We start from the raw sequence: 72,089 nt of genomic DNA on the forward strand, positions 1-72,089 counted from the left end.
CATCATTATGCCCAAGTATTTAAGTTTTTTTGGTACCCACTGAAATTTCCATTTTTGTATGTGACTTTTATGACAAAATTTTGACAGGGGCATTACTTCGCATTTAGACCAGTTATTCTTGTATCCGGATAACTCAGAAAATTTGTTGATCAAATCTAGTAAAGGAGGTAGCGATTCCTCTGGGTTTGACAGTAGTAGCAGCACATCATCTGCAAACATTAGCGTTTTGTTGTCTAGTCCGCCCATTGTTATACCTTTTATTGTTTCATTTTGTCTGATGGCTTGAGCCAAGGGCTCTAGAGCTATAATAAAGAGCAGAGGTGACAATGGGTCACCCTGTTTGGTCCCGTGTTCGATCAGAAATTGGGATGATCTCGATCCATTGGTTGTTACCATCGCTTTTGGATCTGAGTATATCATTCTTATTATTTCTAGAAAAGATTCTCCAAACCCAAATTTTGCAAGCACATAATACAGGTAGTTCCAACTAACCCTGTCGAATGCCTTTTCCGCATCCAATGACAGGGCTGCTACCGGAACATTTGATTGTTGGGCTTTCCAGATCAGATGTAATAATCGTCTTAGACCATCCGATGAGGTTCTGCCCTTGACGAAGCCCGTTTGGTCTGGGTGTATTATTGATGTTATGACTTTGTTAATTCGCAGTGATAATATTTTTGTGAATAGTTTTGCATCACAGCATAGTAGGCTTATCGGCCTGTAGCTTGAACATTCTAGAGGATCTTTTCCTTTTTTCGGGATAACAGTGATTAATGATTCTGTCATTGATGTGGGAAATCGACGTGAGTCGATAGCTGAGTTAAAAGTTTTCAATAATTCTGGACTCAGTTCAGACACAAATGTTTTATAAAACTCATTAGGAATACCATCCAGGCCTGGAGTTTTTCCATTGAATGAGACTTTAATCGTTTTAACGAGCTCTTCCGCGGTTATTGGTCTTTCTAATTGTGCAGCACTCTCTTCGGACAGTTTCTGAAGATTCAGACTTCCAAAAAACTCTTGTGCTGAACTTGCATCAAATTTCCCTTCTTGAGCATACAGATGTTTATAGAAATCTTTGAAGGCATTATTAATTTCTTTCTGACTAGTCATTATGTTCCCAGCCTTGTTCTTTATCGCACTAATTGACGCGTTGCTTGTTTGGCCCGTAATTGGGTGGCTAACAATTTATCCGCTTTATCACCTGATTCATACCATTTCTGTTTAAGCCTATAAAGAGAATATTCTACTTTTTTTGAAAATATTGTATTTAGCTCGTATTTAGCTCTAACAAGTTTGTCAAAAGTTGATGGGTTAAGGTTTTCCGAATAGTCCCTTTCCAGTACCTTTATCTCACTTTCGTATAGGTTTATATTTTGGGAATCTCGTTTTTTGATCCGGGCTGAGTGTTGTATCAATATTCCCCGAATATACGCTTTGAAGCCATCCCAGATTGAGTTTTGGTCTGCGGTGTTATTGTTAATTTTAAAGTATTCAGTAATTAGTTCTTTGAGTTTTTTGCATAAAACATCATCGTCGTTTAGTAAGCTGGTATTCATCCTCCATCCCTTAGCTCTTTCATAATGAGATCCCAATTGTAGGACTAGGTCTATGGGGGCATGGTCGGTTAGTGCTATTGAACCAATGTTGCTATTTCCAACGCTTTCAATGAGAATGTGTGAGATCAAAAAATAGTCTATCCTACTATAAAACGAGTGCCTATTTGAGAAGAATGTATAGTCTCGAGTTGAGGGGTTTAAGAGTCTCCAAACATCTGATAAACCAGCATATCTGCATAGATCTTTGATCGCATCCTGGGTTTTACTACTTTTAGGAATTGATTTCCCAGATCTATCCAAAACAGTATCTAAGACTTGGTTAAAATCTCCTGCTAGAACAATTGGGAAGTCCCCAAAATCCATAAAAGTGTTCTTAAGTTGTAAGAAAAAGTCTGGGTCCTCCATATTGGGAGCGTAAATGTTAGCAATAATGGTTTTCTGTCCTCCGATGTTGACTAGCAAAACAATTATTCGACCTTCTTTGTCTTTATATTCTTTCTCTACTTGAATTGACAGATGTTTAGAAAATAAGATGGATACTCCTCGTTTTTTCTGTTTGTAAGTGTTGTGGTAAGCTTGTCCCACCCATCTGTCTTTAATTCTATTAACGTCTTTCTCTAACATATGTGTTTCTTGTAGCATCACCACATCTACTTTTTTCTGTTTTAGATACTTGAATACTTTACATCGTTTAGTGTATGAACCCAGGCCATTAACATTCCAGGAGAATATCTTAACTACAGTCCCCATATTTGATGTCCTTTTATCAATATTAGTAACAAGGCCATCAATATATCATGTGGTGTAACCATTGTGTTTATATCTATGGCAAAAGAAAAAACAAAAGAAGAGTGGCTGAGATGGAGGGTCCCATAACGAGAAATTAAAATTAGACACTCAAAACAAACGTGTCCTTTATAAACTAAACACGCCTTATTCCTTATGACGAGCATGGAGGTCTTCAGAGCAAGTTGCCCCAACCAATAATATACAGTAGTAATGAAAATCAAAACTTCCGCCAGAACTTGTTAGGTCAAATGGCTCAGATAAATGTGGAAAGGGAAAAACCACAAAAAGAACTGGGCTAATTAAACTGTTCACATTAATAAACTTTGTGGAGCATGACGGCACAGCAATCTGCTTCAGCCACCCCACGTTCATGAGTAGCTTTCTAAATCACCATATATGCTATTTAAATTGCTTAGATAACAAACCATTTTCAACTTCAGTAAAGTCTCATTGAGATAACAATAATCTGATCATTTTTAGAATATATATGTAAGATGTGATGTTACCACTGATCATCGGGGTCTGTTCGTTTATTCGCCTTCCTGCTGGGGTTGGTATCCGTCTATCATCTTCTTTGCTGCCGCTGCGTCTTCAAAACGAAGGCGTTCTTTACCGAGGGAGATCCAAAACACCGCGGGGTATTGCGTGGTGTATTTCAGTCCTTTGGCTCTGCACATACGTCTGACCTCAAAGAATTTGTTTCTTTTTTCTTGTACTTCCCTTGTGAAGTCTGGAAAAAACTCAATCTTATTTCCCCTCCATTGAAAGGTTCCGATCTCTCGAGCTCTGATTCGTATCTTCTCCCTGTGCGAAGCTAAGGAATCTCACCAGGATGTGGCGGGGACCGGCTAAGTTGTTACGACCATCTTCTTTTAGCGTAGCCGGGGTTCTGTGAGCCCTTTCAACAGTGATTTGACTGGTGTCCTGGTCTTGTGGGAGTAATGAGCGTCGTATATCCATAACACACTCCAGCACGTTATTCCCTTTCTCCGACTGCTCTGGAACCCCTTTATTCTCAGATTGTTTCTTCTGTTGTAATTTTCTTGGTATTGAATTCGACCTTCTAGCTGTGTAATTTTGGGTCAGCTCAGCCGTGTTCGCAGTTAGCACCGTATTCTCGTCTTCTAGCTGTGACACTCTGTTTTCGGCTTCCCCGATTCTGCTGTTGAGACCGGCCACATCTGATTTCAGTGAGTCCAGACAGTCTTTAATGACAATCACGTCTGCCCCGACCTGCTGTATTTTATCTTGGAGATCTCGGTTCATGATGCCAATCTCATTTATAATCGAAGAATCTGTCTCTGCACTAGCGGGCGTCTCCATGTTGGGTTCAGTGTTAGCTTCGTTAGCTCGTGAGTTCGACCTCATCATTTGGTCAATTTTCGGCCCTGGAGTGCTCTTTAGCCTTGAGTTTTTCCTTTATTCATCTGTGCCGCTTAATTTCTTCCGTACTCACACGTGTCGAGCCTTCTGACGGAAAACAGAAGCGTTAAATTGGTTGGTATCAGCCTGAGCTCTTCAGCATGTGTCTTCTCCTCGCAGCATCGTCACCGGAAGTCCCACACTTGTATTTTGATGCAAACGCAAATATATCTTGATTTACAAGCTGTTTCTGGCCTGTGAGTTGCGATGCATTTATGTGTGAATTTTGAGATTCTTAATCCACAAATGTCTTTTTTAATAAATGGTCAATCTGATTGGATGGTAAGCAACCAATCAGATTGCTTCCTTGTTTCATAAATTCGGTTTTGCACCCTTTACATTCCAGATATCTGAAATTGTTGTATGACTAGACGTTTTAGCGATTTAAGATATCTAATTTATTTTGATGAGACAAAATACCAATTTGAGAAATCTTTAATTACATTGTGACTATTTGAAAGGACGTCAGATTTACCATTTGAATTTATTTGCAAATTCAAGATATTGCAAATAAATTATGACCAGTCATAAAGTAAATTCCAGATATCTCGATTTTAGTTTGATTAGTCATAATTCTAACTAAAGATATCTCAAATGAACAACATAATTCAAGATATCTTAAATTTATTTTAGAAATGTAGTTTTGACTCGTGAAAACTAAATTATAACTATCTTAAAAGCAAATAATGACTAAATAAAACTAAATTAAAGATATCTTGAATTGTAATTTTGACTAGTCAAAATTCCTTTTAAGATATCCATGAATAAATTACAGATATCTTGAGTTACACAGCTTTTCTGTTTAAGATATCTCAAGTTAATATTCTGACTAGTCAGAATAACATTAGTGATATGTTGAATATCTCAAAATTCACACACAAATGCAGCACAACTCACAGGCCAGAAACAGCTTGTAGATTAAAATATATTTGTTTTTGCACCAAAGATACAAGTGTGGATCTTGTTCTGTGCATTTGTGAATTATGAGACAGTTTTAGCTCCATGAGGCGTCGACATGTTCATGTCTATGGTTTTAAAGAGATGCGCTGCAATCAACCCGAATCTCCACTGAGGACCAAAACCTGCTGAAGACACAGAGTGAGAGGGAAGATGAACTCGTCTCAGGCTGAATAATGTCATTGAGAATGAATAAAGGCAATGTGTCCTTTGTGGTGTAATTTGCTGCTGCAGCAGGGGAACCGCTGACCCATTAGAACCTAAAGAACCAGACAGCAGCGTCTCTTCATCCTCAATCATCTCCAGAGGCTGAAATGGTGCAGAATATTTTGCTATGATTAAGTTTCTTATTGTGCTTTTAATGGACTATGTTGGTTTGATTGTTTGCCTATTTAAAGTATAATAATATCAGCCAAAATAATAGAAAGGGTTATTTAAACAACAAATAATACATTAGACTAACAGTAAATACATAAATATTTCCTACTTTAAAATGTTTGTTAGGGTTTGCTGTATGTTTTATTTTGAAAGGTTGATATATTTTATGAATTCAGTGTCCATTTAATGTGTTACTAATGTCAGACACAGACATGAAACCAGGGGCGGATCTAGATGTGGGCCAACAGGGGAACCAACAAAGTTATATTAAAAAATGTCTTGTGTTAAAACTCAGTGGTGGATTTTTGAACCTTTTTACTTTAGCAGTTAATCTGCTGTACAGCATCACACTTTCCATCTGTCAGGATCCTGGAACTCTGGAGACACAAGCGGCTCTTTGACTCATTTATTATGTCAAATGATGAAATATTGCTCTATTTTTTGTTTGTTTTTGGTTTGTTTGTTTCATTCTTTTTCCAATGTTGCCTTGGAGAAATATTGCCTATTCTGGCCCCTGTGGTCTAGAGACAGCCTCAAAATCTAACTCCTTATTGGTAGAAAGTATTTTGATAATACTCTGTACAATACCAGAATGTTCACATAACTTTTATACTTTTATCTGTATGAGGACACATTTTGAATATTAAATCAGGTGTTATGATCAGGTGTTACACCTGATTATTAATCAGGTGTTATGATCAGTGACTCAGTACTTGAGTAGTTTACCAAATACTTTTACACCTGCTGAAATAAACTCTGACCGACCTCTATGCATGAACGATTGCGCTATGGTTCACTTTTTTAAAAACAAAAAGCACTGCCATAAAATCATGTCTATCACCCATTGAGAGTAGGGCGACGCCCCTTATTCTGATTTTGGAAAGGTGGGAAACTCGTTAAAGTGGTCAGAAATGATTTAGAATGTGATGATTTTGTGACACCCGATGAAGCGGTGAGATGTTTATTGGCTGAATACATTTATCGGGTCAGTCCTCTTGTTTGTCAGAGAACAGCAAAATCAGAAGATTCAGATTTTATTGAATGATGACAGGTGACCTCACCTGCTAAGTCACCGTCAGCTGAGGAGAACATGGAAGCACAAATCAACTTAAAACAGTTTGAAAAGCCTTGGATGGTTTTACTGGTGCTGCTGGACTTTCTAGAACCAGTCCGACCAGCATGATGAGGGGTTTTGATTTGTGATTAAGTGTCCGAGTGAGACATCGCTGTTGTTAAGCTCATCTCTGGTTGAGCGGCGGTGCTTCCTGTAGTCAGTGTCTCCCTCTGCTGGTGGTTGAAGGAAGCAGCAAACAGGAAGCTGCTGGTACACGTGATCTTGATGGGCCGTTTGACAACCAGCGGTACTGACCCAGTTCGCTAAACTGGGTCAGAACCAAACCACAGCTTCAATTAGAAAAGAGAATAATTGAATCTACGTGCATTTATATTTTAAATTAAATATGTAATTTAAAACAAGCAAATTAAACGATTTTTTTTTTTTATATTATGACCCGCCCAGTTTCTCGGTTTGTCCAATGAGCGCCCGGGGTGAGCTGGCATAAAAGTTCAGGAAGTACTCGGCATAGCAGGCTAAGCTAACGGCTAACTGAGCAGCCAGCGGTCCGTTCGTCTCCCTTCTGATTCCGGTTCTGGTCCCGAGTCTGTGCTGTAAGGTGAGTCGGGGGCTGCAGGCGATATTACCCAGAGTTCCACGGGCCGTGCCAGTATTGTCAAGGTTTCCGGATCCAGTAAATAGACGGAGTCAGTTGATAAAAATCACTCGACAGTTTAATTTTAGTTTTCAGGAAATAGACGAAGCCAGATCCAGTTTCAAGCTTTTTCAGGGAACCAGTCCGGTTCTGGAGCGGTTCTGGAGCCTCAGGCTGCCACACCTCCCGGGAAAGGATCCACTGGACCCGGAGAACCGAACCAGATTATGGGTTCTGTTCTCCGCAACCACAAAAAATTCACAGCAGGCGCCTCCTTGATTTGTTCTCTAAAAAGTATTTGCACCCTGAACGGACTCAGAGGATATCTAGTGTCACAGAGGATGACCTTTGACCCCCGCCCCCCTTTCCTTTGTCCTGCTGAGTTGATTGAATTCAGAATCAGATTTTGCAGGTCAGACTTTGACTAGGCCACTCTACCTGGCTGTGGCCTTTGACCTAGAGGATTTGGACTGACTGACCTGGACCAGACTAACCATTGGTTCTGATCGGGTTCTGGTCTGACTCCACATGGAAGCTCAGAGAGGATTGAGTCAGGAATGGTTCTGAACCAACCGGATCGATGCGGTTCTGTTGTGGTTCTGATGGGTGTCCCCTCCGGTCCAGGAGTCCAGATGAGTCTCCAGTGGACGGCCGTGGCCACCTTCCTCTACGCCGAGGTCTTCCTCGTGCTGCTCTGCATTCCCTTCGTCTCCCCCAAGAGGTCAGTCACCGAGACCTGCTGGAGCTGCTGCAGCTGCTGCAGCTGCAGCTGCTGCTCTCCTGCTGCTTCTCCTGCTGCAGCTTCTGCTTCTCTGCTGCAGCTGCAGCTGCTGCTTCTCCTGCTGCAGCTTCTGCTTCTCCTGCTGCAGCTCAGCTGCTGCTTCTCCTGCTGCAGCTGCTGCTTCATCCTGCAGCTGCTGCTTCTCCTGCTGCAGCTGCTGCTTCTCCTGCTGCAGCTGCTGCTTCTCCTGCTGCAGCTGCTGCTTCTCCTGCTGCAGCTGCAGCTGCTGCTTCTCCTGCTGCAGCTGCAGCTGCTGCTTTCCTGCTGCAGCTGCTGCTTCTCCTGCTGCAGCTGCAGCTGCAGCTGCTGCTTCTCCTGCTGCAGCTGCAGCACGAGTCCAGACTCTTTTGGGTTTGTTTTGTGCTTCCTGTGCTCTGGACTCAGTTCAGTTGTTCTGAACATGAAACTGATTCAGAGCCCAGAGGAACGAGTACATCGCCGGCTTCGCCCTGCTGCTCTGCCTGTGAGACACACACACACACACACACACACACACACACACACACACACACACACACACACACACACACACACACACACAGAGACCATCAGCCTGGGCCCGCCTGGTGCTTGTAGTTTGTGTGTCCTGCTGGAGCAGGGTTTGCCCTGCAGGACCCACTTTGGGCAGAAACCCTGCTCTAGAACCCTGCACAGAGAAAATGGATCTAATAAAATAAGTCTGGTTCTGGAGGACGACGAGTCCAGACTCTTTTGGTTTGTTTTGTGCTTCCTGTGCTCTGGACTCAGTTCAGTTGTTCTGAGTTCGTTTCTCCTGGTCTGAAACTGAAACCCTCACAATCTCAGAGCTGGGTATCTTTACTCAGAGTTAGTTGACCTTGCTTTCTGAACCGGGAACTGGACTCATCCTGGTTCTGACCCAGTTCTCCTCCTGGTGCGTTCAGGTGGAGTCGGATCTTCAAGTCGCGGCTTGTGCAGACCGTGGCGCTCTATGGGAACACCTGGTTCATGGTGGCCATCGCCATCCTCGTCTTCCTCCTCATCGGTACGTCGGCTCGAACCCGGCTGGCCTCTGGTCTGTTGCCATGGTAACGTGGTGTGTGTGTCCAGACGCGTTCCGCGAGGCGAGGAAGTACAGCCTGACGGACAAGGTGGACGTGACCAACAACCCGACGGCCATCGAACACATCCACATGAAACTGTTCAGAGCCCAGAGGAACGAGTACATCGCCGGCTTCGCCCTGCTGCTCTGCCTGTGAGACACACACACACACACACCACACACACACACACACACACACACACACACACACACACACACACACAGAGACCATCAGCCTGGGCCCGCCTGGTGCTTGTAGTTTGTGTGTCCTGCAAGCAGGGGGCGGCAGCGGCCCGCCTGCTGTTGCAGCAGCTGCAGCATGTGATCCTACAGCTGCTGCAACCGGAGTCTGGTGGAAGTTCTGCTGCACCAAGAGTCAGGAGGAGACGCGTGGCTGGAACAGGCGCAGCTGCTAGGAGTATTTCAGGGCTGTGACATCATCGGCGGCCATATTTGGAGCAGAGGAAGCCCTTTTTCTGCCGCTCCGCTTCAGGTCGGAGCGACCCGATCGGGTTCCCGGCTTGGAGGAAGGGAAAGATCTTCCAAGATGAGGTTGCAATCTTGCAGCCTCATAGCGATCCATCCGCCGCTGAAAGTAGTCCCAGTGCTCCCAGTGTCCTCAGTGCTGGTCCCAGACTGGAGGGAGTCACTGCAGCCAACTTTCAGTTTCAGTGTTTCATTGGAAGTTTTGATGCTGAAAGATCTTCAGATGAACATCATGAATCTTCACCAGACTGGGAGAACTGGAGCAGCGGGTCCTTCACAATCAGACCAGAACCATGTGGGGAGTCGGGTCAGAACCAGCGCTCTGTTTGGAGATCCAGCTGAGCTTCTGGAAATGGTTGCGGTGGGGGCGGGTCGGCGGTGGGGGCGGGGTCGGCGGTGGGGGCGGGGCTGGCGCTGCAGCATCTTGCGTTGCGCAGTGGGAAACCTGCCACAAATAGCTGCAGATGCCTGAAAGCTCCTGAATGCATCAGCAGTCAGATATTTACAAGCTGCATGTGTTCCTGGGTCACATGACAACATGGCCGCTTCCTGCTGACTCCATGCAGCTGTTGCACTGCACAGACCACAAATTTGCATACTGCCAATGCACCGCCTCCTCCAGTCGGAGCCAATCTCCCAGATGAGTCAAGTTATTAGAAACATTGGTGTCCTCACCTGTTACTCACTCTGACATCGCCTGCAGCACACTGTGTGTGTGTGTTTGTGTGTGTGTGTGTGTGTGTGTGTGTGTGTGTGTGTGTGTGTGAGAGAGACACTCAGAGCCTGGAAATGTCAGCGATGACTGGATGTGTTTCAACCCCCTGATCCCAGGAGAGTTCATGCTGTGACTGACTGATGGTGTGTTTGTGCTGCAGGCTGCTGCGGCGCTCGCCACGCTGCTGTCACAGCAGGCCACCCTCATGGCGTCCAACGAGGCGTTCAGGAAGCAGGCGGAGGGCGCCAGCGCCGCAGCGCAGAACTTCATGGAGGAGAACGAAGCGCTGCAGGAGGTGACGGCCGCCTCTTCCTCCTCTCTGGTTCTACGGGTCGTCCGAGCCGAATCGGCGCCGACGGGCGTCGTGTTGCTGCTAACGCGACGCCTGTCTGGTTCTGAATTGCTGCTGCTGCCGGGTCTCCATCAACGCTGATATCTGAATGTTGAAGGCGGTGTTGAAAATGGTCCATCTCCTCACAGAAATGTTTTGAGCTTCTCCAGCTGGAGGGCAAAGGTCACAGCTGGAAGTCCTAAAATGTATTCAGCTACTCAGTCCAGTTAGTGCAGTCCGGTTTATTTGGTACCAGACGACATCGTAACGAGGCAATCAAAGTGCGCAGGTCTGAGTGGGCGGAGTCGGGCCATTACAAGCTGAGATCAGCAGCTGATGCTAGTTTAGAGGAACTTCCTGGATAACTCAGAGCGAGTGAACATGTAACATTCGGGTCTGTCAGGACGCTGATGTTTGTGTTCCTGCGGTTTCCTCAGAAACTGCGTGAGGCTGGAATCGAGCTTCCAGAAGCCAGAAAGAAAGGAGCGGGAATCCAGGAGGAGAACAAGGCTCTGAAGGAGGAGCTGAAAACCCTAAAGGAGCAGCTGCAAGACACCAAGAAAGGTCAGGAGGTCGCATGAGAGCTTAAGAAACTTTAAAGTTTAATCTGACATCTGATGTTCTGATGCAGCTCTGCAGAAATCAGACAGCGACGTGACTGCGATGAAGAAACAGGCTGAGAACCTGACAGTGGAGTACGACCGGCTGCTACAGGAGCACAGCAAGCTGCAGGCGAGTTCCTCCAGTCAGGGCGTCACCAAGGGCCGGCAAGAACCGGTCGGACCGCCTTAAACCGGTCGGACCCGCCTTAAACCGGTCGGACCGCCTTAAACCGGTCGGCCCGCCTTAAACCGGTCGGACCGCCTTAAACCGGTCGGCCCGCCTTAAACCGGTCAGACCACCTTAAACCGGTCGGCCCGCCTTAAACCGGTCGGACCGCCTTAAACCGGTCGGCCCGCCTTAAACCGGTCAGACCACCTTAAACCGGTCGGCCCGCCTTAAACCGGTCGTCCCGCCTTAAACCGGTCGTCCCGCCTTAAACCGGTCGGCCCGCCTTAAACCGGTCGGCCCGCCTTAAACCGGTCGGCCCGCCTTAAACCGGTCGGACCGCCTTAAACCGGTCGGACCGCCTTAACCGGTCGGACCTCCTTAAACCGGTCGGCCCGCCTTAAACCGGTCGGCCCGCCTTAAACCGGTCGGACCGCCTTAAACCGGTCGGCCCGCCTTAAACCGGTCGGCCCGCCTTAAACCGGTCGTCCCGCCTTAAACCGGTCGGCCCGCCTTAAACCGGTCGGCCCGCCTTAAACCGGTCGGCCCGCCTTAAACCGGTCGGACCGCCTTAAACCGGTCGGCCCGCCTTAAACCGGTCGGACCGCCTTAAACCGGTCGGCCCGCCTTAAACCGGTCGGCCCGCCTTAAACCGGTCGGACCGCCTTAAACCGGTCGGACCGCCTTAAACCGGTCAGACCGCCTTAAGTCAAAGAGAATCTGGCCCCCCATGTGACGTGTCTTTGCCCTGCTCTCTGACTGCAGGCGAGCAGCGACAAGAAGTCCGACTGACGATCCGGTTCCCGCCTGTCGTCTTCATCGGCGCTTTGGACGTTTGCAGCTTCGACCTCATCATCCTGCTCTGATGTCGGTGGCCATGCTGCGCTGCCATTGGCTGATTCCTCTATCTGTTTACGTCTACCTGAGAGCTTTCTGTTTTTCATTTTTTGTTTATAACCAACGTGAAGCTGCTGACCTCTGACCTCTGAGGACAAACGTGACTCCAGATTATGTTTCCTGCAGGAAAAGATTAATTCCAAAATAAAAGCATCAGCCATTCTGCTTTAAAATGAGAAAACATCCTTCAGTCTAAAGCGGTTCCTTGGTTCTGTTGTGACGGTTTGGACCCATTTCTGTCTCCAAACAGAACCAGGCTTGGTTCTGAATCAGTTTGGGTCGAGAAACATGACAGTTTTTTTCTGATTTATTGATCAGATTTTTGTTTTAATGGTAGAATATAATAAACTTGTGTTCTTCTTCAGAGTCTTTCTGGTTCTGGTTCTGGTTCTGGTGTCTGAGATGCCACAGAATCTCTTTGGTTCTGATTCTTCTGAGTTCTGATCTCAGTTTTTCCAACAGTTTGTGAAGCTGAAGCGTTTTGAACAATGCTGCTCTCTGATTGGCCGGATGGCTTTAATAAACAGTTTATTGTTTATTAATAAACAATAAACTGTTTATTAATAAACAATAAACTGTTTATTAATAAACAATAAACTGTTTATTAATAAACAATAAACTGTTTATTAATAAACAATAAACTGTTTATTAATAAACAATAAACTGTTTATTAATAAACAATAAACTGTTTATTAATAAACAATAAACTGTTTATTAATAAACAATAAACTGTTTATTAATAAACAATAAACTGTTTATTAATAAACAATGAATAGTTTATTAATAAACAATGAACAGTTTATTAATAAATAAACAGTTTATTAATAAACAATGAACTGTTTATTAATAAATAAACAGTTTTGCTGCTGAGTTTAAATTTTGCCTAAACAGATGAATCATCATGGAAACGACTCTGCAGATGAGAAACTGGGTTCAGGTTTCTTCCTCGTCTTCGATTTGCGTTTCAGACGTGCGATCGGTCACTAGAGGGTCAAAGGTCAGAAATGAGTCGGCTAAATGTGATCGAGTTATTTCATTTTATCTCTACATTAAACATGAACACAAACAAAGGGATGAGAACATTTACATTAATCACATTTACATAAATATGTATTTTTACGTTTCACAGGAGTGAAATATATTCATAATTGTCAGCTAGAGCCGATGTTGGATCAGATTAAATGACTAAATATTATCCACGTTACTGAACAGACTGGCCATTAATGTTTTATTGTATTTTTTGTTTGAACTGCCAGGCAGCAGCTCTGATAATAATGTATATAAAAACTAAATAATTCTAGTATGTGTACGACACACAATATTTATCCATATTTTACAAGCAAAAGACAAATTTTAATTCAGAGGTGTTTTGATGAGGCCAACATTTAAATGCAAGAGCTCGATATTCTTGTACATCATATTTTATCAAGTCCAAGTTCTTCAGGTGTGGAAATGCCGAGTTCGCTTAATGTGGGCTTGAGCTCCTGGATCAGGTGGGGTAGATGTCTTTATGAGGCCCGACTTTGTCCTTCACCGCCTCCAGGATGCGGATGTAGGGTTCGGTTAGGGTTCGGTTAGGGTTGGGTTGGGTTGGGGTGAAGTCGTAGCCGACTTCATTCATCAACTGTTCAAGACGACTGGATGTTAGAAAGCGGTCGGCGTTGTTACTCCAGGCCTTTAACACCAAAGAATTTTTTTATTGTCACGTTCGTCGTCTCAGGTGTTAAAAATTGTCAGACAAGTTTAGAATCTGTGAACTGGGCAGGAAGTGGGAACATAAAGATGCGTTCCCACTTGATCCACATGCTTGACTAGAGGAGAGCAGCAGAGGCTGCAGGGTGTCTGATACCTGGGAGCTGAAATTGTATTTTTAGTGTTGAAGGATGCCCCGTAACCCACAACATCTGCAGAACATGGATTTACCAAAACAAGGTCTGAGATGAATCCTGTGGAGCTCTGGCTTCGAATTTAACAGCAATCTCACTTTTCTCTACAACTCCTGCAAAATAAGAAAGGAAAAAGCAGCAGGAATATTGTAATATTTCACTAAGCCGTAGAAAGGTTTTTCCGAGAAAATGTGATTAATATTTGGGAATCAAACGAAAAGAACTTCAATTTCAATTCTCCTGCAGAGCAGCTGATAGATCATGTTCACTGATTCCATTTCTCCTGTTGCAGTGAAAATCCAGTGGAAGGAAGAAATCTCAGTGGAGAAAGTCCATCCTTCTTCACAAATGGTCTGATCTGTGAAGATCTGTAAAAGTCAAAGGTCATCTTATTTCTATAGCACATTTTCAACAACAAGGCAATAAAACGAGCTCTGGACTTTATGCTCTAAATTTGGAAAAGTAATGAGTTCTCCACATTTAACAAGGAATAAAAACTGAATCCTCTGGAAGGATTTCTTTTTCTAGATTCTAAGTTTGTTCTAATTCTTTTTCTTGGGTGCAATAATAGGAGTTTCTCTGCATAATAATCTAAAAATTGATATAATAGTGGTCTAAATAGTGAATACTTTACAGTTTCAAAAACAAATGGCAACATTCAGATAAAACAGACGCGAGTGAAGGCGGTGACATCTGTTGTGGAAAAACTGGACTCCCAGCCGTGTGCAGGTGAAATCACTGTCAGGTTTCTCATTGACTCGTTCACAACTCAGAGCTCAGAGGACGATCAATAATGAAGCAGGTCTGATAAAAGCTGACAGGCAGAGACAACATGTGAGTTTGTACCAAGGATCTGAAGGCGAGAAGGCCTGGTTCTGATGCAGCTGCAGAAAATGACTCCAACCTTCTACATGGAACCCAAATGGTTCTTTTGGTGAGTTCACCGGCATTTCATATCACATGATCAGCAGATGTTAACTATTTCCCACCACAATTCCCTCCTTTTGATTAATAGTAAATATCAAATTGACTATTGATCACATGTCAAATCAGTGGGCCCACTGATTATACAAAAGGAAATTTCTATCATTTTTATGGTGAGAAGTGAAAAATGATCCAATACATTTTAAGACGTTCCATATTCATTCAGTCATTGAAGCATTATGCAGCAAAGCTAACATCCAGAAACTTAAGGTTGCTTTTAATGACTGTGATTCAGCAGAGCAATGAAACGTTTTGTAAAATGTCACAACATGTCAGACCTTCATCAATCTCATATGTCAGTTTATGTGTTGATCATGCAGCTGATAAACAGCCTGACTGATGGTTCCACATCCCGCTGAAACCAGCGGCTCTGCAGAAACATTGCTATGCAAGTCATTTACTTTATTTACGTTCTTCATCTCTTTGTTGAATATCGTCATCAATTATTCTATACGATGAAATAAAAACATATGCAAGATAGGAAAAACCTACCGGCATCATCCATTCATCCCTTCATCCCTTCATCCTTTCATCCATTCATTCCTTTATTGTTGTCACTTCTGTTAGGTAGGAAAAGTTATCCTGCAGCCTCTCCAGTCCAGAACTCAACTGGCTCCAGTCCAGAACTCAACTGGCTCCAGTCCAGAACTCAACTGGCTCCAGTCCAGAACTCAACTGGCTCCAGTCCAGAACTCAACTGGCTCCAGTCCAGAACTCAACTGGCTCCAGTCCAGAACTCAACTGGTTCCAGTCCAGAACTCAACTGGCTCCAGTCCAGAACTCAACTGGCTCCAGTCCGGCCTGAAGAACTGGTCGGTTGTTCCTCAGGGCTCCAACCGAGGACCCTCTGATTCCATGTCTCTGCTCCCACTGGATCAGGTTATAACAGGAAATAAGATCTATTACCATGATGACGCAGATAACGCACATCTCTGTTACGATGTCTCCAGGTGACCTTTGACCCCATCCATCACTGAATAGACACCAGAGGAATGGGTGGATGAGATGAAACTTTCTGAACAGAAACTGAAGTTACTAAAGAGGAACGATGTAGAGTTATAGCTCTAGAGCTGTAAATCTGGAGACATAGATCCATACTTATAGATCTGGAATCAGTTTCAGTTGTTTCAGCTGTAAACTAGAAATCAGGCTGACCTCCGACCTCTGATCTGACCCTCCAGAGCCACATAAAGCGGGTTCCACAGTGGTCCTTTGATCAGGTGCAGAACATTTCCAGAACCAGAGAAACAAAAGAGAAAATCATCCAACTATGATTCCTGCAGCAGGTCTGATGACAAACCAACGTCCAGCAGGTTCTACACCACCTAGATCTACACGGCCTAGATCTACACTACATCATCTAGATCTACACCACCTAGATCTACACTACATCATCTAGATCTACACCACCTAGATCTACACGGCCTAGATCTACACTACATCATCTAGATCTACACCACCTAGATCTACACGGCCTAGATCTACACTACATCATCTAGATCTACACTACATCATCTAGATCTACACCACCTAGATCTACACGTGTAGATCTACACTACGGCCTAGATCTACACTACATCATCTAGATCTACACTACATCATCTAGATCTACACCACCTAGATCTACACGGCCTAGATCTACACTACATCATCAAGATCTACACCACCTAGATCTACACGGCCTAGATCTACACTACATCATCTAGATCTACACCACCTAAATCTACACGGCCTAGATCTACACTACATCATCTAGATCTACACCACCTAGATCTACACGGCCTAGATCTACACTACATCATCTAGATCTACACCACGTAGATCTACACGGCCTAGATCTACACTACATCATCTAGATCTACACCACCTAGATCTACACGTGTAGATCTACACTACGGCCTAGATCTACACTACATCATCTAGATCTACACCACCTAGATCTACACGGCCTAGATCTACACTACATCATCTAGATCTACACTACATCATCTAGATCTACACCACCTAGATCTACACGTGTAGATCTACACTACGGCCTAGATCTACACTACATCATCTAGATCTACACCACACGGTTCTACAGTAGTTTAAACTTCATAGTTTTTCAGTCCTGCTGGCAGTTTGTAAATCCCTGAACGGATTAGAGATCTGCCGGATCCTCATGAAAGGAACTCAGTTTGTGGTCAAATGATCACACAGCATCATAAATGTTCAATATTCTGCTATATTTACTCACAAATCCTGATACGTGTCTCTTATTGAAGACCCAGATGAGGAGAACTGATGTTAAACATTTAATATTATGATTTCTACAGATTTTCTACCCGGTAAGCCCCGCCTCCTGGCTCTGATTGGCTCTGATTGGTTCCTTTTGGTGCCCTCCAGCAGGCGCAGCAGCAGCTTCATAGATTATTGGTCTGATGTCATCTCGTCTCAAGTGAACTAATTCAGATAAACTCCACAGCCTGAAGACGTTTTCCCCCAACAACCACAGAGACGCTGCAGCGTTTTGTCTTCACGTTGAATTTATTGCTTCAGTTTTGACACTTGGTACAACAGGGTTAGGGTTAGGGTTAATGTTTTCTACCTTAATGTTTGGCTGGTGACTCGTTAACAGAGAGCCCAGGTTTAACTACATTCACTGCTAAAAGTTGAACTACAGGTCAGCAGACGGATCGTCACGGGGAAGCTACATTTGGACTGGAAACACAGGCAGGAGTCAAACAATCAGCTCCTGATTGCCGATCTTTGCTTCTGATGAATATTGGTTTGGTGGAACATGAAGGCCGAACAATGACGACTGTTAGATGTTTCCTGAAGTTTCTTCTGTTCACAGCAGAAGCGTGTTGGACCGCAGACTTCTGGTTCTGTGTCCCATCAGAAAAATCAAAGAATTTCTTTAAGTCGGGTTTTCAAGTCCAATCCGTGATAGCAATTCCTGATTTTTTAAGTTAGAGCTTTTTGAAGTTTTAGAAGAATGTTTTCATGCTTTAAAGCAGCTAAAAAACATTTTCTGTCACAATGTGCTGCAGTGACAACTCTGGCCACTTGGTGGCAGCAAAGCAGCAATAAAACACCAACTAACACAAACAGGAACCAAAATAATTCATCGTCCAGCTTCTTCTTCTTTTCTTTGTCAGACTGTAAAATGAATCATTTTCATCGTCTAACTTTAATGCAGCAAAGTTCAAGTTTTATTACTTTGTGTTTCGAGCCCAAACATGATTGTTTAGCATCAGGAGGAGAGCGCCCCCTGCTGTGTGAGGCCAGCTCTGATTATTCTGCTGTACTGCGTTAAAGAAATCAAACATCCTCTTTTTCTATGATGTTTTAAACCTTCACTGATTTTTCTTCTGTCATATTTTTAAATATTTCTCACAGAATATTAGAATCAAAATTTTATCAGCTCAGAGATCAGCAGGGAAGGTTCTGGAAACCCGACGCTCTCCTCAACAACTTGGCAAACTGAAGTTTACTGACAGAATCTGAGATGAAACCCGGACCGGACCAGAGCGACCGGACCGGACCGGACCAGAGCGACCGGACCGGACCGGACCAGAGCGACCGGACCGGACCAGAGCGGACCGGACCGGACCAGAGCGACCGGAGCCATTAGGCTCTCTGCTATTTAAAACCAATTTGGACCAAATTCTTTTTTGTCTCATTCGGGTCAGATCTTTGACACCAGATAATAAATCTGTTTTGACAGAACCAAATATGACATTTAGAGGAGTCCGGTTTAAGATGTGGAGTGTAAATGTGAACGCACTAGCTCTGGGTCCAGGTCCGGCTCCAGATCCGGCTCCGGGTCCGGGTCCGGCTCCAGATCCGGCTCCGGGTCCGGCTCCGGGTCCGGGTCCGGCTCCAGGTCCGGCTCCGGCTCCAGGTCCGGCTCCGGGTCCGGCTCCGGGTCCGGCTCCAGGTCCGGCTCCGGCTCCGGGTCCGGCTCCAGGTCCGGCTCCGGGTCCGGCTCCGGCTCCGGGTCCGGCTCCAGGTCCGGCTCCGGGTCCGGCTCCGGCTCCGGGTCCGGCTCCAGGTCCGGCTCCGGCTCCGGGTCCGGCTCCGGGTCCGGCTCCGGGTCCGGCTCCAGGTCCGGCTCCAGGTCCGGCTCCGGCTCCGGGTCCGGCTCCGGGTCCGGCTCCGGGTCCGGCTCCAGGTCCGGCTCCAGGTCCGGCTCCGGGTCCGGCTCCAGGTCCGGCTCCAGGTCCGGCTCCGGGTCCGGCTCCGGGTCCGGCTCCAGGTCCGGCTCCAGGTCCGGCTCCGGGTCCGGCTCCAGGTCCTCCGGGTCCGGCTCCGGCTCCGGGTCCGGCTCCAGGTCCGGCTCCGGGTCCGGCTCCGGCTCCGGGTCCGGCTCCAGGTCCGGCTCCGGGTCCGGCTCCGGCTCCGGCTCCGGGTCCGGCTCCAGGTCCGGCTCCGGGTCCGGCTCCGGGTCCGGCTCCGGGTCCGGCTCCGGGTCCGGCTCCAGGTCCGGCTCCAGGTCCGGCTCCGGCTCCGGGTCCGGCTCCGGGTCCGGCTCCGGGTCCGGCTCCAGGTCCGGCTCCAGGTCCGGCTCCAGGTCCGGCTCCGGCTCCGGGTCCGGCTCCAGGTCCGGCTCCAGGTCCGGCTCCGGGTCCGGCTCCAGGTCCGGCTCCAGGTCCGGCTCCGGGTCCGGCTCCAGGTCCGGCTCCGGGTCCGGGTCCGGGTCCGGCTCCAGGTCCGGCTCCAGGTCCGGCTCCAGGTCCGGCTCCAGGTCCGGCTCCGGGTCCGGCTCCAGGTCCGGCTCCAGGTCCGGCTCCGGGTCCGGCTCCAGGTCCGGCTCCGGGTCCGGGTCCGGGTCCGGCTCCAGGTCCGGCTCCAGGTCCGGCTCCAGGTTCAGATTCGGTCAGCAGGTTTTTGGCAGATGAAAAACAACATGGCTGCAGATTTAAGATGCTTTTCCTCCAGGCTCCAATCCAGATGGAAGAAATTCAACATATTCAGCTTTAAACATTCAACGTTTTACATGAAGTGATCAGTTTAAGCTCAGCTGCAGATCAGTCCAAATAATGGAAAGAAGGATCTTCTCATCTGGTGCACATTGAGCCAAGATCTCAGATATTTAGATTTTTTTTATTTAATTAATAACTTGAGCATTGTTTATTTCTCTTCAGTGTTTACAAGTAGCTGATGCATCTTTGTGTACATTATTATTTTTTCTGTTAACTTCTCCAGGTTTAATCTGGATGATGTACATCTGTTTTCCCTGCAGGTTGACGCAACATTAAATTAAGTTCTAAGCTCAATTTTCTACGTTTCTATGCAGATGATTTGCTCTTTGATATGAGAGCAAACAAAGTTCAAACTCAGATTTTGATCCTAATTATTCATCAGGTTTTTGTTTGTCCATCTGGAAACCGTGGCTGGCCACAAAAAGCACCTTTTATTATTTTCTGCACAATTTAACTTGGAAGAACATTTTGACCTGAAAAAGACAAACAACGAAATTGATTTGGTCAAATTGATCTCAGATTTAAATAATCATGAATCCTGATGAAGGGAAAAAGTTTGTATGTTTGGGAGCCAAACGTCTCTTTGTTTAGTTGATCAGCTTTTATAATTGTTTGATAAATTAACATTTTAATTCACTAAAGTTTTGAACCTAAATCAGCCTGTCGCTGAAATCTGCTCGGTTTGATCCTGAATGTTTAGGACCCGTTTCCTGCTGCCATTCGGTTCAGGTCAACAGGTCAACAGGTCAACAGGTCAGCAGGTCAACAGGTCAACAGGTCAGCAGGTCAACAGGTCAACAGGTCAACAGGATGAAGATTCATTTCAGGGTCCAGCTGAGATCGGAGCCGACGCCACGCAGATGAAACAACGTGAGCCGTAGGAAAAACAGATCGCCTGAAGCCAAGACACTTTAGCACTTTGAACGTGAAAATAAAGTTTCCCTTTCACAAATCACTGCATCGCAGCAAACCCGCCACAATAAAAGCACCGGCCTTTGCCGATTGTTCACGTCAGCCGCCGCAGCACCAAATGGGTTTCCTGTTTCCTGTTTGGGATTGATGACCCACTCAAGAGTCAGAACCAGCAGCAGGTTCTGATTCTTCTGACTCCCACGGGCCAACATCAGCTAAAAACAACTCAGGTGTTTTATTTTGAAGGTCTGAAAGAGAAGTGAGGTAGGACTGAAGCAGTGGATTTGCCAACTGAACATGAACAATCATCATCATCATCATCATCATCATCATCATCATCATCATCATCATCATCCCAGTGAATACTGCATCAAATATAGCTCAAAGATTCAATATAGAAATTTCTTCACCAAAATAAAAGCCTCCAAAAATACATTTCTGTTTATTTACAGAAACAAAACCTGATTTTTTTTTCATGATTTCACAACGATGTGCAAACGGATCTGGTTTTCCCACATTTTGATGCTAACTGGTTGCTGGGAGACAGAGTCTTAGACACGCCCACCAACAGCGAACAGGAGGTCACAGGTCAACATAAGGCAATGCTCAGCAACGCTGTCAGTCCGTCGGCTCTCTTCAGGTTTCTGGACAACATTTGGATCAAAACCACTCTCCTCTCGACCCGGTTACCAGTTCTGATGGGTTTGTGGACAGAACCAGTCAAGCATTTTAATCCTTTGCTAAGGAAAGAGGAAGCGGGACGAAACCCAACAAAGATGGGCAGAACCAACTGGACCGCAGCGTTGACGAGGCAGAGCAACCGGGTCACTGGCAGTAGCCCGGTTCGGACATCAGAACCTTTTGGCACTCAGATGAGAACAGACAAAATCTGATCCCGGAACCTGAAGGGAACGCGAAGGGAACCAGTCGGTGCTTCTGTCTAGAACTCTGTCTGTCCTGACAAACAGCAATGATACAAACTCTGTCGGCTGAAGGTTCTGGAGGTTCTGGAGGTTCTGCCTGACAGCGAGTCCATCGTGGCTGTTTGTCCGGTTCAGGTTTGTGCTGACCGTCTATCCAACCCAAGACCAAACCGGCCCTCACGGGAAGACAAGTGTTTGGGATCGTCACGATCCGCCTTTCATCCTAAATCAGGAGAACCGGAACCCAACAGAACCAGAAGTCCCAGGGGAACCTGGGAAAAGCTTTGGTTGCTGTGGGGACCAATCAGAGTCCAGCTCATTCATGATGCCTGGCGCAGAAAGTGGTGGGAGGTGAGGGTGGAGGTCGGCCATCTTGTCTTGGGAGGGACGGACGGGTCCGGTCTACATGACGCTCTCAAGATGATGACCTTGTTGTCATCAGAACCGGGCGTCAGCGAACTCAGGGGCCTGATGTCGGGGGCCATGTACTCCAGGTGGTGGGGGCCCCACACGGGACTGGTCAGGTGGGCCCAACGCTGCAACACAGGGAAGTCATGATCACCAACATGGCTGCACCTCTGGCTTCTTAGCCAATCAGCATTCACCTGGGACAATGAACCCAACCCGTCCGTTCCAGAACGGCAGACTTCCTACTGACTGGGGTCGAGCTCCAGCTCTGCACTTAGTGAGAAGGTCAATGGGACCGGAACCAGAATCTACGTCAGCTGGAACCGGACAGAGGAACCCGCCCCGTCCCGCCCACCCCCCGCTGTGATGTCGTATTGTTCAGGTTGTTGTCGGCTGGAACAAGATCTGTCCAGATGGATTTGTGGTCGGGCCGTTCAGGTCTAGAAAGACTTCTCATCAGAACCAGCAGTTCATGCTTTGACTTTATGGACGCTGAAAACGTTACATAAAAAACCTGTGAGCCACCATTTTCAGTGACCACAGGGGGCGATAGAGCGCAGGTAGGTCTTAAGACCAGAGAGAAGAAGATTTCCTCAAGCTGCATAATGCTGATTCAGCTGGGATTGTAAACTTCACGGCTCCTTTATTAGAGAATGGAGACCAAGTGCAGCCGTTTAATAAATCGATAAACGATCAAGAAATGATTCTATTCTGATTTTAACATGGTTCTTAATGTTTCTGCCACCTCTTCATTATATTCATATCACACTTAAAATAATATTTAACCATTAAATAGCTACAATCACGCTGGTCACAGATGATGACAGTCAGAATAATCTGTGACCTCACTGCTCAGGCCAGTTTAAAGGTTTAAAGGTCCCGAAGTCCTGCAGTTTTTACATGTACAAAACACTGGAATGAAATGGCTTAATTACCTCCTCCTTGTTCTCCAGAGCCTTAATGACGACCTGATTATTCTATTGCGGTGGTGCAGCAGAGCCACATCTAGAAGTTGCAGGACTGGAGTTTGAGATCCCTGAACTACTTTCCACAGTATTTACAATATATTTGACCCTCAAAGAGCTAAAATCACACTGGTCACAGATTTATTCAGACAGTTTACGTAAATACTCTTCCTCTTGCTGACCTTCAAGACGTACTTGCACACTATCGCCCCCTGTTGTCACTGAAAATTATGGGTTACAGGTTTTGCTGCAACAAATGGACATTTGTGTTTTCAAGTACATTTAATAAACCACTAAGTTTGAGATTCTGTGTTGGAACAGTTGTTGTGTTGCCTTGGCTTTTCTCCATCCTGACTGACCTCTCTGAAGGTTCCTTTGGCTCTGAAGAACTTGTAGAGGAGGCTGACGGGGATGCAGCATGGAGGACAGAGCCAGGCACCAGCCGATCACCTCGCCCCACCACGGGTACACGTACACCGTGTTGTACGTCAGCGGCTTGTAGTTCACCAGGTGGAACAGGAAGATGCCCTGATGTGGCAGAGGAGTCGTGTTACTGGGGCCGTAGTTGGACGGACAGGAAGCTGTGGGTCTCACCATGCAGACGCACGGCGTGATGAACGACCAGCACCACTTCATCCAGGGGAACGGCCGGTAGCCGATCATACGGGCCACGTCGTCCATGAACCGGTCCGCACCTGCAGAGACACCATCAGCTGGGACACACCCCTGATTCAGCCTGGGCTAGCTACAGGCGCCCCCTAGCCACCATCACAGAGTATTACACCTGGCTGAGCTGTATTTCTGCAGCCACCATGTCACTGAGTGGACGGGTCAGAACCTCCTCAGCACCAACGCTTTTGGGTCCTTACTGAGCTCAGTGGTTCTGTCATCAACTCCAAAACATAAAACGATTGTAATCAGCCAGGACCGACCCTGAGGGACGCCAAGACTGTCGAACATCCTATAAGCCAGAGCCACCTGAGCCCCGCCTGACCTCTGACCCCATCAACTGCTTCAGGTCACATGCAGCCGTTTCAAGTAAAAATGAGAATAACACTTTCAGTAGCAGTCTGATTTATCAAACGTTAATTTACAGAAAAAATAAGAATTATTAGATGATTTTTTTGATAGAAAGAGAAAAAAAACCCAAAATCTCCCAAATTTAAACGGAAGGTTCTGAACTTTGACCTTTATTTGGAGTTAAAATCTGATCTCATGTCCTATTTAAGGATCACTCAGCTGCACCCTGCAATGTAACACCACAGTGTGTGTGTGTGTGTGTGTGTGTGTGTGTGTGTGTGTGTGTGTGTGTGTGTGTGTGTGTGAGAGAGTGTGTGTGTGTGTGTGTGTGTGTGTGTGTGTGTGTGTGTGTGTGTGTGTGTGTGTTACATACCGTAGACCCAGGCCACTACAACACACTCCCAGAAGGATTGCCACAGCAGCGTCATGCCGCTGGCTGAGTAATAATCAAACAGCTGGAAGACGTACATCCCTCCCTGCAGAAACATCTCCAAATATTAACACCCTCCTTCCTCAGCCTTCGAACTGCTGCAGCTAAACTGAGCAGGTGAAAGTTTCTCTGCTGACCTGCGTCACCATGGAGAGGTCAATGATGAAGCACAGTAGACAGCATATCGCCACGGCGATCTCACGTTTGTAACGGTGGTGATATTTCCCAGGAAACAGGTCCAGAATCCCAGTGACGAATCCCTCCACCCCGACAAACTGCAGGAACAGGAAACAACATCAGAGCTGGAAGGTCTGAGCCTCCCTGAAGGCATCACAGGCATCGTTCATCTTCATCACGAGGATCCAAACGCGCCACAACAGAACGTCTGACTCCTGGACGCCACGGATTCCTTCTTTCATTCAACAGGAAAAAGTTTCTGTAACCATTTTGAAATATTTTTTCTGCAGTTTTAAAGAAATAATTTATCATCTTGAAAAATCTTTAAACTGACATCTTTTCTTATCAGGTTTTACACGTTTTGGATGATTTTTGTGTGAGTTTAGTACAAAGCAAATCTTATCTTAAATAAAATAAAATGTAAAAAAACTTAAATCTGAAAATACATCTAGAAAAGAAAAGGCTAGCTGATTAAAAACAGTTAGCCTCTTTTCACAATTAGTAATTATCCCAAATTAAATTATTATAATTATGGTCACCATATTGTCAGTTTATTGTTTCGTTTTCTGTGGTTATGAAGCGGGGCATTCAGTCCAGTCCGGTCCGGTCCGGTCCAGTCCAGTCCAATCTGGTCCGGTCCAGTCCAGTTCGGTCCAATCTGATTCAGTCCAGTCCGGTCCGGTCCGGTCCGGTCCAGTCCAGTCCAATCTGGTCCGGTCCAGTCCAGTTCGGTCCAGTCCGGTCCGGTCCAATCCAGTCCGGTCCAATCTGATTCAGTCCAGTCCGGTCCGGTCCGGTCCAGTCCGGTCTGGTCCAGTCCAGTCCGGTTCAGTCCAGTCCAGTCCAGTCCGGTTCAGTCCAGTCCAGTCCAGTTCGGTCCGGTCCAGAGGTCGTTTTATCTTCACTTCCTGCCAGATTGATGGAATAAAACTGGATTCAAACTAAATTTACGTCATGGTGAAATGACTAACCACTGCAGAATGAATCAAACTTCACAGACAAGTTTGTAGATGTTCTTGGTCACCTGACTGTCGAGTCCAAGGAGCAGCAACATGAAGAAGAAGAGCGCCGCCCAGAGCGGTGCCACCGGCATCAGACTGACCGCCTTTGGATACGCGATGAAGGCGAGACCCGGACCTGAAACAGCGACAGGACGCAGAATAAATGCACAATATTTGAAACCTTTATAGCTATTAAAAGTATGCTGAACCCAGTAAAGCTTGTGATTTGTGACATCTAATATGGTTCTTTACTGAATATTGAAATCAACACAAAATTTCAATTTCAATTTTTTGCTTTCAATATAGAATAATCTAGCCCATGTTTGAATTTTTAAGTTAGAGCTAATTAAAGATGCTAAACATCACAATGTTTGGTGGAATTTGATCAATCTGAGGGCAGCAAAGTGGCGCAGTGGGTAGCACTGTTGCCTTGCAGCAAAAAGGTCCTGGGTTCAATTCCCGGCCCGGGGTCTTTCTGCACGGAGTCTGCATGTTCTCCCTGTGCATGCTGGGTTCTCTCTGGGTTCTCTGACTTCCTCCCACCGTCCACAAACATGACAGTCAGGTTAATTGGTCTCTCCAAATTCTCCCTAGGTGTGTGTGCGTGCACGGTTGTTTGTCCTGTTTGTCTCTATGTTGCCCTGCGACAGACAGGTGACCCGTCAGGTGACCCGTCCAGGCGACCCCGCCTCTCGCCTGGAACACAGCTGGAGAGGCAGCTCCTCCCGACTCCGTTAGGGAGAAGGGTGATCAGAAAATGGATGGATGATCAATCTGAAGCTAACTTCAGCTTCATCTGGTGCTGAAGTTAGCTCTCGCTGGATTACTGTCAGAAAACGTCAAACTATCTAACGTCTTCCAGCCACGTGACCCATTTTACCAGATACAGTTTCTGTTCAAGAAGAAAAAACAAGCTAGCCGAGACGCGCTAGCCGTTAGCCTTCACAATGGAATTACCAGCTTATTCAAAGCTAACGCTAGCTGGTAGTTTTCATTTCACTGGTTGCTCAGAAAGGCCCATCGCTAGTTCAGGATGGATACCCTCCTGCTATCAGGAAGTAGCTGGTTGCCCTGCAGAGACAGAACCGGACAGAACCAGAACCTGGTACTGAGGCCGAGCGGCGCTCTGGGCGGGTTTTACCTGATTCAGCCACCTGGGAGACGTCGACTCCCTGCTCAGCCGCCATGAAGCCCAGGATGGAAAAAACCACAAAGCCAGAAAAGAAGCTGGTGCCGCTGTTGATGAGCGCCAGGACGAAGGCGTCCCTGAGGAGCAGAAGAAGAAGAAGAAGATCAGAACCTCTGGAGCACCTCGGTTCCATCAACACCAGCTGAACCGAACCCGGTACTCCATGAAGGTTCTGAGGTTCTGTCTGGTTCTGAGGTTCTGTCTGGTTCTGTGGTTCTGGTACTTGTAGCAGTCGTTGTTGAAGCGGTTGTAGCTTCCCAGTGCGGTCAGCGCTCCCAGTCCAATGGCGTAGGAGAAGAAGATCTGCGTGCCGGCGTCTATCCACACCTGTGGGGTCAAAGGTCATAGGTGAGAGATCTTTTAGTTCATAATCCAATACACAACAATAGTTGTGTCAAGGCACAAAAAAGAGTCCAACTGCTCCTTCGTCCCGAAGTATTGAAACGTTTCCGAGGAAACCCAGCAGAGCATCGAGTCATTCGCTCCCTGGACCAGCAGGGGGCGCTTGTGTTGTGTCATTAACTTATACAGCAATCCCTCAACTGAGCATGCATGAGGCGAGCGTGGAGAGGAAGAACTCCCCTTTAACAGGAAGAAACCTCCAGCAGGAAATTTCAGAACAGCACAAGAGTCTTTCATTTCCATAAAAATCTGCTTTTCCTAAATCCCAAACTTTTCTCTAATGATTGAAGAAGAAAATATGAGTTTAGATGCATTGTTCCTGACAGGCAGTGCTCAGGGCAAAGTCACCCACAGGCTGGACCGACCTGAGCCTCCTGCAGTTTGGACCAGTCCGGTTTGATGTAGTACATGATGCCGTTGTACGCTCCCGGCAGCGTGACGCCTCGCACCAGCAGGATGATGAGAACCACGTACGGAAAGGTCGCCGTGAAGTAAACAATCTGAAACAGAACCGGCAGAATCGGAGTGAGGGTTGGAACCTGCAGAACATGAACCCAGAACTCACCAGCAACCGTTAAAGACATTAAAACTGTCTGTTTGGATCGGATCTGCTGCTCAACCGATCACGTAACCGGCCTGCGACCTTCCAGAGATATTCCACCGGACGTTACAAACGTTACCAGAAAAACCTATCAACACGTTTTTGCTAAATTCGTTCAAACAACAACATTTTACAGTGTAATTTTTAGGAGGGTTCAACTTTAGCATTCAGAACAACCATCCATCCATCCATCCATCCATCCATCCAACCATCCATCCATCCATCCAACCATCCATCCATCCATCCATCCATCCATCCATCCATCCATCCAACATCCATCCATCCATCCATCCATCCAACATCCATCCATCCATCCATCCATCCATCCATCCATCCATCCATCCATCCAACCATCCATCCATCCATCCATCCAACCATCCATCCATCCATCCAACCATCCATCCATCCATCCATCCATCCATCCATCCATCCATCCATCCATCCATCCATCCATCCAACATCCATCCATCCATCCATCCATCCAACATCCATCCATCCATCCATCCATCCATCATCCATCCATCCATCCATCCATCCATCCATCCATCCATCCATCATCCATCCATCATCCATCCATCCATCCATCCATCCATCCATCCATCCATCATCCATCCAACCATCCATCCATCCATCCAACATCCATCCATCCATCCATCCATCCAACATCCATCCATCCATCCATCCATCCATCCATCCATCCATCCAACATCCATCCATCCATCCATCCATCCATCCAACATCCATCCATCCAACATCCATCCATCCAACCATCCATCCATCCATCCATCCATCATCCATCCATCCATCCATCCATCCATCCATCCATCCAACCATCCATCCATCCATCCAACATCCATCCATCCATCCATCCATCCAACATCCATCCATCCATCCATCCATCCATCCATCCAACCATCCATCCATCCAACATCCATCCATCCATCCATCCATCCATCCATCCATCCATCCAACATCCATCCATCCATCCATCCATCCATCCATCCAACATCCATCCATCCATCCATCCATCCATCCATCCATCCAACATCCATCCATCCATCCATCCATCCATCCATCCATCCATCCAACATCCATCCATCCAACATCCATCCATCCATCCATCCATCCAACATCCATCCATCCATCCATCCATCCATCCATCCATCCATCCATCCATCCATCCAACATCCATCCATCCATCCATCCATCCATCCATCCAACATCCATCCATCCATCCATCCATCCATCCATCCATCCATCCATCCATCCATCCATCCATCCATCCATCCATCCATCCATCAGAAATCTGGTCCTTCACAGATTTTCCAGTCACAGAAACAGAATCATCTTTGTCTCTCTTGACACATCGGAAGGACTGAGTGTTGAACTGACTCATCGCTTGTTGCTCAATCAGAGTCGTTCTTCCAGAACATATTGTTTTCCTGAAGTATGAAGAAATGTTGATGAGTCTGAACTGACGCAGAGGCGTTGCGTTGACGTAGCTTTATGCTGTTCAAGTTTAGAATTGTGTAAGTTGGTTTTAATGTGCGTATTACACTGGGAATCATGTCAAATATCTTTGGACTTGTTGAAGTTTCCTCATGCCCAAACATGTGCTGAATGCTGGTTCAAATGCGCACCAGGCCTTCTTCCTCGAGCAAAAGTCTCAGGTGAAGATCAATCTGCTGCCCGGTGCCACACTGACCCAGTCTGAGGGGCATTTTGTTGCTCGTTGGATCAGAGAGCTCAATCTTGGCATAAAGCTTGATGCCGTCCATGGAGAGTCGAAGCTGGTTCCTCTTCAACATCAGCACCCTTCACCAGTCTGCCAGTTGCTCTAACTGGCAGACGGTCTGACTGGTCTGAATGGGACGGTTCAGACCCATTCAGACCCATTCAGACCAGTAGCCTCCTCTTTCTTACTGGTTTTACCATCAAGATCATCGAGCTGCTCCAACCCACCAGGCACTGAGTCCTGCTGTGATAAACCCCCTTGTGTCACTAATCTCATTTTTCCTTTCACTTGGTTGATTTATTTATTTTTTGGTTAATATGTTTACATTTTGAGGACAATTTGTGAATGCTGAATATTTGAGACACTAGAGGAGTGGGAACTTGGCCTGGAGGATTCTCTCTCTCTCTCTCTGCTGGGCTCTTCTTTCAGCCTCCTGCTGATGAACAACAGCAGCAGCTGTTTGTGTTGGGACTGAGAGTCGTGTGAGCGGATCTGACAAAACATCATCAGACGAAGACAGACATAACTAAACCAATAACCCTCCATCGGGCATCATGGTGTGCTGCTAAAGACACTCATCTTTTACTGATTGAAATAATATTGAATAAACTCCTTGAGACACGGTTCAGCAAAACATCTTCCTTATCAAAGTAGCAGAAACGTCCAAGAACGTTCTTGGAGAAAAGTTTGATGTCAGACGAGTTGAACGTTGAGATGTTTGGACGTAACAACCGTTTATTAGGAAGGGTGACTTCAAGAACAAGAGACTACTTCACAAACATGGAGGAGGCAGTATCATGATGTGGGATTTGGATGAAAACCAATCAACTACTCATCCAGAATGAAGCCGGGAGGTTCCTGATGCTCTGACTCACTAATCCTGCACTAATGTCCAGATCACAGTTTTGGAGAGCCAAGCGGTGAAGATGGAGCTCTGCCTGCTTTCTAACACTTCCTGCTTCTGGACCAGAACCTTCTGAAGGTTCTTCAGGTGCTGGTTCTGAATCCGGCAGCACTTGTCTCCTTCAACATCGGGATGTTTCTGCGTTTGGTATTTTCCCAGCATCTAATGGCTGCAGGCGCAGCATCGCAGCTCAACATGCGGCCGGCCTCTCAGTCACGTCTCACTGCAGACAAGCTGCCCTCCTCTCAGCCGGCCAATCGTGTCCCGACACATCACAGCCTCAACGCCCCCCCCAAGGTCGTCATAGCAACTCTCAACCGGTCATGTGACTGCAGCCTGGTGACACGTCCAGGGTGAATCAGAGGTGTCAGCTGAGGATTTAAAGGGGCGTGCGGCATTTTTCCCTCTGACTCGACTCACATGTTTCTGTTTCACATGTTGGACAAAATCCAGCAGGAGAGAAAAACTGAAAACTTTCTGAATATTCATCAAAATCAAAACTAAAGATGATAATCGGAGCACATTCAATATTTAAATGTTTTATATTTATCACATCATAAACACCTGCAGGAAACCCCACCTGACCACACACTGGTCCCAATGTTCTATAACACACTGGTCCCAATGGTCCATAACACACTGGTCCCAATGGTCCATAACACACTGGTCCCAATGGTCCATAACACACTGGTCCCAATGGTCCATAACACACTGGTCCCAATGGTCCATAACACACTGGGCCATAACACACTGGTCCTAATGGTCCATAACACACTGGTCCCAATGGTCCATAACACACTGGTCCCAATGGTCCATAACACACTGGTCCATAACACACTGGTCCCAATGGTCCATAACACACTGGTCCCAATGGTCTATAACACACTGGTCCAATGGTCCATAACACACTGGTCCCAATGGTCCATAACACACTGGTCCCAATGGTCTATAACATACTGGTCCCAATGGTCTATAACATACTGGTCCCAAAGGTCCATAACACATTGGTCCTAATGGTCCATAACACACTGGTCCCAATGGTCCATAACACACTGGTCCCAATGATCCATAACACACTGGTCCCAATGGTCCATAACACACTGGTCCCAATGGTCCATAACACACTGGTCCCAATGGTCTATGACATACTGGTCCCAATGGTCTATAACATACTGGTCCCAAAGGTCCATAACACATTGGTCCTAATGGTCCATAAACACTGGTCCCAATGGTCCATAACATACTGGTCCCAATGGTCCATAACACACTGGTCCCAATGGTCCATAACACACTGGTCCCAATGGTCTATGACATACTGGTCCCAATGGTCTATAACATACTGGTCCCAATGGTCCATAACACACTGGTCCCAATGGTCTATGACATACTGGTCCCAATGGTCTATAACATACTGGTCCCAATGGTCTATAACATACTGGTCCTAATGGTCCATAACACACTGGTCCCAATGGTCCATAACACACTGGTCGTAACGGTCCATAACACACTGGTCCCAATGTTCCATAACACACTGGCCCAATGGTACATAACACACTGGTCGTAACGGTCCATAACACACTGGTCCAATGTTCCATAACACACTGGCCCAATGGTACATAACACACTGGTCCCAATGGTCTATAACACACTGGTCCCAATGGTCTATAACATACTGGTCCCAATGGTCCATAACACACTGGTCCCAATTGTCCATAACACACTGGTCCTAATGGTCCATAACACACTGGTCCCAATGGTCCATAACACACTGGCCCAATGGTCCATAACACACTGGTCCCAATGGTCTATAACACACTGGTCCCAATGGTCTATAACACACTGGTCCCAATTGTCCATAACACACTGGTCCTAAAGGTCCATAACACACTGGTCCCAATGGTCCATAACACACTGGTCCCAATTGTCCATAACACACTGGTCCTAAAGGTCCATAAACACTGGTCCCAATGGTCCATAACACACTGGACCCAATTGTCCATAACACACTGGTCCTAATGGTCCATAACACACTGGTCCTAATGGTCCATAACACACTGGTCCCAATGGTCCATAAGACACTGGTCCTAATGGTCCATAACACACTGGTCCCAATGGTCCATAACACACTGGTCCCAATGGTCCATAACACACTGGTCCCAATGGTCCATAACACACTGGTCCATAACACACCTGGTCCCAATGGTCCATAACACACTGGTCCCAATGGTCTATAACACACTGGTCCCAATGGTCCATAACACACTGGTCCCAACGGTCCATAACACACTGGTCCCAATGGTCTATAACATACTGGTCCCAATGGTCTATAACATACTGGTCCCAAAGGTCCATAACACATTGATCCTAATGGTCCATAACACACTGGTCCCAATGGTCCATAACACACTGGTCCCAATGATCCATAACACACTGGTCCCAATGGTCCATAACACACTGGTCCCAATGGTCTATACACACTGGTCCCAATTGTCTATAACATACTGGTCCCAAAGGTCCATAACACATTGGTCCTAATGGTCCATAACACACTGGTCCCAATGGTCCATAACATACTGGTCCCAATGGTCCATAACACACTGGTCCCAATGGTCCATAACACACTGGTCCCAATGGTCTATGACATACTGGTCCCAATGGTCTATAACATACTGGTCCCAATGGTCCATAACACACTGGTCCCAATGGTCCATAACACACTGGTCCCAATGGTCTATGACATACTGGTCCCAATGGTCTATAACATACTGGTCCCAATGGTCCATAACACACTGGTCCCAATGGTCCATAACACACTGGTCCCAATGGTCTATGACATACTGGTCCCAATGGTCTATAACATACTGGTCCTAATGGTCCATAACACACTGGTCCCAATGGTCCATAACACACTGGTCCCAATGGTCCATAACACACTGGTCCATAACACACTGGTCCCAATGGTCCATAACACACTGGTCCCAATGGTCTATAACACACTGGTCCCAATGGTCCATAACACACTGGTCCCAATGGTCCATAACACACTGGTCCCAATGGTCTATAACATACTGGTCCCAATGGTCTATAACATACTGGTCCCAAAGGTCCATAACACATTGATCCTAATGGTCCATAACACACTGGTCCCAATGGTCCATAACACACTGGTCCCAATGATCCATACACACTGGTCCCAATGGTCCATAGCACACTGGTCCCAATGGTCTATAACACACTGGTCCCAATTGTCTATAACATACTGGTCCCAAAGGTCCATAACACATTGGTCCTAATGGTCCATAACACACTGGTCCCAATGGTCCATAACATACTGGTCCCAATGGTCCATAACACATGGTCCCAATGGTCCATAACACACTGGTCCCAATGGTCTATGACATACTGGTCCCAATGGTCTATAACATACTGGTCCCAATGGTCCATAACACACTGGTCCCAATGGTCTATGACATACTGGTCCCAATGGTCTATAACATACTGGTCCCAATGGTCTATAACATACTGGTCCTAATGGTCCATAACACTGGTCCCCCAATGGTCCATGTGGTCGTAACGGTCCATAACACACTGGTCCCAATGTTCCATAACACACTGGCCCAATGGTCCATAACACACTGGTCCCAATGGTCTATAACACTGGTCCCAATGGTCTATAACACACTGTCCCAATGGTCTATAACACACTGGGTCCCAATTGTCCATAACACACTGGTCCTAAAGGTCCATAACACACTGGTCCCAATGGTCCATAACACACTGGTCCCAATTGTCCATAACACACTGGTCCTAAAGGTCCATAACACACTGGTCCCAATGGTCCATAACATACTGGACCCAATTGTCCATAACACACTGGTCCTAATGGTCCATAACACACTGGTCCTAATGGTCCATAACACACTGGTCCCAATGGTCCATAAGACACTGGTCCTAATGGTCCATAACACACTGGTCCCAATGGTCCATAACACACTGGTCCCAATGGTCCATAACACACTGGTCCCAATGGTCCATAACACACTGGGCCATAACACACTGGTCCTAATGGTCCATAACACACTGGTCCCAATGGTCCATAACACTGGTCCCAATGGTCCATAACACACTGGTCCATAAACACTGGTCCCAATGGTCCATAACACACTGGTCCCAATGGTCCATAACACACTGGTCCCAATGGTCCATAACACACTGGTCCCAATGGTCTATAACATACTGGTCCCAATGGTCTATAACATACTGGTCCCAAAGGTCCATAACACATTGGTCCTAATGGTCCATAACACACTGGTCCCAATGGTCCATAACACACTGGTCCCAATGGTCCATAACACACTGGTCCTAAAGGTCCATAACACACTGGTCCCAATGGTCCATAACACACTGGTCCCAACACTAGTTCCAGTCCGGTCCCAGTCTGGTCCCAGTCTTGGGAGCGGTACCTTGCCGGTGGACTTGACTCCTTTCCAGACGCAGAAGTAAACCAGAACCCAGACGGCCATCAGACACAGCATCAGCTCCCAGTTGATCCGACCCGGTTGGTCCAGTCCAGACGAGATGTTCAGCACTTTGTTCCTGCGCAGGCACAGACCGGGTCAGAAAGACCACCGTGACCCGACCTGACCCGACCCGACCGGAACCGACTCACTCCCAGAACTCGATGATGGGCGAGCGGGCGTCGGCCAGGTCGGCGCAGTCAGGTTGGCTCCGCCCGGTGGCGTTGGCCAGGCTGGCGTTGCTGCAGTGCAGGTGGTGGAAGGTCTCCAGGCAGTTGGGCGTGTTCCATTCGTTGTCACAGGTGGACCAGGGGAGGGCGGAGCTAAAGGACTGATCAGGTAGTAGAAGCCCCAGGCCAGAACCATGATGTAGTAAGTGTTGCAGAAAAAACACGATGACCATGGAGGCGTAACCCAGACCTGCACAGAACAGGAAATGATCCAAACCTGACCATAACTTTTAAACATAATCCTCTTTAAATGTCACTCCTGCACTGACATTTGTTTTTGTTGAGTTTTTATTTGAGCCAAAAGAAGGAAAAAATACATACAGACATATGGATGCACATGTACATATATATATATATATATATGAACATACATACTTACATATACACACACTTTGGACACATAATGATCAATACACAGGGCAATACTGACGAGGCGTTGTATAGAAATAAAAGTTCCAAAATTACTATCCAGCAGTTTCAGCTTCCCCACACTAAAAGACAAACAACCCCAAAAATCCCAAAAACCCAAACCTGACAGATGTAAACAAGTGAATATATAATGAATCTGTTGTGACCACCATATTTATAACCACAGCAAATTCAGCGACAGGCAAAACCTTCAAGTTGGAAAAATAGGAAAGAAAACTTTGCCATTTTTGACAGAACGTCTGTCGACACCGACTTGCTTTCTGACCCTAAATCATGAATGTGTGGAATCTGTAAATCACTTCCAGGTGATAAACATATATACATATACATATACATATACATATATATATATATATATATATATATATATATATATATATATATATATATATATATATATATATATATAATTTCCAGGTGATTTACTGGAATCTGGAAACTTTTCCAGAATTTTCTCCTTATGATTGAACAAATAATGGAGGCTAAAGTCTGCAGCTGGTTCTGCTGGAAATATTATCAACGTTTTATTGGAGACCAGTTAATGTTTGACCTCATCAAAGGAAACTAACTTCACATATTAACTTTGCACGTTGTAAATACCTTGTTGTCGTGGTTACAGTAATAAACAGGCAGCGGTTTTTATGCAACAAACTTCTGAGTTATGAACATTTATGTCACTTCCTCGAAGCTTCTGTGGATTTCCAACTTTCTTCAGTTGATTATGAAGAAATAAATTCTCCTCTTCCAGATTTACTTCTTTTATTTTGTTTTTTTTTTCTTCTGGACAAAAGAAGGAAAAATTACAAATTATTTCCATTGAAAATTTGTCAGTTCTATTAAGAAAACTCAAACCCAACATTTGAATCTACAAAAAACTATTTCATTGTTTTCAATTTATTTTAGACTTTAAAAATGTTTAAAGTGTTCAACATTTTGTCATTATTTATTTTAATTATTATTTATTAGGAAACAAAGACATAAGTTCTCCTAACTTAGACTTAAATTGAAATTTAACTTGGATATTTTCAAGAAAAAAAAGTTAAAATGTTTATTTTAAATATATATGTTTTTAGTTTGAATTAAAAATATATTCTTTTACGTAGTATGAACATGTTTTTCTATTTTAGGTCATTTTAAATTTATGTAACAAAAGTCATTGTTCCCATCCAGCGGCCATCTTTGGGGGCTGCAGCAGTTATTGGGCGACAGGCGGAGGACACCAGGACATGTCCCCTCGTCCAGCGCATGGACAGACATGGACACCTGCAGCTCAGCACAGCCAGGAGTTTTCCTCTGCTCTGTCACTGCGTTCTTGCTGCGTTGCACGCCGGTCAGATGCAGTCAACTGTTATCTGCGCCGTTCCTGTAAAATGTGTGACGCGGCGCCATGAAAGAGGATTCATGGTTCTGAAGTTTGAAGGTCTGAGTGAAGAAACGGATCCGTGACCTATGAACCTTCAAACTGCCGACCAAGCGGATTCTTTCAGGTTATCAAACCAGCATTCTCAGATTTTTTGCCTGAACTTAATCTGAGACACATTGTGACAATGTTATTGATATTCATATTGTGTTTTGCAACTGTTTACATCTATAATTATGTTAACATTCTTGTAAAAATAATGTTTGTTTTCCAAGAGTTTTATTCCAGTTAAAGGTTGAAAAAGGACAAAAATATTTTTGTTTTTATGTTTTTATTCTATTAAGTTTTTGTTAAGCCCAGAAGAATTATTCTTTCATTTTATAAGAATTAGTTCTATGTTCGGTTTATGCCCAGTCAAGCTGAACAGTTATATTTATTCATCTGTGGACTCTTCTAACATCGGCAGGTAAATATTACATGGATGAAATCATGAGTATACATAAATGAACAATCAGTATGAAACCATATTTGGAATTTTACTTTCTCCCTCAAAGTTGATCAACTTTTCCAGAATTATTTCAGCAAAAGAGAAATCAGGCTGCGTATCAAAACGAGTTCATTATTCTCATAAAGACCAAATTCACTGAGTTCAATTTAACCACCTAAATGTTACTTCAAACAGTTGATTAACAAGCTGTTCTGTAGATTCAACTATTTTTCAATAATTTTCTTTCTGACAGAAAGAATCTGAACCAGAGAACCAGATGGTCCATCGCATCAAGCAGCCAGAAGTCCAAGAGAAGTTTAACACGTTGAGCAGCAAATCAGCCAAGGTTCCGCTAACCCGCTAACCAGACCCCGGGTTCCGCTAACCCGCTAACCAGACCCCGGGTTCCGCTAACCCGCTAACCAGACCCCGGGTTCCGCTAACCCGCTAACCAGACCCCGGGTTCCGCTAACCCGCTAACCAGACCCACCTTTGAACAGTGGAGCGATGTTCCACACGTTGATGCTCCCGGCCTTCATGAACTGACCCAGGGCGATCTCCAGGAAGAAAATTGGGATTCCTCCCACGAAAACGATCAGCAGGTACGGGATCAGGAAGACGCCTGAGGAAACACGATGCATTCAGGGACAGTCAGAAACAGCAGCCACACTGAGGAGCTGCCAACTCAAAATGAATGAGTCAATGCTGAGTGAACTGGTTTGAGTCTTCTGGAGAATGTTGTGGTCCGTTTGAGGCTGCAGGGTTCTGTTCCGGACCATCTGCTCTGGCACTCATTTTCAGCCCGGTTCTGGTTCTGACCAAGTTGTGCAGAACCTTTAAAGGTACAACAACCCAGGTCCAACAGCAGCAGGAGATCCAGGAGGCGGCAGAGAGGCTTCCATTCACTTCAACTGAACAGATTCAGTTCAAATCATTCTCGGTCCCGTCACGCGGGGGGTCCCGGGGCTCGGTCCCGTCACCGCGGGGGTCCTCGAGCCACCAGACATTTTTCTTATATATATCTTCACTGTTTGTTTCTAAAAGCCATAAGAAAAGCTGTACTACTAATTTTGTTTTACTGTACAATGACAATAAATCAAATCTGATGGAAGTCATCACTTCTGGTTATTGCTGGTCAACCCGGTTCCGGTCCAATAACCGGATCCATTAAGGATCCATTCAGGGTGAAGCTTCACCTCACTTAACCGCCACGTGTTGGAGTCGCATCTAAAACCAGAAACAGACCCGCGGCTGCAGTTAGAGAGCTAATCTGCCTAATCTGGATCAGTCAGTGGGCTAAATACTGACAGGCTGAGCAGGGGGGCAACTAGGGGAAACACTGGGGCAATAGCAAGGGCCCCTGACCAACAGGGGGCGCTCCACTATTTATTTATTTAGTTTTTGTTCATAGGAATGAAAACATTGGGCCCTGCCAATTCCAAAAGAATCATTTTGTGTTTTGGAAGATTGTTTTCAGCAGTAAAAATGAAATGTCCCCTTCCCAGACCAAAAACACATATTTGCCCTGAAGCCCCTGGATCTGCAGGAATCGGTTCCTTCCTGCTTGGAGCTGCAGGTGTTCAGCAGCAGTCAGTGGAAACAAGAACCACTGAGGCTGTTACTGCGCTGCTAAGAAAAATGATAAAGTAGGTGTTAAAACATCAAAAGAGAGAAAAAGCTAAACGTATCAATTTATAAGCCAGTTTTTCTCCGAGAGGCTAAGCTAGCATTAGCATAGCTAGCTTAGCCTCCTTTACACTAACATTTAATGAATTAAGGGAAAACATCACCAACATATTGACATATTTCACTGGACCTTTTCCCACTTAACAGGCGAGTCGGTCAGCAGCAGCTCTAGTCCCTCCTGACCCGTCCTTCCTGCTGAGGGGAGTGCAAGCTGGAAGTTGTTTCTCCCTTCAGCACAGCAGTTAGTGAATGAGCTTGATTGACAGCGCTAAGACCCTCCTCCTGGTTCTCATTGGAACGTTATAGTAATTCAGATGGAGGAGATTGATTGTTTTCACAGATTATCTTCTCGTAACAAACTGTCACAGCATGGTGCCAGCTTTAACAAATATGGAGAAAACATTTTTTATTGAAGTGACTTATTGCAGCTTGAATAAAATGCAACTATACAGCATTTTTTGAGAAGTCTGTGTGTTGCTTCATGTGTATTTTGCATGTTGCCTATGACTGTTGCTGGTGGGGAGACGTTTCAGTATCGAAAACTGATAGAAAACATTGAAGCAACCTGGTTGCACACTGATGCAGACGGTTGGATGTGAAATTCATGAGCAGGAAATATTGTCTAGTATCAGTATTGGACCAAAGGAAGCAAGGCTTTAAAATTGTGACTCAAGAAGTACAAGAGCAGCTGTGAGGGGGGCCAGTTTCATCTTTTGTCATGGGCTCCAACATTCCTGACCTTCATCACCACCACCATCCTCATTATCAGAGGTTCTGGTTCCTCCTCAGCAACATGGACGTCCAAAAGTTTCAGACATGTTTTCCCCATGAACAGCTGAAGACTCAGGCTGTTTCCCTCCTGACGGTCGACCCGGTTCTACTGGAACCAGAACATCTGCTCCACCTCCAGCTGCTGTGGTTCTTAGTCAAACCAGCCGGTTCCCCTCCTGGCCTGTGGGCATTCAGGCATTAATTATTTAATTATTAATTATTTTTTTCTGTCAAAAAAAAAAAAATGTTGAACTGAAGAGAACAACGAACCGAACCATGACCTTCAAAAACAATCTACGAAGCACTTGAAGTGAGTCTGAAGAATCGCATGGGAGACGGCGGCCTGCGGCGGGACGGGGAGGACCCAACCCGACCCAACCCAACCCAACCGACCCAACCGAACTTCTGGTTCCGTTAGGTCAAACCGAGCCGGGTCAGGATCGGCGCAAACAGCTCCATCCGGGCATATTTATAATTAATGACTGAATGCTGTGAGCATTCAGTCCTGCTTCTGGCAGCATTGTCACTCAACTTTTAAAATTCATTTTCTCAATCGACAAAGACCTTCATACCAGAGTGCAGATTCATTACCATATAGAGTCAAAATAATTGTTTCTGGAAAATATTTTCCAACCTGAGTTTGTGTTTTTGTTTTGGTTATGAACAGAACAGATAACGCGACTGGTTCTGGTTCTGATGAGTGTAAATGCTGCCCGCTGTATAATTGGGTAGAAACTGTAGACACGAGTAGAGATGTGAGGATGGTGGCGGTAATGGACAGTCAGACGGTAGTGAGGTGTGCGGTGGAACTTCTTCCTGATGACTCCCTTCAACAGTTGATGAAAAAGGATGGAAAACTGGTAATGCATCAAATTTGATGTCTGAAGTTACATTTACCTCTTCAGTTAACTCTTCCCATAATTCACTGGAACAAATTCCCCTGAAACCTTTAGTCAGTCAACAAACAGCCCTGGTGCCTGTTGATGCATATTCAACACAAAGCAAGCATGCTTTGTGTTGAATATGCGTAGGTTTATTCAACACATTAAAACTTACGTAGGTTATTTACATACTAAATACCTACGTATATTGGATATGGTCAGGCTGTGGTTAGCTCTCCTCGCTCTGTTTTGCCGGCTGACTCAGGATCAGTCAGGATGTCTCCTTACATCAGAGGCTATAAATAAAATCCCACACATGCATGAGTCACATGTACAACTGTACCGTACCCTGATCGCAGTGGTCCATTCACAGATATCTGAGGACTAAACTGTAACCTTCCCCTTTCAGAGACTCGGCTGATGGAAGTTTCTACTCTGCAAATCGTCTGAACCGTCTGGTTCATCCCAAAGGTTCTTGTTCTGGACCGGCTTGTTAGAACCGAGCAGCAGGTTTCTGTTGCTTCACCTCCACAGAGTCAGGAGTTGTTCTTACCCGTTCTCTCCGGTCAGCATGGAACTATTGATCTGGTAACTTCAAACCCGCTCGGTGAGCGTACCGGACCTCCACGTGGAGACCCACCAGAACCAAACGATTTCTGCTGTTTCTCGATCATAATCAGAACTAGATTGAGCATCAGTCTGTGGTCTAACTGGGTTTGATGACTTCAGTCCATTTCAGAGTTTTCCAGGCGTCTGATCATTTGGAACGCCAGTATTCCAGATTTCCATTAGAAAAGAACCAAAGGCTGCAGGGAATCAAACTTCCTGAGGTTTTAGGACTCCCGGCGAACAGACGGCGAGATTCAGGCGCACTGAGCCGATAGATAACATGTCATTGTCGCGTGTCAGATTTCCTACATCTCACATGACAGATTCCTTCATATCCCATAATTCCACTGGGCTCAGTCCTCCTTCCCTGAGGACTGAGCTATGTCCTCCCAAATATTTTCATATAGTCTGACTGATGCATCAAATACATTTCTATAATTTCTAATCTCTTCCGTCAGATATCATTCAAAATTTGACTGCATTTCATCCACAAGATGGCGCCGAGTCGACCTCTCGGCCTAAACGGTTCCCTGTGGATGTTGTTTCTGGTCAGAGGTTTCCAGAGCGATGCTGAGTTCAAGGTGGTAAAAACAACCTGTAACGGTCTCGCTATGGTGTCCTGAACCTTTGTGCAGAAGTACCGGGTCGCCATGGTCAGACTTTTGGTCGGGACAAGCAGCGGTTGGTTTTCTGAGCGAGTCAGCATGTGGAGCAGAGATTACCAGGAGTGGCCTGTAATCTTTTAATCCTGTTGACAGGCTTCACCTCTCCTCCACCCTCATCCCTCCTTCACCGTCTCCACTGGAGACGTCCACAGGTCCTGTCCACTGGAGACAGTTCAGAGGTCATCTTTGGCCGCAGCAGCCTCCACACATCCAGGACATGTGGACATGTAGGACATGTGGACATGTAGGACATGTGGACCTCCAGGACATGTGGACATCCTCTATGTTGGTTTGATCTCCAGGTCTTCAGCTGACTGGTCCTCACAAAGGCAGCAGCTTTGCTACCAACACACCGATCCTCACACACGTCACTGTGTGTGTCCTTCACAGGGTGACTGTAGCGCACACACACACACACACACACACACACACACACACACACACACACACACACACACACACACACACACACACACAGCAGGATAATAAATCAAAGTAGCTCAGATTTATTAGAGGACAAAAAGAACAAACTGAGGAGACAGAAGGAAAGAAAAAAGGACAAACTAACGACCGCATCGTTAAAACTGAACTGATGGAGGAAGAGGAGGAAGACGATGCAACTGGCAAACAGCTTCAGCTTCGGCCAATCAGGCGATAGTCATGTGACCTTTACAGGAAGTCTGACAGCACTGTGAGAACGGGACCTTTTCACAGGAGGAGACGTGATGAAGACCTCTTCTCCTCCTCTTCCTCACCAGGGTGGAAATAACTCTCCAAGGAGTCAATCAGCAGGAAGCCTGTAGCTCCTGACAACGTGGCCTGAACCGGTTCTGAGCCGGTTCTGAGCCGGTTCTGAACCGGTTCTGTCCACGTTATGTAAAAAGATGGATGCTGCAGCCTCAGGTCTGAAAACCAGGCCGGCGCTTTCAAGTCGCCATCTGCCTGAGCAGCAGGGGGCGACGGCGCTCCACAGACCCATCAGCAGTTCTGTATCTCTATAGATAATCTCTAGATAGAAACATTGATCTATCTATGCTCCAGATCTATGTTTAGAGACATAGATCTATGCAGACTGACATCAGTCGGTCTCATGACTTCCAGGCTTTGCCTTCATCACCATCATCATCGTCATCAACAAATTTGTTTCATCGTCATATTTCATTTTCTCCAAATGAATATTTTCTATTTCCCTTGGTTAGATTGATTGATTAATTGATTGATTGATTGTCTAGTGATTCTTTCAGATGCTTTGTGAGCTGCCTGATGACTGCTGCCCCCTGGTGGCCACTGATGTACCAGATCCAGACAGTCAGGTGACCTTCAATCAATCAATCAATCAATCAATCAATCAATCAATCAATCAATCAATCAATCAATCAATCAGACTGTTCAAAGTTTCAGGTTTTAAAATATTTGCTTTCATTTACTTTGGTAGAAAGTATTGATTTATTGATTAATCTGATGATGATTTAATTATTAATGTATGAAGGAGACAGGAAGGACCAAAGCGAGGTCACATGACCTGCTGGGAGCCAAATTCATCAGAGGGTCATAGAGACAATCAGGGCTATTATTACACACACACACACACACACACACACACACACACACACACACACACACACCTACACACACCTACACACACACACACACACACCTACACACACACACCTACACACACACACACACACACCCACGCACACACACACCTACACACACACACACACACACACACACACACACACACACACCTACACACACCTACACACACACACACACACACACCTACACACACACACACACACACACCTACACACACCTACACACACACACACACACACACACACACACCTACACACACACACACACACACACCTACACACACACACCTACACACACACACACACACCCACACACACACACACCTACACACACACACACACACACCATGCTTGTGTGTAAATACAGCCTGAACCTGCTGCTGTCACTCAGATCGATCCCAGCGCCACTGAAGATGATCAGAACATTGAAGCCCCGCCCATTTACAAGCCCCGCCCATTTACATTTGGAGACAAAACCTGATTCTGTTTTCATGCTGCAGGTTCTGTTGGACCAGCAGCCCAGCAGAACCAGAACCAACGTGTAGCCGGGCCAGCAGCCGGACGGCCGACCCGGATCTGGTTTTCTTTGAAACGTGTGTGACCTACAGAAGGGGCGGGCCTGAAGCTTTAGCCCCGCCCCACGTGCTGAGCCTCACCTCCTCCGTTCTTGTAGCACAGGTAGGGGAACCGCCACACGTTCCCGTCCGACAGCGAATCCCACGCAGGACATGATGAAGTCCATCTGCCGGGTCCAAGTCTCTCGCTCCTGGTACCCCGGACCCGTCCCGATGGCCCCGCCCCCTCTTTTATCCTGAGCGGTACCACTTCCCTGGGGCCAGGGACCCGTTGGACAGGAGGAGCGGGTTCCTCTTGGTCTCCTCCACCAGAACCACAGAGCAGGACGAGGCGGGCCGGGTCGGTTTCTCCATCTCAGACAGAACCGGGTCAGAACAGTCCAGGTTCGAAGGTCCAGTCTCTGTCAGTGCTCAAGCACTTAGATTCTCTCACAGAGTATCAGTCAGAACCACTCAGACCCGATCAGAACCAGCAGTAAAACCCAATCGGAACCAATCAGAACCCAGTCAGAACCACTCAAACCCGACCAGAACCAATCAGAACCCAATCAGAACCACTCAGAACCAGCAGTAAAACCCAATCAGAACCACTCAGACGCGATCAGAACCAGTCTTGCTTTAGAACCGACACCGGGTCAGAACCAGTAACACCCCAGCAGCCCCAGTCCAGGTCCAGGTCAGAGTCTCACCGACCAGTCAGAACCAGAGCGGGTCCGGTTCGGTCCGGACCCTCTGCTCTCTTTTAATTCAGTTTATTTAGTTACATTTAAAAATGGTCAGAAAATCGAAATGTGTTAAAAATAATTTTGAATTTTTTTTTCTGTCAAAAAAAAAAAAAAGAAAATGTTGAACTGAAGAGAAAAAAACGAACCAAACCGCAGCCGAACCGCGACCTTCAAAAACAATCCACGAAGCACTTGAATGTGAGTCTGAAGAATCGCATGGGAGACGGCGGCCTGCGGCGGGAGGGGAGGACCCAACCGAACCGAACCGAACTTCTGGTTCCGTTAGGTCAAACCGAGCCGGGTCAGGAGCGTCGCGAACCCGCAGCTCCATCCGGGCAGAGGCAGCACTGAACGCGGTCCCGGTCCAAGGTTCGGCGGCGCGGTCGGTCTGCCGGACTGCGCGGCGGCGGCGGCTTTAAAGCGGAGGAGGCTGAATGCCGTGACGTCACGCCAAGAACACGCCCGCCTCTGACGTCACTGGGATCCCTGGACTCAGGTCAGCTTGAATGGAACCGAGAGGTTCTACTGGATCAGAACCAGAACTCCTGTTGAACCGGTTCTGAGATTCTCCGTGTAGAAGGTCTGAGAGAAGGTCCACCAGAACCAGAACCAGAACCAGAACCAGATTACATATTCTGGGTCTCAGTGTTTAGAATAAATGACTCAAATTAATTTAATGTTTATTTTCAATTAAGATTCAAAATAAACATGAAAACAGATTCACTATTATCACCTCATTAATTACTGTCATATTTTACATTCATTATTTTGTTTTACTAATAATGATCAGCAAAACATCATTATAATAATCGTTTATTAATAATGATCATTTCCAACTCTTATATTACGGATTTAGTCTTTAAATGATCTCTTCCTTTATTTTTATAAATCCTCTGACTATTATTTGATTTTTTTTCTACTCCAAATGGCATCATGGGAACCAAACTGGGAACCAGACTGGGAACCAAACTGGGAACCAACTGGGAACCAGACCCCAGCAGGTTCTGATCCAGTTGCATCTGTTTAGGAAACATGAAAGCTCCCTCCTGACTAGAAAGCGTCAGGTTGTTGTTTTCCCAAACATGGAGTCCAAGTTTGTGTTTTAGAGGAAAAACAGAAGGTGGTTTGAGTTTCCTGTCTGGAAAATAAGACCAACAGTTTGGACAAGAAAAGAGGAGCAAAATAATCTGCCAGAGGAAAGACGAAGAGAAGGTTTGCCATTAGCATGAGGACACGTTAGCATGATGAAGCATTAGCATGAGGACACGTTAGCATGATGAAGCATTAGCATGAGAACACGTTAGCATGATGAAGCATTAGCATGAGGACACGTTAGCATGATGAAGCATTAGCATGAGAACACGTTAGCATGATGAAGCATTAACATGAGGACACGTTAGAATGATGAAGCATTAGCATGAGGACAAGTTAGCATGATGAAGCATTAGCATGAGAACACCTTAGCATGATGAAGCATTAGCATGAGGACACGTTAGCATGATGAAATATTAGCATGAGGACACGTTAGCATGATGAAGCATTAGCATGAGGACACGTTAGCATGATGAAGCATTAGCATGAGAACACGTTAGCATGATGAAGCATTAGCATGAGGACACGTTAGCATGATGAAACATTAGCATGAGAACACCTTAGCATGATGAAGCATTAGCATGAGGACACGTTAGCATGATGAAATATTAGCATGAGGACACGTTAGCATGATGAAGCATTAGCATGAGGACACGTTAGCATGATGAAGCATTGGCATGAGAACACGTTAGCATGATGAAGCATTAGCATGAGGACACGTTAGAATGATGAAGCATTAGCATGAGGACACGTTAGCATGATGAAGCATTAGCATGAGGACACGTTAGCATGATGAAGCATTAGCATGAGAACACGTTAGCATGATGAAGCATTAGCATGAGGACACGTTAGAATGATGAAGCATTAGCATGAGGACAAGTTAGCATGATGAAGCATTAGCATGAGAACACCTTAGCATGATGAAGCATTAGCATGAGGACACGTTAGCATGATGAAATATTAGCATGAGGACACGTTTAGCATGATGAAGCATTAGCATGAGGACACGTTAGCATGATGAAGCATTAGCATGAGGACACGTTAGCATGATGAAGCATTAGCATGAGGACACATTAGCATGATGAAGCAATAGCATGAGGACACGTTAGCATGATGAAGCATTAGCATGAGGACACGTTAGCATGATGAAGCATTAGCATGAGAACACGTTAGCATGATGAAGCATTAGCATGAGGAAACGTTAGAATGATGAAGCATTAGCATGAGGACAAGTTAGCATGATGAAGCATTAGCATGATGAAGCATTAGCATGAGGACACATTAGCATGATGAAGCAATAGCATGAGGACACGTTAGCATGATGAAGCATTAGCATGAGGACACGTTAGCATGATGAAGCATTAGCATGAGAACACGTTAGCATGATGAAGCATTAGCATGAGGAAACGTTAAAATGATGAAACATTAGCATGAGGACAAGTTAGCATGATGAAGCATTAGCATGAGAACACCTTAGCATGATGAAGCATTAGCATGAGGACACGTTAGCATGATGAAATATTAGCATGAGGACACGTTAGCATGATGAAGCATTAGCATGAGGACACATTAGCATGATGAAGCAAGCATGAGGACACGTTAGCATAATGAAGCATTAGCATGAGGACACGTTTGCATGATGAAGCATTAGCATGAGAACACGTTAGCATGATGAAGCATTAGCATGAGGACACGTTAGCATGATGAAGCATTAGCATGAGGACAAGTTAGCATGATAAAGCATTAGCATGAGAACACCTTAGCATGATGAAGCATTAGCATGAGGACACATTAGCATGATGAAGCATAGGCATGAGGACACGTTAGCATGATGAAGCATTAGCATGAGAACATGTTAGCATGATGAAGCATTAGCATGAGGAACGTTAGAATGATGAAGCATTAGCATGAGGACAAGTTAGCATGATGAAGCATTAGCATGAGGACACGTTAGCATGATGAAGCATTAGCATGAGGACACATTAGCATGATGAAGCAATAGCATGAGGACACGTTAGCATGATGAAGCATTAGCATGAGGACACGTTAGCATGATGAAGCATTAGCATGAGAACACGTTAGCATGATGAAGCATTAGCATGAGGAAACGTTAAAATGATGAAACATTAGCATGAGGACAAGTTAGCATGATGAAGCATTAGCATGAGAACACCTTAGCAGGATGAAGCATTAGCATGAGGACACGTTAGCATGATGAAATATTACCATGAGGACACGTTAGCATGATGAAGCATTAGCATGAGGACACGTTAGCATGATGAAGCATTAGCATGAGGACACATTAGCATGATGAAGCAATAGCATGAGGACACGTTAGCATGATGAAGCATTAGCATGAGGACACGTTTGCATGATGAAGCATTAGCATGAGAACACGTTAGCATGATAAGCATTAGCATGAGAACACCTTAGCATGATGAAGCATTAGCATGAGGACACATTAGCATGATGAAGCAATAGCATGAGGACACGTTAGCATGATGAAATATTAGCATGAGGACACGTTAGCATGATGAAGCATTAGCATGAGGAGACGTTAGCATGATGAAGCATTAGCATGAGGACACGTTAGCATGATGAAGCATTAGCATGAGGACACATTAGCATGATGAAGCAATAGCATGAGGACACATTAGCATGTTGAAGCATTAGCATTAGGACACGTTAGCATGAGGACAAGTTAGCATGATGAAGCATTAGCATGAGAACACGTTAGCATGATGAAGCATTAGCATAAGGACACATTAGCATGATGAAATATTAGCATGAGGACACGTTAGCATGATGAAGCATTAGCATGAGGACACATTAGCATGATGAAGCAATAGCATGAGGACACGTTAGCATGAGGACAAGTTAGCATGATGAAGCATTAGCATGAGAACACCTTAGCATGATGAAACATTAGCATGAGGACACGTTAGCATGATGAAATATTAGCATGAGGACACGTTAGTATGATGAAGCATTATCATGAGGACACGTTAGCATGATGAAGCATTAGCATGATGAAGCATTAGCATGAGGACACATTAGCATGATGAAGCAATAGCATGAGGACACATTAGCATGATGAAGCATTAGCATGAGGACACGTTAGCATGATGAAGCATTAGCATGAGAACACGTTAGCATGATGAAGCAAGCATGAGGAAACGTTAGAATGATGAAACAATAGCATGAGGACAAGTTAGCATGATGAAGCATTAGCATGAGAACACCTTAGCATGATGAAGCATTAGCATGAGGACACGTTAGCATGATGAAATATTAGCATGAGGACACGTTAGCATGATGAAGCATTAGCATGAGGACACGTTAGCATGATGAAGCATTAGCATGAGGACACATTAGCATGATGAAGCAATAGCATGAGGACACGTTAGCATGATGAAGCATTAGCATGAGGACACGTTAGCATGATGAAGCATTAGCATGAGAACACGTTAGCATGATGAAGCATTAGCATGAGGAAACGTTAGAATGATGAAGCATTTGCATGAGACAAGTTAGCATGATGAAGCATTAGCATGAGGACACGTTAGCATGATGAAGCATTAGCATGATGAAGCAATAGCATGAGGACACGTTAGCATGATGAAGCATTAGCATGAGGACACGTTAGCATGATGAAGCATTAGCATGAGAACACGTTAGCATGATGAAGCATTAGCATGAGGAAACGTTAGAATGATGAAACATTAGCATGAGGACAAGTTAGCATGATGAAGCATTAGCATGAGAACACCTTAGCATGATGAAGCATTAGCATGAGGACACGTTAGCATGATGAAATATTAGCATGAGGACACGTTAGCATGATGAAGCATTAGCATGAGGAAACGTTAGAATGATGAAACATTAGCATGAGGACAAGTTAGCATGATGAAGCATTAGCATGAGAACACCTTAGCATGATGAAGCATTAGCATGAGGACACGTTAGCATGATGAAATATTAGCATGAGGACACGTTAGCATGATGAAGCATTAGCATGAGGACACGTTAGCATGATGAAGCATTAGCATGAGGACACATTAGCATGATGAAGCAATAGCATGAGGACACGTTAGCATAATGAAGCATTAGCATGAGGACACGTTTGCATGATGAAGCATTAGCATGAGAACACGTTAGCATGATGAAGCATTAGCATGAGGACACGTTAGCATGATGAAGCATTAGCATGAGGGCAGGTTAGCATGATAAGCATTAGCATGAGAACACCTTAGCATGATGAAGCATTAGCATGAGGACACATTAGCATGATGAAGCAATAGCATGAGGACACGTTAGCATGATGAAATATTAGCATGAGGACACGTTAGCATGATGAAGCATTAGCATGAGGACACGTTAGCATGATGAAGCATTAGCATGAGGACACGTTAGCATGATGAAGCATTAGCATGAGGACACATTAGCATGATGAAGCAATAGCATGAGGACACATTAGCATGTTGAAGCATTAGCATGAGGACACGTTAGCATGAGGACAAGTTAGCATGATGAAGCATTAGCATGAGAACACGTTAGCATGATGAAGCATTAGCATGAGGACACATTAGCATGATGAAATATTAGCATGAGGACACGTTAGCATGATGAAGCATTAGCATGAGGACACATTAGCATGATGAAGCATTAGCATGAGGACACATTAGCATGATGAAGCAATAGCATGAGGACACGTTAGCATGAGGACAAGTTAGCATGATGAAGCATTAGCATGAGAACACCTTAGCATGATGAAACATTAGCATGAGGACACGTTAGCATGATGAAATATTAGCATGAGGACACGTTAGTATGATGAAGCATTATCATGAGACACGTTAGCATGATGAAGCATTAGCATGAGGACACGTTAGCATGATGAAGCATTAGCATGAGGACACATTAGCATGATGAAGCAATAGCATGAGGACACATTAGCATGATGAAGCATTAGCATGAGGACACGTTAGCATGATGAAGCATTAGCATGAGAACACGTTAGCATGATGAAGCATTAGCATGAGGAAACGTTAGAATGATGAAACATTAGCATGAGGACAAGTTAGCATGATGAAGCATTAGCATGAGAACACCTTAGCATGATGAAGCATTAGCATGAGGACACGTTAGCATGATGAAATATTAGCATGAGGACACGTTAGCATGATGAAGCATTAGCATGAGGACACGTTAGCATGATGAAGCATTAGCATGAGGACACATTAGCATGATGAAGCATTAGCATGAGGACACGTTAGCATGATGAAGCATTAGCATGAGGACACGTTAGCATGATGAAGCATTAGCATGAGGACACATTAGCATGATGAAGCAATAGCATGAGGACACATTAGCATGTTGAAGCATTAGCATGAGGACACGTTAGCATGAGGACAAGTTAGCATGATGAAGCATTAGCATGAGGACACATTAGCATGATGAAATATTAGCATGAGGACACGTTAGCATGATGAAGCATTAGCATGAGGACACATTAGCATGAGGACAAGTTAGCATGATGAAGCATTAGCATGAGAACACCTTAGCATGATGAAATATTAGCATGAGGACACGTTAGCATGATGAAATATTAGCATGAGGACACGTTAGTATGATGAAGCATTATCATGAGGACACGTTAGCATGATGAAGCATTAGCATGAGGACACGTTAGCATGATGAAGCATTAGCATGAGGACACATTAGCATGATGAAGCAATAGCATGAGGACACATTAGCATGATGAAGCATTAGCATGAGGACACGTTAGCATGATGAAGCATTAGCATGAGAACACGTTAGCATGATGAAGCATTAGCATGAGGAAACGTTAGAATGATGAAATATTAGCATGAGGACAAGTTAGCATGATGAAGCATTAGCATGAGAACACCTTAGCATGATGAAGCATTAGCATGAGGACACGTTAGCATGATGAAATTAGCATGAGGACACGTTAGCATGATGAAGCATTAGCATGAGGACACGTTAGCATGATGAAGCATTAGCATGAGGACACGTTAGCATGATGAAGCATTAGCATGAGGACAAGTTAGCATGATAAGCATTAGCATGAGAACACCTTAGCATGATGAAGCATTAGCATGAGGACACATTAGCATGATGAAATATTAGCATGAGGACACATTAGCATGATGAAGCAATAGCATGAGGACACGTTAGCATGATGAAGCATTAGCATGAGGACACATTAGCATGATGAAGCAATAGCATGAGGACACATTAGCATGATGAAGCATTAGCATGAGGACACGTTAGCATGATGAAGCATTAGCATGAGAACACGTTAGCATGATGAAGCATTAGCATGAGGAAACGTTAGAATGATGAAACATTAGCATGAGGACAAGTTAGCATGATGAAGCATTAGCATGAGAACACTTAGCATGATGAAGCATTAGCATGAGACACGTTAGCATGATGAAATATTAGCATGAGGACACGTTAGCATGATGAAGCATTAGCATGAGGACACGTTAGCATGATGAAGCATTAGCATGAGGACACATTAGCATGATGAAGCAATAGCATGAGGACACGTTAGCATGATGAAGCATTAGCATGAGGACACGTTAGCATGATGAAGCATTAGCATGAGAACACGTTAGCATGATGAAGCATTAGCATGAGGAAACGTTAGAATGATGAAGCATTAGCATGAGGACACGTTAGCATGATGAAGCATTAGCATGAGAACACGTTAGCATGATGAAGCATTAGCATGAGGAAACGTTAGAATGATGAAACATTAGCATGAGGACAAGTTAGCATGATGAAGCATTAGCGTGAGAACACCTTAGCATGATGAAGCATTAGCATGAGGACACGTTAGCATGATGAAATATTAGCATGAGGACACGTTAGCATGATGAAGCATTAGCATGAGGACACGTTAGCATGATGAAGCATTAGCATGAGGACACATTAGCATGATGAAGCAATAGCATGAGGACACGTTTGCATGATGAAGCATTAGCATGAGAACACGTTAGCATGATGAAGCATTAGCATGAGGACACGTTAGCATGATGAAGCATTAGCATGAGGGCAGGTTAGCATGATAAGCATTAGCATGAGAACACCTTAGCATGATGAAGCATTAGCATGAGGACACATTAGCATGATGAAGCATAGCATGAGGACACGTTAGCATGATGAAATATTAGCATGAGGACACGTTAGCATGATGAAGCATTAGCATGAGGACACGTTAGCATGATGAAGCATTAGCATGAGGACACGTTAGCATGATGAAGCATTAGCATGAGGACACATTAGCATGATGAAGCAATAGCATGAGGACACATTAGCATGTTGAAGCATTAGCATGAGGACACGTTAGCATGAGGACAAGTTAGCATGATGAAGCATTAGCATGAGAACACGTTAGCATGATGAAGCATTAGCATGAGGACACATTAGCATGATGAAATATTAGCATGAGGACACGTTAGCATGAGAACACCTTAGCATGATGAAGCATTAGCATGAGGACACATTAGCATGATGAAATATTAGCATGAGGACACGTTTGCATGATGAAGCATTAGCATGAGAACACGTTAGCATGATGAAGCATTAGCATGAGGACACGTTAGCATGATGAAGCATTAGCATGAGGACAAGTTAGCATGATAAAGCATTAGCATGAGAACACCTTAGCATGATGAAGCATTAGCATGAGGACACATTAGCATGATGAAGCAATAGCATGAGGACACGTTAGCATGATGAAATATTAGCATGAGGACACGTTAGCATGATGAAGCATTAGCATGAGGACACGTTAGCATGATGAAGCATTAGCATGAGGACACGTTAGCATGATGAAGCATTAGCATGAGGACACATTAGCATGATGAAGCAATAGCATGAGGACACGTTAGCATGAGGACAAGTTAGCATGATGAAGCATTAGCATGAGAACACCTTAGCATGATGAAACATTAGCATGAGGACACGTTAGCATGATGAAATATTAGCATGAGGACACGTTAGTATGATGAAGCATTATCATGAGGACACGTTAGCATGATGAAGCATTAGCATGATGAAGCATTAGCATGAGGACACATTAGCATGATGAAGCAATAGCATGAGGACACATTAGCATGATGAAGCATTAGCATGAGGACACGTTAGCATGATGAAGCATTAGCATGAGAACACGTTAGCATGATGAAGCAATAGCATGAGGAAACGTTAGAATGATGAAACAATAGCATGAGGACAAGTTAGCATGATGAAGCATTAGCATGAGAACACCTTAGCATGATGAAGCATTAGCATGAGGACACGTTAGCATGATGAAATATTAGCATGAGGACACGTTAGCATGATGAAGCATTAGCATGAGGACACGTTAGCATGATGAAGCATTAGCATGAGGACACATTAGCATGATGAAGCAATAGCATGAGGACACGTTAGCATGATGAAGCATTAGCATGAGGACACGTTAGCATGATGAAGCATTAGCATGAGAACACGTTAGCATGATGAAGCATTAGCATGAGGAAACGTTAGAATGATGAAGCATTTGCATGAGGACAAGTTAGCATGATGAAGCATTAGCATGAGGACACGTTAGCATGATGAAGCATTAGCATGATGAAGCAATAGCATGAGGACACGTTAGCATGATGAAGCATTAGCATGAGGACACGTTAGCATGATGAAGCATTAGCATGAGAACGTTAGCATGATGAAGCATTAGCATGAGGAAACGTTAGAATGATGAAACATTAGCATGAGGACAAGTTAGCATGATGAAGCATTAGCATGAGAACACCTTAGCATGATGAAGCATTAGCATGAGGACACGTTAGCATGATGAAATATTAGCATGAGGACACGTTAGCATGATGAAGCATTAGCATGAGGAAACGTTAGAATGATGAAACATTAGCATGAGGACAAGTTAGCATGATGAAGCATTAGCATGAGAACACCTTAGCATGATGAAGCATTAGCATGAGGACACGTTAGCATGATGAAATATTAGCATGAGGACACGTTAGCATGAAGCATTAGCATGAGGACACGTTAGCATGATGTAGCATTAGCATGAGGACACATTAGCATGATGAAGCATTAGCATGAGAACACGTTAGCATGATGAAGCATTAGCATGAGGAAACGTTAGAATGATGAAACTTAGCATGAGGACAAGTTAGCATGATGAAGCATTAGCATGAGGACACATTAGCATGATGAAGCAATAGCATGAGGACACGTTAGCATGATGAAGCATTAGCATGAGGACACGTTAGCATGATGAAGCATTAGCATGAGAACACGTTAGCATGATGAAGCATTAGCATGAGGAAACGTTAGAATGATGAAGCATTAGCATGAGGACACGTTAGCATGATGAAGCATTAGCATGAGAACACGTTAGCATGATGAAGCATTAGCATGAGGAAACGTTAGAATGATGAACATTAGCATGAGGACAAGTTAGCATGATGAAGCATTAGCGTGAGAACACCTTAGCATGATGAAGCATTAGCATGAGGACACGTTAGCATGATGAAATATTAGCATGAGGACACGTTAGCATGATGAAGCATTAGCATGAGGACACGTTAGCATGATGAAGCATTAGCATGAGGACACATTAGCATGATGAAGCAATAGCATGAGGACACGTTTGCATGATGAAGCATTAGCATGAGAACACGTTAGCATGATGAAGCATTAGCATGAGGACACGTTAGCATGATGAAGCATTAGCATGAGGGCAGGTTAGCATGATAAAGCATTAGCATGAGAACACCTTAGCATGATGAAGCATTAGCATGAGGACACATTAGCATGATGAAGCAATAGCATGAGGACACGTTAGCATGATGAAATATTAGCATGAGGACACGTTAGCATGATGAAGCATTAGCATGAGGACACGTTAGCATGATGAAGCATTAGCATGAGGACACGTTAGCATGATGAAGCATTAGCATGAGGACACATTAGCATGATGAAGCAATAGCATGAGGACACATTAGCATGTTGAAGCATTAGCATGAGGACACGTTAGCATGAGGACAAGTTAGCATGATGAAGCATTAGCATGAGAACACGTTAGCATGATGAAGCATTAGCATGAGGACACATTAGCATGATGAAATATTAGCATGAGGACACGTTAGCATGAGAACACCTTAGCATGATGAAGCATTAGCATGAGGACACATTAGCATGATGAAATATTAGCATGAGGACACGTTTGCATGATGAAGCATTAGCATGAGAACACGTTAGCATGATGAAGGCATTAGCATGAGGACACGTTAGCATGATGAAGCATTAGCATGAGGACAAGTTAGCATGATAAAGCATTAGCATGAGAACACCTTAGCATGATGAAGCATTAGCATGAGGACACATTAGCATGATGAAGCAATAGCATGAGGACACGTTAGCATGATGAAATATTAGCATGAGGACACGTTAGCATGATGAAGCATTAGCATGAGGACACGTTAGCATGATGAAGCATTAGCATGAGGACACGTTAGCATGATGAAGCATTAGCATGAGGACACATTAGCATGATGAAGCAATAGCATGAGGACACGTTAGCATGAGGACAAGTTAGCATGATGAAGCATTAGCATGAGAACACCTTAGCATGATGAAACATTAGCATGAGGACACGTTAGCATGATGAAATATTAGCATGAGGACACGTTAGTATGATGAAGCATTATCATGAGGACACGTTAGCATGATGAAGCATTAGCATGATGAAGCATTAGCATGAGGACACATTAGCATGATGAAGCAATAGCATGAGGACACATTAGCATGATGAAGCATTAGCATGAGGACACGTTAGCATGATGAAGCATTAGCATGAGAACACGTTAGCATGATGAAGCAATAGCATGAGGAAACGTTAGAATGATGAAACAATAGCATGAGGACAAGTTAGCATGATGAAGCATTAGCATGAGAACACCTTAGCATGATGAAGCATTAGCATGAGGACACGTTAGCATGATGAAATATTAGCATGAGGACACGTTAGCATGATGAAGCATTAGCATGAGGACACGTTAGCATGATGAAGCATTAGCATGAGGACACATTAGCATGATGAAGCAATAGCATGAGGACACGTTAGCATGATGAAGCATTAGCATGAGGACACGTTAGCATGATGAAGCATTAGCATGAGAACACGTTAGCATGATGAAGCATTTAGCATGAGGAAACGTTAGAATGATGAAGCATTTGCATGAGGACAAGTTAGCATGATGAAGCATTAGCATGAGACACGTTAGCATGATGAAGCATTAGCATGATGAAGCAATAGCATGAGGACACGTTAGCATGATGAAGCATTAGCATGAGGACACGTTAGCATGATGAAGCATTAGCATGAGAACACGTTAGCATGATGAAGCATTAGCATGAGGAAACGTTAGAATGATGAAACATTAGCATGAGGACAAGTTAGCATGATGAAGCATTAGCATGAGAACACCTTAGCATGATGAAGCATTAGCATGAGGACACGTTAGCATGATGAAATATTAGCATGAGGACACGTTAGCATGATGAAGCATTAGCATGAGGAAACGTTAGAATGATGAAACATTAGCATGAGGACAAGTTAGCATGATGAAGCATTAGCATGAGAACACCTTAGCATGATGAAGCATTAGCATGAGGACACGTTAGCATGATGAAATATTAGCATGAGGACACGTTAGCATGATGAAGCATTAGCATGAGGACACGTTAGCATGATGAAGCATTAGCATGAGGACACATTAGCATGATGAAGCATTAGCATGAGAACACGTTAGCATGATGAAGCATTAGCATGAGGAAACGTTAGAATGATGAAACATTAGCATGAGGACAAGTTAGCATGATGAAGCATTAGCATGAGAACACCTTAGCATGATGAAGCATTAGCATGAGGACACGTTAGCATGATGAATATTAGCATGAGGACACGTTAGCATGATGAAGCATTAGCATGAGGACACGTTAGCATGATGAAGCATTAGCATGAGGACACATTAGCATGATGAAGCAATAGCATGAGGACACGTTAGCATGATGAAGCATTAGCATGAGGACACGTTAGCATGATGAAGCATTAGCATGAGAACACGTTAGCATGATGAAGCATTAGCATGAGGAAACGTTAGAATGATGAAGCATTAGCATGAGGACGTTAGCATGATGAAGCATTAGCATGAGAACACGTTAGCATGATGAAGCATTAGCATGAGGAAACGTTAGAATGATGAAACATTAGCATGAGGACAAGTTAGCATGATGAAGCATTAGCGTGAGAACACCTTAGCATGATGAAGCATTAGCATGAGGACACGTTAGCATGATGAAATATTAGCATGAGACACGTTAGCATGATGAAGCATTAGCATGAGGACACGTTAGCATGATGAAGCATTAGCATGAGGACACATTAGCATATGAAGCAATAGCATGAGGACACGTTTGCATGATGAAGCATTAGCATGAGAACACGTTAGCATGATGAAGCATTAGCATGAGGACACGTTAGTATGATGAAGCATTAGCATGAGGCAGGTTAGCATGATAAAGCATTAGCATGAGAACACCTTAGCATGATGAAGCATTAGCATGAGGACACGTTAGCATGATGAAATATTAGCATGAGGACACGTTAGCATGATGAAGCATTAGCATGAGGACACGTTAGCATGATGAAGCATTAGCATGAGGACACATTAGCATGATGAGCAATAGCATGAGGACACGTTTGCATGATGAAGCATTAGCATGAGAACACGTTAGCATGATGAAGCATTAGCATGAGGACACGTTAGTATGATGAAGCATTAGCATGAGGCAGGTTAGCATGATAAAGCATTAGCATGAGAACACCTTAGCATGATGAAGCATTAGCATGAGGACACATTAGCATGATGAAGCAATAGCATGAGGACACGTTAGCATGATGAAATATTAGCATGAGGACACGTTAGCATGATGAAGCATTAGCATGAGGACACGTTAGCATGATGAAGCATTAGCATGAGGACACGTTAGCATGATGAAGCATTAGCATGAGGACACATTAGCATGATGAAGCAATAGCATGAGGACACATTAGCATGTTGAAGCACATTATGAAGCTTAGTTAGCATGAGGACACGTTAGCATGAGGAAATTAGCATGATGAAGCAGTTAGCATGATGAAGCATTAGCATGAGGACACATTAGCATGATGAAATATTAGCATGAGGACACGTTAGCATGAGACACCTTAGCATGATGAAGCATTAGCATGAGGACACATTAGCATGATGAAATATTAGCATGAGGACACGTTTGCATGATGAAGCATTAGCATGAGAACACGTTAGCATGATGAAGCATTAGCATGAGGATACGTTAGCATGATGAAGCATTAGCATGAGGACAAGTTAGCATGATAAAGCATTAGCATGAGAACACCTTAGCATGATGAAGCATTAGCATGAGGACACATTAGCATGATGAAGCAATAGCATGAGGACACGTTAGCATGATGAAATATTAGCATGAGGACACGTTAGCATGATGAAGCATTAGCATGAGGACACGTTAGCATGATGAAGCATTAGCATGAGGACACGTTAGCATGATGAAGCATTAGCATGAGGACACATTAGCATGATGAAGCAATAGCATGAGGACACGTTAGCATGAGGACAAGTTAGCATGATGAAGCATTAGCATGAGAACACCTTAGCATGATGAAACATTAGCATGAGGACACGTTAGCATGATGAAATATTAGCATGAGGACACGTTAGTATGATGAAGCATTATCATGAGGACACGTTAGCATGATGAAGCATTAGCATGATGAAGCATTAGCATGAGGACACATTAGCATGATGAAGCAATAGCATGAGGACACATTAGCATGATGAAGCATTAGCATGAGGACACGTTAGCATGATGAAGCATTAGCATGAGAACACGTTAGCATGATGAAGCAATAGCATGAGGAAACGTTAGAATGATGAAACAATAGCATGAGGACAAGTTAGCATGATGAAGCATTAGCATGAGAACACCTTAGCATGATGAAGCATTAGCATGAGGACACGTTAGCATGATGAAATATTAGCATGAGGACACGTTAGCATGATGAAGCATTAGCATGAGGACACGTTAGCATGATGAAGCATTAGCATGAGGACACATTAGCATGATGAAGCAATAGCATGAGGACACGTTAGCATGATGAAGCATTAGCATGAGGACACGTTAGCATGATGAAGCATTAGCATGAGAACACGTTAGCATGATGAAGCATTAGCAGGAAACGTTAGAATGATGAAGCATTTGCATGAGGACAAGTTAGCATGATGAAGCATTAGCATGAGGACACGTTAGCATGATGAAGCATTAGCATGATGAAGCAATAGCATGAGACACGTTAGCATGATGAAGCATTAGCATGAGGACACGTTAGCATGATGAAGCATTAGCATGAGAACACGTTAGCATGATGAAGCATTAGCATGAGGAAACGTTAGAATGATGAACATTAGCATGAGGACAAGTTAGCATGATGAAGCATTAGCATGAGAACACTTAGCATGATGAAGCATTAGCATGAGGACACGTTAGCATGATGAAATATTAGCATGAGGACACGTTAGCATGATGAAGCATTAGCATGAGGAAACGTTAGAATGATGAAACATTAGCATGAGGACAAGTTAGCATGATGAAGCATTAGCATGAGAACACCTTAGCATGATGAAGCATTAGCATGAGGACACGTTAGCATGATGAAATATTAGCATGAGGACACGTTAGCATGATGAAGCATTAGCATGAGGACACGTTAGCATGATGTAGCATTAGCATGAGGACACATTAGCATGATGAAGCATAGCATGAGGACACGTTAGCATGATGAAGCATTAGCATGAGGACACGTTTGCATGATGAAGCATTAGCATGAGAACACGTTAGCATGATGAAGCATTAGCATGAGGACACGTTAGCATGATGAAGCATTAGCATGAGGGCAGGTTAGCATGATAAAGCATTAGCATGAGAACACCTTAGCATGATGAAGCATTAGCATGAGGACACATTAGCATGATGAAGCAATAGCATGAGGACACGTTAGCATGATGAAATATTAGCATGAGGACACGTTAGCATGATGAAGCATTAGCATGAGGACACGTTAGCATGATGAAGCATTAGCATGAGGACACATTAGCATGATGAAGCAATAGCATGAGGACACATTAGCATGTTGAAGCATTAGCATGAGGACACGTTAGCATGAGGACAAGTTAGCATGATGAAGCATTAGCATGAGAACACGTTAGCATGATGAAGCATTAGCATGAGGACACATTAGCATGATGAATATTAGCATGAGGACACGTTAGCATGATGAAGCATTAGCATGAGGACACATTAGCATGATGAAGCATTAGCATGAGGACACATTAGCATGATGAAGCAATAGCATGAGGACACGTTAGCATGAGGACAGTTAGCATGATGAAGCATTAGCATGAGAACACCTTAGCATGATGAAACATTAGCATGAGGACACGTTAGCATGATGAAATATTAGCATGAGGACACGTTAGTATGATGAAGCATTATCATGAGGACACGTTAGCATGATGAAGCATTAGCATGAGGACACGTTAGCATGATGAAGCATTAGCATGAGGACACATTAGCATGATGAAGCAATAGCATGAGGACACATTAGCATGATGAAGCATTAGCATGAGGACACGTTAGCATGATGAAGCATTAGCATGAGAACACGTTAGCATGATGAAGCATTAGCATGAGGAAACGTTAGAATGATGAAACATTAGCATGAGGACAAGTTAGCATGATGAAGCATTAGCATGAGAACACCTTAGCATGATGAAGCATTAGCATGAGGACACGTTAGCATGATGAAATATTAGCATGAGGACACGTTAGCATGATGAAGCATTAGCATGAGGACACGTTAGCATGATGAAGCATTAGCATGAGGACACATTAGCATGATGAAGCATTAGCATGAGGACACGTTAGCATGATGAAGCATTAGCATGAGGACACGTTAGCATGATGAAGCATTAGCATGAGGACACATTAGCATGATGAAGCAATAGCATGAGGACACATTAGCATGTTGAAGCATTAGCATGAGGACACGTTAGCATGAGGACAAGTTAGCATGATGAAGCATTAGCATGAGAACACGTTAGCATGATGAAGCATTAGCATGAGGACACATTAGCATGATGAAATATTAGCATGAGGACACGTTAGCATGATGAAGCATTAGCATGAGGACACATTAGCATGATGAAGCATTAGCATGAGGACACATTAGCATGAGGACAAGTTAGCATGATGAAGCATTAGCATGAGAACACCTTAGCATAATGAAATATTAGCATGAGGACACGTTAGCATGATGAAATATTAGCATGAGGACACGTTAGTATGATGAAGCATTATCATGAGGACACGTTAGCATGATGAAGCATTAGCATGAGGACACGTTAGCATGATGAAGCATTAGCATGAGGACACATTAGCATGATGAAGCAATAGCATGAGGACACATAAGCATAATGAAGCATTAGCATGAGGACACGTTAGCATGATGAAATATTAGCATGAGGACACGTTAGCATGATGAAGCATTAGCATGAGGACACGTTAGCATGATGAAGCATTAGCATGAGGACACGTTAGCATGATGAAGCATTAGCATGAGGACAAGTTAGCATGATAAAGCATTAGCATGAGAACACCTTAGCATGATGAAGCATTAGCATGAGGACACATTAGCATGATGAAATATTAGCATGAGGACACATTAGCATGATGAAGCAATAGCATGAGGACACGTTAGCATGATGAAGCATTAGCATGAGGACACATTAGCATGATGAAGCAATAGCATGAGGACACATTAGCATGATGAAGCATTAGCATGAGGACACGTTAGCATGATGAAGCATTAGCATGAGACACGTTAGCATGATGAAGCATTAGCATGAGGAAACGTTAGAATGATGAAACATTAGCATGAGGACAAGTTAGCATGATGAAGCATTAGCATGAGAACACCTTAGCATGATGAAGCATTAGCATGAGGACACGTTAGCATGATGAAATATTAGCATGAGGACACGTTAGCATGATGAAGCATTAGCATGAGGACACGTTAGCATGATGAAGCATTAGCATGAGGACACATTAGCATGATGAAGCAATAGCATGAGGACACGTTAGCATGATGAAGCAATAGCATGAGGACACATTAGCATGATGAAGCATTAGCATGAGGACACGTTAGCATGATGAAGCATTAGCATGAGGACAAGTTAGCATGAGGACAAGTTAGCATGATGAAGCATTAGCATGAGAAACCTTAGCATGATGAAATATTAGCATGAGGACACATTAGCATGATGAAATATTAGCATGAGGACACGTTAGCATGATGAAGCATTAGCATGAGGACACATTAGCATGATGAAGCATTAGCATGAGGACACATTAGCATGAGGACAGTTAGCATGATGAAGCAATAGCATGAGGACACATTAGCATGTTGAAGCATTAGCATGAGGACACGTTAGCATGAGGAACAGTTAGCATGATGAAGCATTACCATGAGAACACGTTAGCATGATGAAGCATTAGCATGAGGACACATTAGCATGATGAAATATTAGCATGAGGACACGTTACATGATGAAGCATTAGCATGAGGACACATTAGCATGATGAAGCATTAGCATGAGGACACATTAGCATGAGGACAAGTTAGCATGATGAAGCATTAGCATGAGAACACTTAGCATGATGAATATTAGCATGAGGACACGTTAGCATGATGAAATATTAGCATGAGGACACGTTAGTATGATGAAGCATTATCATGAGGACACGTTAGCATGATGAAGCATTAGCATGAGGACACGTTAGCATGATGAAGCATTAGCATGAGGACACATTAGCATGATGAAGCATAGCATGAGGACACGTTAGCATGATGAAGCATTAGCATGAGGACAAGTTAGCATGATGAAGCATTAGCATGAGAACACGTTAGCATGATGAAGCATTAGCATGAGGACACATTAGCATGATGAAATATAGCATGAGGACACGTTAGCATGATGAAGCATTAGCATGAGGACACTTAGCATGATGAAGCATTAGCATGAGGACACATTAGCATGAGGACAAGTTAGCATGATGAAGCATTAGCATGAGAACACCTTAGCATAATGAAATATTAGCATGAGGACACGTTAGCATGATGAATATTAGCATGAGGACACGTTAGTATGATGAAGCATTAGCATGAGGACACGTTAGCATGATGAAGCATTAGCATGAGGACACGTTAGCATGATGAAGCATTAGCATGAGGACACTTAGCATGATGAAGCATAGCATGAGGACACATTAGCATGATGAAGCATTAGCATGAGGACACGTTAGCATGATGAAGCATTAGCATGAGGACACGTTAGCATGATGAAGCATTAGCATGAGGAAATGTTAGAATGATGAAACATTAGCATGAGGACAAGTTAGCATGATGAAGCATTAGCATGAGAACACCTTAGCATGATGAAGCATTAGCATGAGGACACGTTAGCATGATGAAATATTAGCATGAGGACACGTTAGCATGATGAAGCATTAGCATGAGGACACGTTAGCATGATGAAGCATTAGCATGAGGACACGTTAGCATGATGAAGCATTAGCATGAGGACAAGTTAGCATGATAAAGCATTAGCATGAGAACACCTTAGCATGATGAAGCATTAGCATGAGGACACATTAGCATGATGAAATATTAGCATGAGGACACATTAGCATGATGAAGCATTAGCATGAGGACACGTTAGCATGATGAAGCATTAGCATGAGGACACATTAGCATGATGAAGCATAGCATGAGGACACATTAGCATGATGAAGCATTAGCATGAGACACGTTAGCATGATGAAGCATTAGCATGAGAACACGTTAGCATGATGAAGCATTAGCATGAGGAAACGTTAGAATGATGAAACATTAGCATGAGGACAGTTAGCATGATGAAGCATTAGCATGAGAACACCTTAGCATGATGAAGCATTAGCATGAGGACACGTTAGCATGATGAAATATTAGCATGAGGACACGTTAGCATGATGAAGCATTAGCATGAGGACACGTTAGCATGATGAAGCATTAGCATGAGGACACATTAGCATGATGAAGCAATAGCATGAGGACACGTTAGCATGATGAAGCATTAGCATGAGGACACGTTAGCATGATGAAGCATTAGCATGAGAACACGTTAGCATGATGAAGCATTAGCATGAGGAAACGTTAGCATGATGAAGCATTAGCATGAGGACAAGTTAGCATGATGAAGCATTAGCATGAGGACACGTTAGCATGATGAAGCATTAGCATGAGGACACGTTAGCATGATGAAGCATTAGCATGAGAACACGTTAGCATGATGAAGCATTAGCATGAGGAAACGTTAGAATGATGAAACATTAGCATGAGGACAAGTTAGCATGATGAAGCATTAGCATGAGAACACCTTAGCATGATGAAGCATTAGCATGAGGACACGTTAGCATGATGAAATATTAGCATGAGGACACGTTAGCATGATGAAGCATTAGCATGAGGACACGTTAGCATGATGAAGCATTAGCATGAGGACACATTAGCATGATGAAGCAATAGCATGAGGACACGTTAGCATGATGAAGCTTAGCATGAGGACACGTTTGCATGATGAAGCATTAGCATGAGAACACGTTAGCATGATGAAGCATTAGCATGAGGACACGTTAGCATGATGAAGCATTAGCATGAGGACACGTTAGCATGATGAAGCATTAGCATGAGGACACGTTAGCATGATGAAGCATTAGCATGAGGACACATTAGCATGATGAAGCAATAGCATGAGGACACGTTAGCATGATGAAGCATTAGCATGAGGACACGTTTGCATGATGAAGCATTAGCATGAGAACACGTTAGCATGATGAAGCATTAGCATGAGGACACGTTAGCATGATGAAGCATTAGCATGAGGGCAGTTAGCATGATGAAGCATTAGCATGAGAACACCTTAGCATGATGAAGCATTAGCATGAGGACACATTAGCATGATGAAGCAATAGCATGAGGACACGTTAGCATGATGAAATATTAGCATGAGGACACGTTAGCATGATGAAGCATTAGCATGAGGACACGTTAGCATGATGAAGCATTAGCATGAGGACACGTTAGCATGATGAAGCATTAGCATGAGGACACATTAGCATGATGAAGCAATAGCATGAGGACACATTAGCATGTTGAAGCATTAGCATGAGGACACGTTAGCATGAGGACAAGTTAGCATGATGAAGCATTAGCATGAGAACACTTAGCATGATGAAGCATTAGCATGAGGACACATTAGCATGATGAAATATTAGCATGAGGACACGTTAGCATGAGAACACCTTAGCATGATGAAGCATTAGCATGAGGACACATTAGCATGATGAAATTAGCATGAGGACATTGCATGATGAAGCATTAGCATGAGAACACGTTAGCATGATGAAGCATTAGCATGAGGACACGTTAGCATGATGAAGCATTAGCATGAGGACAAGTTAGCATGATAAAGCATTAGCATGAGAACACCTTAGCATGATGAAGCATTAGCATGAGGACACATTAGCATGATGAAGCATAGCATGAGGACACGTTAGCATGATGAATATTAGCATGAGGACACGTTAGCATGATGAAGCATTAGCATGAGGACACGTCAGCATGATGAAGCATTAGCATGAGGACACGTTAGCATGATGAAGCATTAGCATGAGGACACATTAGCATGATGAAGCAATAGCATGAGGACACATTAGCATGTTGAAGCATTAGCATGAGGACACGTTAGCATGAGGACAAGTTAGCATGATGAAGCATTAGCATGAGAACACGTTAGCATGATGAAGCATTAGCATGAGGACACATTAGCATGATGAAATATTAGCATGAGGACACGTTAGCATGATGAAGCATTAGCATGAGGACACATTAGCATGATGAAGCATTAGCATGAGGACACATTAGCATGATGAAGCAATAGCATGAGGACACGTTAGCATGAGACAGTTAGCATGATGAAGCATTAGCATGAGAACACCTTAGCATGATGAAACATTAGCATGAGGACACGTTAGCATGATGAAATATTAGCATGAGGACACGTTAGTATGATGAAGCATTATCATGAGGACACGTTAGCATGATGAAGCATTAGCATGAGGACACGTTAGCATGATGAAGCATTAGCATGAGGACACATTAGCATGATGAAGCAATAGCATGAGGACACATTAGCATGATGAAGCATTAGCATGAGGACACGTTAGCATGATGAAGCATTAGCATGAGAACACGTTAGCATGATGAAGCATTAGCATGAGGAAACGTTAGAATGATGAAACATTAGCATGAGGACAAGTTAGCATGATGAAGCATTAGCATGAGAACACTTAGCATGATGAAGCATTAGCATGAGGACACGTAGCATGATGAAATATTAGCATGAGGACACGTTAGCATGATGAAGCATTAGCATGAGGACACGTTAGCATGATGAAGCATTAGCATGAGGACACATTAGCATGATGAAGCATTAGCATGAGGACACGTTAGCATGATGAAGCATTAGCATGAGGACACGTTAGCATGATGAAGCATTAGCATGAGGACACATTAGCATGATGAAGCAATAGCATGAGGACACATTAGCATGTTGAAGCATTAGCATGAGGACACGTTAGCATGAGGACAAGTTAGCATGATGAAGCATTAGCATGAGAACACGTTAGCATGATGAAGCATTAGCATGAGACATTAGCATGATGAAATATTAGCATGAGGACACGTTAGCATGATGAAGCATTAGCATGAGGACACATTAGCATGATGAAGCATTAGCATGAGGACACATTAGCATGAGGACAAGTTAGCATGATGAAGCATTAGCATGAGAACACCTTAGCATGATGAAAATTAGCATGAGGACACGTTAGCATGATGAAATATTAGCATGAGGACACGTTAGTATGATGAAGCATTATCATGAGGACACGTTAGCATGATGAAGCATTAGCATGAGGACACGTTAGCATGATGAAGCATTAGCATGAGGACACATTAGCATGATGAAGCATAGCATGAGGACACATTAGCATGATGAAGCATTAGCATGAGGACACGTTAGCATGATGAAGCATTAGCATGAGAACACGTTAGCATGATGAAGCATTAGCATGAGGAAACGTTAGAATGATGAAACATTAGCATGAGGACAAGTTAGCATGATGAAGCATTAGCATGAGAACACCTTAGCATGATGAAGCATTAGCATGAGGACACGTTAGCATGATGAAATATTAGCATGAGGACACGTTAGCATGATGAAGCATTAGCATGAGGACACGTTAGCATGATGAAGCATTAGCATGAGGACATTAGCATGATGAAGCATAGCATGAGGACACGTTAGCATGATGAAGCATTAGCATGAGGACACGTTAGCATGATGAAGCATTAGCATGAGAACACGTTAGCATGATGAAGCATTAGCATGAGGAAACGTTAGAATGATGAAGCATTAGCATGAGGAAAGTTAGCATGATGAAGCATTAGCATGAGGACACGTTAGCATGATGAAGCATTAGCATGAGGACACGTTAGCATGATGAAGCATTAGCATGAGAACACGTTAGCATGATGAAGCATTAGCATGAGGAAACGTTAGAATGATGAAACATTAGCATGAGGACAAGTTAGCATGATGAAGCATTAGCATGAGAACACCTTAGCATGATGAAGCATTAGCATGAGGACACGTTAGCATGATGAATATTAGCATGAGGACACGTTAGCATGATGAAGCATTAGCATGAGGACAGTTAGCATGATGAAGCATTAGCATGAGGACACATTAGCATGATGAAGCATAGCATGAGGACACGTTAGCATGATGAAGCATTAGCATGAGGACAGTTTGCATGATGAAGCATTAGCATGAGAACACGTTAGCATGATGAAGCATTAGCATGAGGACACGTTAGCATGATGAAGCATTAGCATGAGGACAAGTTAGCATGATGAAGCATTAGCATGAGAACACCTTAGCATGATGAAGCATTAGCATGAGGACACATTAGCATGATGAAGCAATAGCATGAGGACACGTTAGCATGATGAAATAGCATGAGGACACGTTAGCATGATGAAGCATTAGCATGAGGACACGTTAGCATGATGAAGCATTAGCATGAGACACGTTAGCATGATGAAGCATTAGCATGAGGACACATTAGCATGATGAAGCAATAGCATGAGGACACTTAGCATGTTGAAGCATTAGCATGAGGACACGTTAGCATGAGGACAAGTTAGCATGATGAAGCATTAGCATGAGAACACGTTAGCATGATGAAGCATTAGCATGAGGACACATTAGCATGATGAAATATTAGCATGAGGACACGTTAGCATGATGAAGCATTAGCATGAGGACACGTTAGCATGAGGAATTAGCATGAGGACAAGTTAGCATGATGAAGCATTAGCATGAGACACCTTAGCATGATGAAGCATTAGCATGAGGACACGTTAGAATGATGAAATATTAGCATGAGGACACGTTAGCATGATGAAGCATTAGCATGAGAAACGTTAGAATGATGAAACTTAGCATGAGGACAAGTTAGCATGATGAAGCATTAGCATGAGAACACCTTAGCATGATGAAGCATTAGCATGAGGACACGTTAGCATGATGAAATATTAGCATGAGGACACGTTAGCATGATGAAGCATTAGCATGAGACACGTTAGCATGATAAAGCATTAGCATGAGGACACATTAGCATGATGAAGCAATAGCATGAGGAACACGTTAGCATGATGAAATATTAGCATGAGGACACTTAGCATGATGAGCATTAGCATGAGGACACGTTAGCATGATGAAGCATTAGCATGAGGACACGTTAGCATGATGAAGCATTAGCATGAGGACACATTAGCATGATGAAGCAATAGCATGAGGACACATTAGTGTGAAGCATTAGCATGAGGACACGTTAGCATGAGGACAAGTTAGCATGATGAAGCATTAGCATGAGGACACGTTAGCATGATGAAGCATTAGCATGAGGACACATTAGCATGATGAAATATTAGCATGAGGACACGTTAGCATGATGAAGCATTAGCATGAGGACACTTAGCATGATGAAGCATTAGCATGAGGACACATTAGCATGATGAAGCAATAGCATGAGGTTAGCATGAGGACAAGTTAGCATGATGAAGCATTAGCATGAGAACACTTAGCATGATGAAACATTAGCATGAGGACACGTTAGCATGATGAAATATTAGCATGAGGACACGTTAGTATGATGAAGCATTATCATGAGGACACGTTAGCATGATGAAGCATTAGCATGAGGACACGTTAGCATGATGAAGCATTAGCATGAGGACACATTAGCATGATGAAGCAATAGCATGAGGACACATTAGCATGATGAAGCATTAGCATGAGGACACGTTAGCATGATGAAGCATTAGCATGAGAACACGTTAGCATGATGAAGCATTAGCATGAGGAAACGTTAGAATGATGAACATTAGCATGAGGACAATTAGCATGATGAAGCATTAGCATGAGAACACCTTAGCATATGAAAGCATTAGCATGAGGACACGTTAGCATGATGAAATATAGCATGAGGACACGTTAGCATGATGAAGCATTAGCATGAGGACCTGTTAGCATGATGAAGCATTAGCATGAGGACACATTAGCATGATGAAGCAATAGCATGAGGACACATTAGCATGATGAAGCATTAGCATGAGGACACGTTAGCATGAGGACAAGTTAGCATGATAGCATAGCATGAGAACACGTTAGCATGATGAAGCATTAGCATGAGGACACATTAGCATGATGAAATATTAGCATGAGGACACGTTAGCATGATGAAGCATTAGCATGAGACACATTAGCATGATGAAGCATTAGCATGAGGACACATTAGCATGATGAAGCAATAGCATGAGACACGTTAGCATGAGGACAAGTTAGCATGATGAAGCATTAGCATGAGACACCTTAGCATGATGAAGCATTAGCATGAGGACACGTTAGCATGATGAAATATTAGCATGAGGACACGTTAGTATGATGAAGCATATCATGAGGACACGTTAGCATGATGAAGCATTAGCATGAGGACACGTTAGCATGATGAAGCATTAGCATGAGGACACATTAGCATGATGAAGCATTATCATGAGGACAACGTTAGCATGATGAAGCATTAGCATGAGAACACGTTAGCATGATGAAGCATTAGCATGAGAACACGTTAGCATGATGAAGCATTAGCATGAGGACACGTTAGCATGATGAAATATTAGCATGAGGACACGTTAGTATGATGAAGCATTAGCATGAGGACACGTTAGCATGATGAAGCATTAGCATGGAACACTTAGCATGATGAAGCATTAGCAGAGGAAACGTTAGCATGATGAAGCATTAGCATGAGGACAAGTTAGCATGATGAAGCATTAGCATGAGGACACTTAGCATGATGAAATATTAGCATGAGGACACGTTAGCATGATGAAGCATTAGCATGAGGACACGTTAGCATGATGAAGCATTAGCATGAGGACACGTAGCATGATGAAGCATAGCATGAGGACACGTTAGCATGATGAAGCATTAGCATGAGGACACGTTAGCATGATGAAGCATTAGCATGAGGACACGTTAGCATGATGAAGCATTAGCATGAGGACACGTTAGCATGATGAAGCATAGCATGAGGACACGTTAGCATGATGAAGCATAGCATGAGGACACGTTAGCATGATGAAATATTAGCATGAGGACACGTTAGCATGATGAAGCATTAGCATGAGGACACGTTAG

At 44.2% G+C, this 72,089-nt stretch overlaps 1 protein-coding gene and 1 pseudogene across 1 annotated transcript; one reads left to right on the forward strand and one right to left on the reverse strand.

Annotated features, from left to right (window-relative positions):
• The first annotated feature begins 6,656 nt into the window (after positions 1 to 6,656).
• On the forward strand, positions 6,657 to 12,037 carry LOC129357048 (B-cell receptor-associated protein 31-like). The gene is given in 9 exon segments (XM_055026572.1): positions 6,657 to 6,778; positions 7,439 to 7,535; positions 8,498 to 8,598; positions 8,664 to 8,808; positions 10,017 to 10,027; positions 10,030 to 10,151; positions 10,625 to 10,751; positions 10,819 to 10,919; positions 11,721 to 12,037. Coding segments are annotated over 8 exon segments (723 nt in total). The 5' UTR covers positions 6,657 to 6,778; positions 7,439 to 7,446; the 3' UTR covers positions 11,748 to 12,037.
• Positions 12,038 to 20,812: 8,775 nt separating this feature from the next.
• LOC129357050 (sodium- and chloride-dependent creatine transporter 1-like) lies at positions 20,813 to 44,955 on the reverse strand (annotated as a pseudogene).
• Positions 44,956 to 72,089: the final 27,134 nt, after the last annotated feature.

This window comes from Poeciliopsis prolifica, unplaced genomic scaffold (genome assembly GCF_027474105.1).
Source record: "Poeciliopsis prolifica strain line A6 unplaced genomic scaffold, Auburn_PproV2 SCAFFOLD223, whole genome shotgun sequence".
Taxonomy (NCBI): domain Eukaryota; kingdom Metazoa; phylum Chordata; class Actinopteri; order Cyprinodontiformes; family Poeciliidae; genus Poeciliopsis; species Poeciliopsis prolifica.